Here is a 72,089-nt window from a genome sequence, read left to right as displayed (position 1 = left end):
GTCATTTTAATTTAGCCATTCTACAGGGAGAATGGTGGTGTTTCATGGTGGTTAATTTGCATTTTCCTGGAGACTAATGATGTTGAGCATCTTTTCATGTGCTTATTTGCCATCTTTATATCTTCTTGGTGATGTAAATATCTGTTCACTTTTTTGCCCATTTTTACTGGATCATTTGCCTACTTTTTGAATTTAGGATTCCTTATATATTCTGAACACAAGTTGCTTATATGATTTGCAAATGTTTTTCCCATCTGTGGCTTGTCTTTTCATTCTCCAATTGTATCTTTCAAAAAGCAGAAATTTTTAATTTTAATAAAGTCCAAGACTTATGATAAAGCTAGAGTAATCAAGACAGTGTAGTACTGGTATCAAGATAGACAAATAGATCAACAGAACAAAACAGAGAGTCCAGAAATAGATTCACATGAACAACTGATTTTGGCAATGGTACAAAGACTATTCTTTTCCTAAAACAATTGTATGTCCATATGCAAAATCAATGAACTTCAATCCATAATACACCCCATATATAAAAATTAATTCAAGGTAGATCATAGACCTACACATACAACCTAAAATCTAAAATTCATGAAAGAAAAAAACAGAAGAAAATCTTTGTGACATTGGGTAAGGCAGATTTCTTAGATACAACACAAAAAGTATGATCCACAAAAGAAAAAAATGATGAATTGGTTTTCAATCTTTTATATTTAAAAAAATTGCTCTAGTGCATAACCTGGAACATATGCCATTCCATGTGTGCAATTATATCTAAAGGATCAATTGCCAGAAGCCAACCAAGCTTTAGATAAGTTCTGAGTGACAGCAGGTTTGAGATTCCTCTTTCCATATGAGATCTTGGTGTTAGTACATCCTAAGTTGCCATTTGAGTGTTAGAGCAATGTGTTTTAACAATCAGCTGAGCAGATAGTAGGGATTCATAACCTTTTATGAAAGTTGGAGAGTGTGAATAAGAGGCCAAGAGGACTACCCACAGGCAAGGCCAATATTTACCTTGAGAAATAATATTGGGTCACCACTAACTAAGAAAGAAAAGACAAAAATGTCCCAAATTCTAGACCACAATAAATCCTTAAAAATTTAAAGTATGTAATCAAACCCTACCTTGGATTTAACAAAAATCCCAAACCATTTAAGATGGAGTACCCTTAAGAGTGTTTAAGATTGAGCAACATCATTTTCTATCATAACCTTTAAGATAAATTGGTTTTGAAATGTGTGTCAAGGTATCTGAGTGAGCTAATTTGTGACACATTTGTTACTCATAAATCAGTTAAACATTGGTGAATTGCTACCATAAATGACCACTTTGTTTTAAAAGTAGCCACCTATAGTTCTTTGACTTGACAGTAATTAGATAGGATGGCCAAGAGTTTATCAAGCCCCTTTATGACACCAAATCCAGAGGGAATGCTTTCCTATTTTTTTTCTATATAGTAGTCCATGGTTGTTAAGAATAAGAAAAAGGGATGTGTTTTCCATTTTTAAAAAAGTTTATTGCTGGGTTTTTGTACAAGAATTCCACATTAATTGTAGAAGATTTTCTAAATAGCACAAGAAAAAAATTGAAAAGAAAAAAAATCAGCTATAATTCCAGTTTTCAAAAAAAGTCCTGATTCTAAAATTAATCATACTACTAACAAGTAGAAATTTTTGAATGTTACTGGATTTTTCTTTTCCTAACATTTTGTCTGTAGAATTGGGTGAATTTCTGTTCTTCCTCATTCTTGATGAGGAACGCCCAAATAGAGTGGTTCTTCACCCTGTCAACACATTGGAATCACCTAGAGAGTTTTTTAAAGTGCTGATTCCTGGGTCCCACAGATATTCTAGATGTCTTTGGTCTTGGGTGCAATCTGGGAATCAGGATTTTTTTTATTATTATACTTTAAGTTTTAGGGTACATGTGCACAATGTGCAGGTTTGTTACATATGTATACATGTGCCATGTTGGTGTGCTGCACCCATTAACTCTTCATTTAGCATTAGGTATATCTCCTAATGCTATCCCTCCCCCCTCCCCCCCACCCCACAATAGTCCCCAGAGTGTGATGTTCCCCTTCCTGTGTCCATGTGTTCCCATTGTTCAATTCCCACCTGTGAGTGAGAACGTGCAGTGTTTGGTTTTTTGTCCTTGCGATAGTTTGCTGAGAATGATGGTTTCCAGTTTCATCCATGTCCCTTCGAAGGACATGAACTCTTCATTTTTTATGGCTGCATAGTATTCCATGGTGTATATGTGCCACATTTTCTTAATCCAGTCTATCATTGTTGGACATTTGGGTTGGTTCCAAGTCTTTGCTACTGTGAATAGTGCCGCAATAAACATACGTGTGCATGTGTCTTTATAGCAGCATGATTTATAATCCTTTGGGTATATACCCAGTAATGGGATGGCTGGGTCAAATGGTATTTCTAGTTCTAGATCCCTGAGGAATCGCCACACTGACTTCCACAATGGTTGAACTAGTTTACAATCCCACCAACAGTGTAAAAGTGTTCCTATTTCTCCACATCCTCTCCAGCACCTGTTGTTTCCTGACTTTTTAATGATCACCATTCTAACTGGTGTGAGATGGTATCTCATTGTGGTTTTGATTTGCATTTCTCTGATGGCCAGTGATGATGAGCATTTTTTCATGTGTTTTTTTAGCTGCATAAATGTCTTCTTTTGAGAAGTGTCTGTTCATATCCTTCGCCCACTTTTTGATGGGGTTGTTTGTTTTTTTCTTGTAAATTTGTTGGAGTTCATTGTAGATTCTGGATATTAGCCCTTTGTCAGATGAGTAGGTTAGGAAAACTTTCTCCCATTTTGTGGGTTGCCTGTTCACTCTGATGGTAGTTTCTTTTGCTGTGCAGAAGCTCTTTAGTTTAATTAGATCCCATTTGTCAGTTTTGGCTTTTGTTGCCATTGCTTTTGGTGTTTTAGACATGAAGTCCTTGCCCATGTCTATGTCCTGAATGGTAATGCCTAGGTTTTCTTCTAGGGTTTTTATGGTTTTAGGTCTAACATGTACGTCTTTAATCCATCTTGAATTAATTTTTGTATAGGGTGTAAGGAAGGGATCCAGTTTCAGCTTTCTACATATGGCCAGCCAGTTTTCCCAGCACCATTTATTAAATAGGGAATCCTTTCCCCATTTCTTGTTTTTCTCAGGTTTGTCAAAGATCAGATGGTTGTAGATATGTGGCATTATTTCTGAGGGCTCTGTTCTGTTCCATTGATCTATATCTCTGTTTTGGTACCAGTACCATGCTGTTTTGGTTACTGTAGCCTTGTAGTATAGTTTGAAGTTAGGTAGCATGATGCCTCTGGCTTTGTTCTTTTGGCTTAGGATTGACTTGGTGATGCGGGCTCTTTTTTGGCTCCATATGAATTTTAAAGTAGTTTTTTCCAATTCTGTGAAGAAAGTCATTGGTAGCTTGATGGGGATGGTGTTGAATCTATAAATTACCTTGGGCACTGTGGCCATTTTCATGATATTGATTCTTCCTACCCATGAGCATGGAATGTTCTTCCATTTGTTTGTATCCTCTTTTATTTCATTGAGCAGTGGTTTGTAGTTCTCCTTGAAGAGGTCCTTCACGTCCCTTGTAAGTTGTATTCCTAGGTATTTTATTCTCTTTGAAGCAATTGTGAATGGGAGTTCACTCATGATTTGGCTCTCTGTTTGTCTGTTATTGATGTATAAGAATGCTTGTGATTTTTGTACATTGATTTTGTATCCGGAGATTTTGCTGAAGTTGCTTATCAGCTTAAGGAGATTTTGGGCTGAGACGATGGGGTTTTCTACATATACAGTCATGTCATCTGCAAACAGGGACAATTTGACTTCCTCTTTTCCTAATTGAATACCCTTTATTTCCTTCTCCTGCCTAATCTCCCAAGCAGGTCCTAATGTACAATCAAGATTGAGAACTACTGGCCCAAATATAAAGAAGGGAGTCTTTTACAGATTGAATTGTGCCCTCCCAAAGTTCATATATTGACATCTTAATTCTTAGTATGACAGAATGTGACCTTATTGGAAACAGGATTGTTGTGGATACAATTAGTTAAGATGAAGTCATACTGGAGTAGCGTAGGCTCCTAATCCAGTATGACTGGTGTTCTTATAAAAGGGGGAAATTTGGACACAGACACAAACATAAGGAGAACACCATGTACAGATTGGCCAAAGAACCATCAGGACCCAGGAGAGAAGCCTAGAGCATATCATTCCCTAGAGCCTTCAGAGGGAGCATGATCCTGCCAACACTTTGATCTCAGACTTACAGCCTGCAGAACTGTGAGAAAATAAATTTCCGTTGTTCAAACCACTCAGTTTGTGATACTTTATGACAGCCCCAGCAAACCAATAAGATTTATAATCATTTTAAGTAGCCTCACAACCATGTTACATTAATTTCATGGTGTGACTGGCTAAATGTCAAGAATAGAGTCACAGAAGGCACCCAACCTGGAAACATTTTGTCACGTGTTCACATAGAAATTATAAAGTTCTATTTCCAGCAAATCATCACCTTCAAAAAGGCTTACACTTCCTGTTTGGTCACAATCTGCTCACAGGATCAACTACCCTCTAAGTACAGGCTACCTGTCATAGCCATGCCCTCAGCAATTTTGAAAGAATGAAGACCCCCAACCCAGGATAGGAAGTCATATGAGAATGACTCAGGGTCCAAGCTGCTTCCAAGTAAAATTCTGAATAAAGTCACAGCAAAATAATGTCCATATATTCCCCCACATTTGGTGCTATTGCATAATCACTGACTTTTTGACCTTATTTCTGAGACATTTTGTTACAGTCCTACAAAAATGTTAGGTAAATGTGGGCCCAAGGAATTCAACAGGAACTACCCTATGGTGAATTAAGCCCCCTGAAGATTTGTTGAGGCATGTCAAAGTAATATAATTTTACAGCTGTTTATACCTGCCTGCCAGAATTCATTCTTTTATGTGATTTAATAATAAATTTTAAAAAAAATTCTTTTGAGACGGAGTCTCACTCTGTCACCTAGGCTGGAGTGCAGTGATGCGATCTCTGCTCACTGCAACCTCCGCCTCCTGGGTTAAAGCGATTCTTCTGCCTCAGCCTCCAGAGTAGCCGGGATTACAGGCATGCACCATCACACCTCCCTAATTTTTTATATTTTTAGTAGAGAAGAGGTTTCACCATGTTGGCCAGGCTGGTGACTCCTGACCTCAAGTGATCCGCCTGCCTCACCCTCCTAAAGTGCTGGGATTACAGGCTTGAGCCACCACGCCCTGTCAAATTTAAATTATTTTAAAAGTTATTTCAGTTACCTATTTTTAAATGATATCTGACTAACAATCCTGTCTGTAGACAGCATCCTTCGGGTTCCCATGAAAATATCTATGAAAACACAGGAACACACACATATATACACATACACATACCCACACACCATAGAAAACGAAAATTGGCAGAACCTTACTGTTGCAGCTAAGTACAAAGCAGATGGATCATGGGAAAGCAAGAGAAAAGGCAACTGATGCCCTATCAGTGCTTTCCTCACAAAATAAAACAGTCTCATCTGCCAAATAAAGATCTTATTCCTTTCCCCACAGTTTGATCCACTCTGCTAAGGTTGCAATAATGTCTGTGATTGTCTTGGCTGGGGTGTGGGGGTGGGGGATAGTTTCAAGGGTTCTCTACAGGTCAGGGACCCAATATGAAGATTGCCAGTGCTAGGTAGGTCCATATTGATTATACTTTTGGGTGAGTCTGTGGACCCAGTGGGCCCACTAATGAGTCATACCCAAGCAAGCTAGAGCTCCATTTATTACCTGGCCCCTTAGGCCTGTACACTAACATGAGGAAGTCATAATGGTATTTAGGGTCCTGGGGTATCAGTGTCAACTAGGACCCTGTATCCAACAAACCTGGAAATGTGAGGATTCCCCTTTCCCCCACACATGGTTACTCAAGGAATTGTCCCTAAGTCCCCATAAGAAAGAACTGGGGGGAATTTCTATTGTATGTAATTGCTATGGTGTGGTAAGGTCCTTCCTCATGGGGACCCAGTCTTCAGTTTATTCTAAAAACTATCTTGGATCTTGAAACTGGTCATAGGATTGTGACTTTCCATTGAGTTGCTGACCTCAGCCTTCTGATCATCCATTCTCGATCTCTTTTAATTATATATGGTAAGCAATACCCAAATTGGCTGCCTATCTATGATACCTCTGAAAACACCATGTTCTATTAGCCATCCCCATAGATCCCTGAAAGTCAGGATCCCCTAGCTACCATTCTGAATTTGCTGTCCATTATGATCATTATGCCCACCTTACTTCTGATGGTTAAGCACTGCCATCCGTCCTTTGCTATTCTGTGATCCCATCATCCCCATTGCTACTAGGGAGCTAGCTCTGTAAACAGCATTTTCTACTATCAGTTCTGGCCTACAGAGAACAGACAATATTAAGCTTATCAATGAGGTGTGTGCCACTTTTGCTAGTGCATTCCTTATTGCCTTAGTAAATAAGTCCCTCCCAAATAACATAGTCAATTGGTTGGGTCCATTCTAGAATGTCCCCTTCTGGAAGCCTTTTGACCCCTTTCCCCACATTTGCTTGGCAATCCTGGCATTTCTACTTCATTTAATATAGACTATCACTTTTTTCCAAGTCTCCAAGTGTTATCCCAAGAATATGTAAAAAAAAAAAAAAAGTTCCCCTGGAACTACACTAGGGTGTCAAAAGATGTGTCACAGGAAAGTGCTCCCATATTGATGATGTAGGCAGAATTATAAGATGGCCTCTAAGATCCCTGCTCCCTAATGTTCATGCCTTATATAATTCCTCCAGTTGAGTGTGGGCAGGACTTATGAATATAATGGGATCTAACTCCTGTGATTATGTTATGTTACATGACAAAGGTGAAGGACTATTACAGATGAAATTAAGGTCCTTAATCAGTTGACTCTGAAGTAATCAAAAGGGAGATCATCCTGGGTGGACCTGACAAAATTAGGCAAGCCCTTTAAAGAAAGTAAGATAAGAAGCAGCAGCAGACACTTTCTTGTAGGCCTTGAAGAAGCAAAGTGCTATAATGTGGAGAGGGTTACAGTAGGAACAGTATCAGGGAACAGTGGGCAGCCTCTAAGAGCTGAGAATCTCAGTTCTATGGCTGCAAAAACTTGAATTCTGCCAACAACCAATAAGCTTAGAAGAGGATCCCAACTATCAAATGAGACTGCAATCCCAGATGACACCTTGATTTCAGTCTTGAGAAACCATTTGCGAACAGAGAATTCAAGTCATGCTTGGACTTCTGACCTAAGAGGTAGTAAGTGTGTATTATTTTGAGTTTCTAAGTTTGTGATAATTGTTACATAGCAATAAAAAACTAATATAATCAACAAATTTTCCATAACAGTTTTATAGTCTGCCTCCCTGGACCAGCACCTCCAGGATCACTTCCAAGCATACTCTCAGTAACTGCTGGTACACGTTAGCTAATCTTGCAACTCCTTTGATATACAGTCCCCCTCCTCCTTGAATATGCTCAGCACTGCCTCTTAGATCATGCTGAGATTTGACCCTAGTTATTGGTCTGGTGGTGATTAGGGTTGGTAGGCATAGATCATGAGGAAGACAGGCTTTGACTTGTAAGGCATCTGCTTCATTTGAGGCCTCTGCATATTCTTCAAGAGAAGGGTAACTCTATCTTCCAGCAAGACACAGTACACCACTTCTGTAGACTCAGAGAGTTCAGGGTTTCTTATCTCCACGCCAAGTCTCAGAGCCCCTTCCCAGTCAAGGCCCTGACTTTGGCATAAGAGACTTGCCTAGGCTGACATTCAGCCTCCTTTGAAGTTCTGCCACTCTTACAATTATGTCTTGTGCCTGATTTTTAAGGCTATCTTCTCTTCAGCTTCAGGTATGAGGCTCTTCTTAAATGCTGCCAAGAAAGACCTGTGACTCTCACACTTTACTTTTACTTGCTGATTAATGGGATCTGAGCTTGTCATGTTCTCTATCCAATGCATCAGTGATGCTTAGCAACTCCAGTTCTTATAGTTTCTACTTCCCCATACTTCCCAAGTGCCAGAGACATTGTACAAGCAAGGGAATCCCCTTCTACCTGCATATTATCCCAGCTCACTTCAGGCTAAAGATGTAGCAATCATTTTGCTCCAGCATGCCATGGACTGTCAATACTCTACCTTCCACCAGGGATGAAGTCCCCATTACCATTGAACCAGTGAATGATCCAATGCCAGAATCCCATTCACAGAGTCTTTCAAGACCACTCTTAGTACCAACTAACTTAGGTTGGTATTTCTAGAATCGGAAGCTGTGACAAGGATTGTTGTTCACAGAATTTATTAAAGTGTTCTCAGGAGAAAGGAAGTGAGGGAAACAGGCTGGAACAGAGGAAACACCACTATGCAAGGATGCATTCTGAGTTGAAAACTTTCTTTCAGCCTGATCCGACAGGGTGCTCTGAAGCATAAATAGTACCATACAGTTAGTTCCACCTTGAAACTAGGGGGCTAGCTTTTTGTACCTGTGTGTCAGTGAGTCATTAGCTGTGTAGACTACCCCTAGTTGGAGATGAGAAGAATAAGCTTCCTAGGTTGTCGTGCTCAGCCAAGGTCAATTCACTACAAAAAGTAGCTGCTGTGAGCTGTTAGCAAGCAACACTCCCAGAAGCTCGGGAATAGATGTATCAGCTGGCAAAGGAGATCTGGATGGGGCACCCATGGCGCATCCATTCTACAGCCCCTCCATGATTACAGTTTTGTGTATGCTACTCGACAACCACCTGCATTATTTTCTCCCATCACTCCCTCACCTCTGACCCCGTTTCCAATTACCCTCCTTGTTCCTGGCCACACTGATCTTGCCGTTCCTGAAACAGGTTAGTGTTGTCACACCTCTGAGCTTTTGCACTTATTGCTCCTTTTGCTTAGAATATTTTTCCAAAAATCTTGGCATGATTGGCAGCCTCACATCACCTTCTCAGTAAAACCTATCATGGCCATTCCACTTAAATTGTGAACCATCCCAGCACTCCCTGTCCCCTTTTCCTGTTTTATTTTTCTCTATTGCACTTATTACCACTGACATTCTATATATTTTAGTTATCTGGTTATTGTCTGACCCCACCACCACCACTAGAGTATTAGATCTATGAGGGTAGGGACTCTTTCTGTTCTGTTTTCTCCTGTGTATCTTAGAACAATGCTTGTCATTACAGACAGTAAATGATTGTTTGGTGAATTAATTGACTAGTTAATTAATACCTTTTAAAGAAATGATAAAAGAGAACCCCCTTGTTAAGAATTACTCTAAAGCAGTGGTTCTCAAACTTAAGTGTGTGTCAGAATTGCCAGAAGGACTTGTTAAATCACAGATCGCTGAGGCTTACCCTCAGAGTTCCTGATTCAGTAAGCCTGGAATAGTGCCCAAAATTTTGCATTTCTAACAAGCCCCTAGATGATGCTGATGATTCCGGTCCAAGGACCCCACTAAGAACCACTAGTGTAAAGACATATGGATTAATTACATAATGTAAAATGACACAAGAATTTCTACAAATTTCTCACAACTTATAAAAACCCCAGGTGGAAATAATAAGTAAAGACATTTCCCCTAGAATTTCTCTTTGGAAGATCATAATCATATTTTAAAATGCCTTTAAATATTTTATACATGGTTTATAGTAATTGGATCAAAAGATGAATGATTTAAAATCTTCATTCAAGTTTCATGATAGAACTTTAATTAACCAATAAATTATTTATAGTTTTTAATAATATGCAAAATGCTTATGTTTTAATGTTAAACAGAAAAAAGATAATAAAATTGAATATACGCAAACTGTAATCCCAATTATGTAAAATAAGCATAGAAAAATATTAGAATTACATCTATAGTAACTATGATTTTCTTTGGGTAATGGAACTATTGTAAGAGATTTTGTTTTCCTTTTTCATAACTTTCCAATTTTTCTATAATAAGCATGTATTACTTTAATAACCAGAAAACTACAAATATACTTTTATTGTTAAAGATTTATCTTTCTAAGAAGACAAAAAATAGGCAAAGATGGAAGTCAAGAATATAGACAGACACAAAACTAACACCAAAATGAAAATAGCAAGCATTGGCTAGGCCTAAACTGTCATTTTTCTCTTGTTAAAATTAAGATATTCATAAATATCCCAAGGACTTGTACTAACAGCTCATGTTTAATTTCTTTAATTGAATTAACATTGAATAGTAGTTCATTCCCACCCCAAAATAGCTTTTTAAAGAAATGTTATTAATTCATTGCTTGTTTTCAAAATTTCAAAATATAAAATCTACATATAGAGTTGTTAAAAATAAAAGCCAAGTACCTTAATTAGGGTTACATTTGCAAAACTCCCTTGTTGATTTTCCATTTAGGAACTTCATGAAAATATTCTTAGCCATGTACAAAATAAAAGGAACTAGGAGGCTAATTAGCACGAAATTCCAGTTTCTCTCTACTTTAGGTTGAATATGAGGTGACTTTACTTTAAAGCAACCCAAAAGAAGATCACCCAGTGTTATATAGACTGTCTTTCTGGGATTATTCTGTTTCAGAAAGATGTTTTATAAAATAATCATTAAAGAGTGGTACCTAGGGAAACAATATTGCATCTGTTTTTAAAAATTAAAATAAGCAAACTAATTTCAGTTCAGAGAGAAAATTCATTAAAATTATATTCATGTAAGTTTGACTTTAGAACCATGTAAATATTCTATAAAACAAAATTAAATTTAAAAACAATTTCTAAAATATTCAAAAGTAAAATGACACAAAGGAACATAACTATGTATCCAGGTGTCATAACCAGACAGAGATGAACTATTCCAAGTGACTTTAAAACACTATAATTTGACTGGGTGAGGTGGCTCACGCCTGTAATCCCAGCACTTTGGGAGGCCGAGGCGGGCGGATCACAAGGTCAGGAGATCGAGACCATCCTGGCTAACACGGTGAAACCCCATCCTTACTAAAAATACAAAAAAATTAGTGGGGCATGGTGGCGGGCGCCTGCAATCCCAGCTACTTGGGAGGCTGAGGCAGGAGAATGGTGTTAACCTGGGAGGCGGAGCTTGCAGTGAGCCAAGATTGGGCCACTGCACTCCAGCCTGGGTGGCAAGACTCCATCTCAAAAAAAAAAAAAAATATATATATATATATATATATACACACACACACACACACATATATATATATATAATTTGACTCTTCATCCCTACTGAGATATATCCTAATGACAAAAAAGCCCCATTTGAACTTCAGATAAACAACAAAAATCACTTTTTAGTATAAGTATGTCCCAAACATTGGATAGGACATATTTATACTAAAAATACTTTTACTAAAAAGTATACATTGTTTGTCTGAATTTCCAATTTAACGAAGTGTTCTGTATCTTATTTGGCAACCCTATGTTGGGGGAAACTGGGTAAAGGATACACAGGACTTCTCTGTACCATTTTTGTAACTTTCTATAAATCTATAATTATTTCAAAATATAATTTTAGTTTTAGAGATAGGGTCTCTGTCACCCAGACTGGAGTGCAGCAGCAGGATCATAGCTCACCAGGATCGCTTGAACTCCTGGGCTGAAGTGATTCTCCTGCCACAGCCACCCAAGTAGCTGGGACTACAGGCATGCACACCATGCCCAGCTAAAAAATAGTATTTTTTAAAAGTGAGGGAGTAGAGTTTGCAGAGTAGTTGGCTCATGGAACTGGAGTCTAGACCATCTCAAACTACCTGTAGCTAAGGAAGAAAAATGGTACCTAGAATATTCAAGAAAAGATTAGTAAAGTTTAAAAGGCAGTAGTCCTGGGTTAAGACATGACATGAAATCATTTAATGCAAATTAAATTTGTATTTAATTTATATGAATTGAGGACCTAAACTATATAGGTGAATTGCTAGCTGACCTAGGAGGACTAGAAGCCATTTCTCTGTCCATGGTGCTGGACCAACAACAAAGATTTTCTTTAAATTCAATACAAGTATATCGTAATTAAAATCACACCTTGGACCATTGTAAAAAGTATGACTTAATCATATTTTCCTTTAGAAAGTCATTCTGCTGACCTGAAATTGCATGAAAGGCAGTAACAGCAGAATTTACAAGTGAAAGTTAGAAACACAAGGAAATTTCTTCCAAAAAAACATTGTTTTTTTCACTGATATAATTTTTTCTTCGATTGAAGAATTGTTTTTACAGAATATCAAACTGTTTACTGTGAGTCATTTCAACACCAACCTGAAGTGGGGAAGAAAAAAATAGCAATGCCCTTCTTCCTAATCTCAGTCACATTTTCAATTTGGGAAAAATTTGAAGAATCAACTTTCTTTTTCCTGGATTTGGGGGAGGGAAGTAAGGTAAGAAGAAGAGAGTACTATGAGAGTGGACAAAAATATCACAGCACCAGAACACATGGTGAGTGGGTAGAGTGGGAGAACACTACAGAAATGGATATGCATGACCTCACCATGAGCATTCCTAAAATATCCTGTAAAGATGGAAGGATTAACAGCTTATTCAACACTGTGTGTACAGATGCACAGAGCAGACCAACAGCTCAATAATCATTTCTTGCCTGTCAGCTTCATTGAAAATTGGTGCTTAAAACGCAAGTTTTGCTCAGAGAACTAAATATACGTTTTTAAAGTGTATTTTCCACTTAGCAACATGCCTCAAACAGGTTTCTTCTCTGAAACCAACACAGCCAAATCTCACCCAGTACATAAGTACAACTTTGCAGAAAACCCAGGTAAAGTAAGGGGTCAAGGGTTTTCATGGTAAACATTGTGCAAAATTTTGAACCATAAAAGTGTTTTTAGTGCTTGTCCTTAGCAAGGAGGTAGATACTAGGGATTTACAGAGATTAATAATGCATACCTCACCCTCAACAAGCTTATATTCAATTTAGAGGGAAGACAAAAACCACACAAAGGTGAAAACTTCTTTTAAAAAACTGTGAAGAGTTGGAAATTGACATCTTCATAAACATTTGCTCTATACTTTAAGTTTGCAGAGTACTTCCACATATTCTAACATTTGACCTGCAAAATAGCCCTATGAGGTAAGAAGTTTTATTAAACTCCAGGGATCCAGCTTTGAAGAAGAAAACAAAATATTCCTAAACACTGCTTCAAACAGTATTAATTAATTTGATCTGCTGACTTATAGAGATATTAAAATTAATTGACCTCCTTGGAGATATTCATATCCCAACAATATATTGCTCAGTCTTTGGCATATAGTAGATGCTCAATAAATGCCATTGAAGGCAAGTTGCATTATGTATTAATAAGTGTTACAGATGAAGAAACTATAAGAACAGCAGCATATCATTCACTGTGATATCCATTCCACTAGGCCAATGCTTGACATAGGAGCACAGTATACAGAAAAAAGTAAACTAGTAGGAGACAAAGTCTAATGATAGAGCACTTCCTACATGCCAGGTACTGTTCTAAGCTCTTTACATATATTTCCTCATCTAAACCACATAACAACTTTATGAGGTATGGATTGTTATTATGTCTTTTTTTAAGGAAAAGTAAACAGGTTAGCTACCTTACCCAAAATAACTCAGATATTAAGAGCTTATGATCTTTTCAATATTCACTCAGTAGACCACAAAGCTAATAGTCACTTTAGAAATTTAAAGGAAGAGACTGCCCCAGGCTGGGTTAGTCAGAAAATATTTTATACCAGAAAAAAATAGAAAACAGGTCAGCAAAGTAGCTGTCAGATTTCATAAAGTGAGAAGAGGGCACTCCAGGACAGTGAGGAGGAATGACCAAATGCACAGAGAAAACTCACACAAGGAATATCTATCAGTTAGGGTCGGCAACACCAGCAACTGTAACAAAGAGACTTCTGAAGACTATGTTCCTGGGTATATGGTTGCCTTCAAAGACCCAGACTCCTTCTGTCTTGTGGCTTATTAGCTCCAAAGTCTTGAGGAGTACTGCGGGATGCTCTGAAAATTGCCAGGAGACAAGGGAAGAGAGAGCACAGAACAGCATTCTCATTTATATAGGTCAAGTCTGGAAGTTGCTCACTTCACTTCCACCTTTAATCCACTGGCCTGATCTCAACACCATGGCTACTACATACAACTGCAAAGGAGGCTTGGAAATGTAATCTAGCAGTGTGCCTGGGAGGAAAAGACAAGGAGGTCTCAAGTGCAGCATTCAAACCAGAACTTCTTCTACATGCCATAGAAAGCTCTTATTCTCCTCTTACAGTTCTGTTCTAGTATTAAGGTGTAATTTATCACTGACCATGATGGCAAGAGTTGACTGAAAGGGTAGTAATCAAACATAATAGTCACCCTAGTTTTAGCAACCACCTACAGTCTGTTCCACAAATGGCTACTTACTCCAGCATTGTGTTCTTGTTTGGGAAAATGTGACTTATTTGAACAATACAATGGGCATAGAAAAATTACCTAGGAAAGGAAACCCTGCACAAAACCTAAGAAGAAAAATATCAGACAAAAGGTAACAGAAACTCAACCACAAGAAAGAAAATTTCATTTAGGTTTATAAAAGGGGAAGAAAATGGAATAGTTAAAAGAAATCAAGAGTAGTTATAAGAAGTACAGAGCACAGAAGAGTGAACATGACAAAAATACTTTATTCAAGGGATGACGGGAAAGTTAGGAAAGTAAAGGGAGAAGACAGAGGGTTAAAGACAAGATTCAGTCATCACCCTAAAGATGAGGTAATGAGAGCCCCTAATAGAAATATGATTGATAAGGATAATTCATGTTTTATGACAAATATTGCTCAAATTGGGAATATAAACCCTTCCTTCTCTATAATCATCCACCCCCAAGGATTATCCCAAGATATTCTAGTAAACTTCAACAGAGTAACAGCATTAAGGGTGGGAAGGCCAAAAATGGTGTTTATATTTGATTTTTTCATTTCTTCCTCTCCCATTCACTCTTCCAGAATGTGGCTTCTCTCCCGACAAAACCACTGAAATCACTCTTACCGAGTTCACCAATAACCTCCATCTTGACAGATCCAGTGGTCACCTCTCTGTCCTCAAACTTAATGTCCTGTCAGCTGCACTCAATACAGATGATCACTCTTTCTTAAGATAATTTTGTCTCATGTTTTCAGTGGCATCACACTTTCCCTAGCTAGTTCCTCTTTTTCCAACTGATCTCTAAGTGTTTGTAAGCTCAGGAATCGACTTCTCTATCTTACCTTGATGGGTTCGTGCAGTGCTATAGTTTTAAATACCATTGACATTCTAATGACTCCCAAACTATATCTTCTGCTGACATGACATCTCTTCTTGGTAGGCTGCTGGCTAAAAGATCCTCTAAATTACTAATGTGGACAGAAACAAAACTCATACTTCCCTCCCTCCACAAAACCCATTTATCCACCTGTCTTTATCATCTCTGTAGATGGCACCGTCAGTCACCCAGTTGGTCAAGCCAAACCCTAGTATTGCTCAAGTTTTCTTTCTCTCCATCAACCCCTAAAACCAATCCAGCAGCAAGTCTTTCCAACTCTATCTCAAAAATATCTGAAAAGTATCCATTTATCTCCATCGACACTGATTCCACCGGACCTGCAGCATTATCATCTCTCGCCATCAGTACCTCCTAGCAGATTTCCCTTTTCCACTCTTTCTCTTTTCCACACTATTTTTCACTCAGAATGTCAGAGTAATTTTTAAACTATAAATCAGATGTTATTGTCCTGTTTAAAACTCTCTCATGACTTCCCTTTTTTTTTAAATAAATCCAAACTCCTTAGCATCACTGAAAATTATCTATCTCCCTAAACTCATCTCATAAAATTCTACCCCAACTGAACATGTATCTGGCCACACTAGCCTTCTTTCTGTTCTTCTGCTAGACCGAGACTCCACTTCTTCTAAACTTGCTCATCTCATTCCATCTCATTGCTTTATTTCATTCTTTGTATTTATGGCTACCGTAAGTATCCCATTTACATTTGGTTTCCTTATTTATTACTTGTCTCTTTCACTAGACTACAAGGTTCATGATAGCAGAGACTGCTGTTCACTGCTATATCTTTAGCATCTAGCACTAATAGCTTATTGAGATGATTCTTAATACATATTTTTTAAATGAATGATTTAAAGTAGCAAAAGTAGCAATTTATAGACAATAAGAATGGAGGAAATGGGCCTCCTTTGCCACCTGAATCATCCACCAGTACTGTCTTCTGACCAAGGTTTGAAATCTACTGAGATCTCATGAGAGAGGAAAGCAGCACAATAAAACTCTGAACTGCTGTAGGCAGTGGTGGGTCTAAATTAGTTTAAAGAGAGCTATTTTGACATGGGGGAGGGGCATCAGAAAAAAAGTGGAAAGAAGCAGAAAATTGTTGCTATGTGCCACTGGGCCTCAGAAGAGCGAGAGAGAATGATGGATAGAAATTACAAAGTAAAAGTTTTAGAACCACCACTCTTGGCTTTCACTTTCCAGCCCACAATAACCACCAAAGTGCAGTCATTCTATTTCCAGGGTTCTATTTCTAGGCTGTAAGAATGGAGCAAATTTTAGAGTATTACGACTTTCACAGGAAAAAGAAAAGACTACCTAAAAATATGTTCACCTTTGCCAAGAACTGCTTCCAAACACAAACCCTAGCTTGTCACACCTGCCCCATTTCCCCCTTTTCTCTTCGTTGCTAGTACCTACCCCCTCATTGCACCAGATACATCTGGTACCATAAGAATTAGCTAACATGTCCCAAGCAATCTGAGCTCTTCAAACGGAAAGTGTTTCAGAAATAAAAATAAGGTGCTAAATAGTTACAAGTCGTTTCTACCAGAATAATTGTTGAAATTTTCTATTTTTCTATTTTTAAGTTTTCTCCCTTATGTTTTGTGGAAGATAATGCCAAAGCATGTGATATTTCACCATATGATTAGTTCTCAAATAAGGGACACAAAGCTAGCATTATCTGGAGCCACATTTTCTATTTTATCTTGAAAATATACACCAACCTAAAAGAAGAATAAAAACTTTTTCTCTGTCCAAAGAGTTTGACAAGTTGGATTCAAACTTTCTGCAGTATACAGGTATTAGGTATTAGATTTAAATTCTCATTTAACTAGTATTTACTGAGTACCTACTGTGTGCCCGCTATAGTGACAAAAGTGTTCACACTTTATTTAAGCTCCTTAACCATCTTTTTAAGGGGCCATTGTTGTCCCATTTTAGAGATGAAAATTTTGAAAATTAGAGTTTAAATAACCTGACCACATTTATAAAGGCCATGCCCACTTTTGTATGCTTATAATATATAATAGGCAGAATAATACCCACCCCCAAGATAAAAGTTCATGTCTTAATCCCTGGAACCTGTGAATGTGTTACCTTAATGGTAAAAGTGACTTTGAGATGTGTGACCAATTAAGGATTATCTTGGATTATCCAGGTAAGCCCATATGAGAATCCTCTCATGTAAGGATTCTTATATGAGAGGGAGGAAATAGAGTTCATCAGAGAAGGAGACGTGATGACAGAAGCAGAAGTCAGAGCAATACAATACTGGAAGTGGCCACAAGCCAAAAACATGTGGGAAGCCTCTGGAAGCTGGAAAAGGCAAGGAGATAGATTTACCCCTAGAGCCTCCAGAAGGAATGCAGCCCTGCTAACTCCTTGACTTTAGCCTACTGAGAACTATTTTGGTCTTCTGACCTCCAGAACTGTAAGATGATAAATTTGTGTTGTTTGAAGTCACCAAGTTTGTAGCAATTTGTTACAGTGTCAATAGTAAACTAGTACACTGTACATTCTTTTTAGCATCCATATATGTTCTTGTATTTAACTACAGGACTGTAGGCTCCAAATGTCCTGTTCACTTCCCCATCTTCAGCATCTGTCACAGTGCCATCTGCCTAGTTGTTTGTGCTGATGGTTGTTGTTAATGTTAATTCAAACCCTACAGAAAGCACAATAGCAATCCAAACCATATCTAACATCATTCATTTTCATGCCAAGAGAAGGAAATTAATTACTATGATTTGACTCAAATTAGTTGCTTTTTAAAGTCACCTATGTAAATATTTATATCACTTTTTCCAACAATGGATATTTGTAACATTTGTAACTTTTTTAAAAAACTCAGATGATTTAGCTGGGATTAGAAACTAATGGACTGAAAGATGTCAACAGGCCTTTCTCAAAATTCTTTGAGTTCCATCCTTGGGTTATGCTAAATCATCGGAAACATACATGCTTGGCCTACCTTCCTCCAACTCTAGAGCTGTCTATATAGAACAATTTTTTTTATTTATTATTATACTTTAAGTTTTAGGGTACATGTGCACAATGTGCAGGTTTGTTACATATGTATACATGTGCCATGTTGGTGTGCTGCACCCATTAACTCATCATTTACATTAGGTATATCTCCTAATGCTATCCCTCCCCCCTCCCCCCACCCCACAACAGGCCCCACTGTGTGGTGTTCCCCTTCCTGTGTCCATGTGTACTCATTGTTCAGTTCCCACCTATGAGTGAGAACATGCGGTGTTTGGTTTTTTGTCCTTGCGATAGTTTCCTGAGAATGATGGTTTCCAGCTTATTTTAACACTAAATATTGGTTTTCATGGAGGGCTAAAAAAGAAGAAATCCTATCATTTTTAATAAAATGTTTAAACAAATTTTTCTACTGTTACCAAAAATCCCCTTAGCATAAGGAATCCAGTGATAAATTTCTCTCAGTTCTGCCCAGAAAGATATTGTTAGTTTCTCTGGAGAAACTGAAGTGGCTCTAACAAAAAAAACAATGCAAGTTATAAAGGCTTTTGAGTTTTTCTCTCTCTCTCTTTTTTTCCCTAGCCACCAGGAGGCACAGAGCTAAATTTGGTATGTGAAATCTATAGCTTCTTACAGCAAGGAGTTCTTGCTAGAGTTTTTCTTCTTTTCTGATTTTGAAAATTATTTTTATTTTGTGATCATTGTTTTATAACATTATGCAGCCTCCCTCAAACCATTTTTGAAGGTTAGGAGAATATAAATGAATCAATAAAGAATAATATTAAACCACATTTTAACACCAATATTTATTATTGTCTTGATGAACATCCAAGATTTTCAAGAGCAGCGTTGCTTACATGCCATGAAACAATGGAATAGCAAATCACCCAGATGGTTGTAGGCTGAAAGGGTGCAGGAGGCCACATTTAATAACAAGATCCTGGGGATAAGAAGAGAGAAAATTACATCTACACAGTAGGAAAGACTTTTTCAGGTAACACTCAATCTGGAAGACGTCCATTTTCTGCTTATAACCAGGATGGCGTAAGAATATTTGTGAAGAACTTGGGAAATCTAATAAGAACAAATTGGCTTGAAACAAAGAAATAAAAGTAGAGCTCTAAAATTAAAGTTTAAATTTTGAATAGTTCAGATAGAGGCTGAGAGGTTGTTAGAGTTAATATCAGACCTGCTATTCAGTGTTGCCCAGTCTGTGATATCATTAGATACAATAGATAGTGAGGGACGGTAATTAACCAGTACTATAAAAGAAGGTAACCAACTAGACAAGGAAGAAGCCTGAGACATTTCAATTGGTCATTCCTAGGTAAGGCCTTCACCAGTCCTTGAGATAAGACAGACTGGGAGGTAACCTCAGAACCAAACCATGCTTACAGTTGAACATGTTTTTGTAGCTCACTCCATTTCAGTCCAAACACATTTATTCGAAATGTCTATGGCGATAAATACTACATTTGGCACTCAGAAATAAAAAGACGAGTAATATATGGTCTGAGCCGCAAAAGAGCTCACATTCTAGTGAGGAAGACAGACATGTAGACAAGTAACTATAAGGCTGTATGAGAGTTACAACTAGAATAGCATGTGTGAAATACACAGGCCAAACACAAAAGAGAGTCTAACAAAGGGGATAAAATATAACAGGGGTTATGAAGAAAGATACTTAATGTTTGAGGCAGAGAAGAGATGAGAACTCCACATAGAGGACAACTATAGGAAAAGTCACAGAAGCATAAAATTGTATCATTCACAAAAAAATGCAACATCAAAGTAGAAGTAGGGTAGAAACTAGGACATATTAAAGGTTTCTGAGGAGAGAAGTGACATGATCAGATTTTTACCTCTAAAAATTCCCTCTGGGGCAATAGCTGACTAGGTTGTTTCAGACCAATAATCCTGCTGAGAACAATTAGAAAGGCTGCAGGGTGAGGGGGTGGGAACATAAAAAACCCTAGTTTGAATGAATCACAGAACTACCAAGGCATTGAAAATTTGCAGAGTCGAGATCCAGAAGAAAATGGAAACCAAGAGATTTGAGACAGGCACTTGGGAATACTTTTACCATTGAGGCAATTGCCAATTTAAAAAGTGAAAGCAGCAGTGGAGAGGCTGAAAAGCTAAGCATAACAATGCACAAGAGGACAAAAAATTGACTTCAGACTGCTAAGGAAAAGAAGCCCTGGTAAATACCTCAGTCAGGACCACAAAGGGGTGCACTCTAGGAGGAAGGATTAACTAGAAATATAACAGCCCTCAAAAAGATTAAAACCCAGCTTTAAGTCAACTCAGTTCCTGACCAGATAAAGGTGATCATCCCCATGCCTAGCTGTCTAACAAATGCAAAAATTAATCCTCTCTCTAGAAAGTTTTCATTACTTTCTAGAGTTGCATCAAAACAACTGTAAAAATTTAATGCAAATATCTGGCACTCAATCAAAAATAATCAGGCATTTGAGAAGATAAAATGTAACTGAAACTCAAGATTTTACAAAAAAGACAATAGCAAAAGGACCCATAAGAAATCCACTGAAGGGTGTTAACAGACACAGACTTTAAAATGGTCATAATAATATGTTCAAAAATTAAACCCCAAGTTGCGAATTTTGACAGGGAACTGGAAACTACAGAAAAGAAACTTATGCACTTCTGGTTCTGGGTGAGATAAAGTCAGCACACTCCATCCTGTCTTTTTCTCTCAATGAAGCTATATAATCTGGACAGAATGCATTCAGCAGCTATTTGAGGACTCTGAAAAGTAAATTTTGGGAGATGGATGGAGGAAAAAGATCAGAGTTAAAAGTACCACTGAACCAGCAGTGAGTTCTCCCTTTTTTGCCCTCTGCTATCCCTTCCTGAGGTCTCAAGTCAACCTGAAACCAGGAAGCAGGCACCCAGGAATGGGCAGAATGAGCTCTAGGAGAATCCCTTAAATTCTGGCTTAATGAGAGGAAGCTATTCATAGCACTATACAAGAAAGAAGAAATTCCCCCATTTTTCTTGTTTTCTCTATTGTCACAACCTCCAGCCCTGAGACAATACTGCAGTGGCAGTCAGAGAAACAGAAACAGCAGGAGAAACACAGGCTACAGGCACCTATTCAATATCATGATCAAAAACAAAAAGTTTGTCATTTAAGACACTAAAAATAATGTATAAACTTCTACCAAGACTGATAAAACAAAGAGCATGAATACCCAATATAAGGAATTAAAAGTGGGATGTCACTACAGATCTCACAATCTTTAAAATTGTAATAAGAAAATATAACAACTTTATACCCATATATTTTTAAGGGGCCAGCATAACCTTGATATCTGATGTGGCAGTTCGCTCCCTGGGCTTCTGAAGCTCTACAGGGCAACCTTTGAAATCTAGGTAGAGGTAGCCATGGCCCCACGGCTCTTACACTCTGTGCACTTGCAGAGTTAGCACCATGTTGACGCCACCAAGGATTACCCCTTCTGGCTTCTGGAAGGGCAGCCTGAGATGCACCTGGGCCAGCTTGAGTCACAACTAGGGCAGCTAGGGAGCACTGTGCCAGAATGTGTGGAACAGAAACTTGAAGTGACCCTAGGCAGTGAGCTCCAAGGTCCCAAAAGTGCCCTGGGCCCCTCCAGTGCCCAGGGCCCTTTCCTTTAAATCCTTCTATCTTCAAGGCCCTGACACTCTGGGCCTATAATGGAAGTGGCAGCCTCAAAGATCTCTAAATGCTTTCTGGATTATTCTCCCATTGTATTAATGAATAGCATCTGGCTTCCTTCTATCCATATCAATCTCCTTATCAAACATTCCCTTGGCCACACCCCTCGTTTTCTTTCCAAGACATGCCTTTTCTTTCTTTACAACATGCCCAGGCTGAGAATTTTCCAACTCAGTAAGTTCTGCTTCCCTTTTGATTATAAATTCTGTCTTTAATTCATTTCTTTCTTCACACATTTTACTATAAGCCTTCAAGAGAAGCAATGCTGCACCCTTAACACTTTGCTTAGCAATTTCTTTTGCCAAATATCCTAATTTATTGCTCTTCAATTCTGCCTTTCATGAAACACTAGGACATGGACACAATTAGCCAAGTTATTTGCCATTTTCTAACAAGGATGGCCTTTCCTCCAGTTTATATTACCTAACAATGGTACGTTGTTCCTCATTCCTATCTGAGACCTTATCAGAATTGCTTTTACTGTCCATATTTCTACCAACAATCTGTTCACAACTACATAGATAATCTCTAAGAGGATTTAGGCTCTGGCTCTCCCTACATCTCTCTTCTTCTGAGTCTTCACCAGAATCACCCTTAATGGTCCATTCACAGAAATCAAGATTTTTCTAGTATGCACCTCCAAACACTTCCAGCCTTTACCTATTATCCAGTTCCGAAGTTGCTTCCACATTTTAGGTATTTGTTATAGTAACACCCAACTTTTCAGTACCAATTTCTGTCTTAATCCATTTGTGCTGCTATAACAAAATACCTGAGACTAACTAGGTAATTTGTAAAGCACAGAAATTTATTTCTCATGGTTCTGGAAGCTGGGAAGTCCAAGAAAGGCATCAGCAAATGTAGTGACTGATAGAGGATGTTCTCTCCTTCTAAAATGGCTCCTACTTCAACCTCACATGGTGGAAATAAAAGGACCAAACTTGCTCTTTCAAGAACTTTTATAAGAGTATTAATCCCATTCATGAGGGTGGAGCACACATGATTTAATTACTTCCCAAAAGGCCTATCTCTTAATACTATCACATTGGGTATTAGGTTCCAACATATGAATTTGGAGGGAAACACACATTCAAACCATAGCACCTGATGAGGACTTTTTTTAAGGGAAAAATGGTAGTTTAATCTCTCTTCTATAGATAAATGCAACAATTCTAAATAAAATTATAACAAAATAAATCAAGCAGCATGTACAAAGGATTATATATGATGAAATGTTGTATTTATTCCAGGAATGCAAAGTTGTATTAATATTACAAAAATCAGTCCATATAATTTACCACATTAGCAGAAAAAAGAAAAAAAATCATGCAATCATCTCAAATGATGCACACTAAAAAAGCATTTGAAAAAATGCAAACTTTCCACATGATTAAAAGACAAAACAAACCTGAGCAAACAAGAAATATAAGAGACCTTGATTAATCCTATTAATGTAACTACCAAAAGCTTGCCAAACATATCATTCTTAATAAATATTGGAAGTTTCCCATAGGATTAGGAACAAGATAAAGTTTCTTGCTGTTACTGTTTCAATTCAGCTTTGTACTAGAAATCTTAGCCAGTGCAAGAAGGCAAGAAAAAATAAAATTAGAATTGTAAAGGAAGTGACAAAACTGTACTTAATTGAAGACAAGATGACCCTGTGTCTAGAAAAAAAACAAAAACATCTATAAATAAAAATATTAGATTTAATAACTGAATTTAGCAAGCCACTGGATACAAGATTCATGTACAATAGCTAATATTATTTCCAACAATAAGCAATAAGAAAATGAAATATTAAAAGATACTATTCACAATAGCATCAAATGACTAGAAATAAATATAATAGATGTGCAAGCCTTCTACATAGAAAGCTACAACATTTTTCCCAGGGAAATTAAAGGAGAGCTAAATAAGTGGAAGATAAATTATATTCCAGGATTGAAAGATTCAATAGTATAAAAATATCCCCTTCCTGTGTCCATGTGTTCTCATTGTTCAATTCCCACCTATGAGTGAGAATATGCGGTGTTTGGTTTTTTGTTCTTGCGATAGTTTACTAAGAATGATGATTTCCAATTTCATCCATGTCCCTACAAAGGACATGAACTCATCATTTTTTATGGCTGCATAGTATTCCATGGTGTATATGTGCCACATTTTCTTAATCCAGTGGGACTGTTGTGGGGTGGGGGGAGGGGGGAGGGATAGCATTGGGAGATATACCTAATGCTAGATGACGAGTTGGTGGGTGCAGCGCACCAGCATGGCACATGTATACATATGTAACTTACCTGCACATTGCGCACATGTACCATAAAACCTAAAGTATAATAATAATAATAATAAAAGAAAAAAAAAAGAAAAAAAAATAATAAATAAAAATAAAAATTAAAATTAAAAAAAAAAAATATATCAATCTCCTAACAAACTATAGCTCAATGCAATTCCAATCCAAAATTCCAATAGGACTTATTGTAGAAATTGACAAGCAAATTATAAAATTATATAGAAATACAAAGGGCTAAGAATAGACAAGACAATGTTAAAGAAGAACAAAATGGAAAAAAATATGCTAATGAATGTCAAGATGTATCATAAAGTTACAGCAATTATGACAGTTTGCTATATACAAGTATGGACAAATAAAAGCTAATGGGCATAATAGACTCCCACATCTTCATTTATGACAAAGTTACATGCAAAGAAATGGGGATGGAATAGTATTCTTATAAATGATTCCAGGTCAACAGAATATCCAAATTAAGAAAGAGGAGGAAGAAGGAAGAAAAGGGAAGGAAGGAAGGGAGGGAGGGAGGAGAGGAAAAGAAAGGGAAGGGAAGAGAAAAAGGAAGGGGAAGGGAAGGAAGAAAGGAGGAAAAGTGAGGGAGGAAAGGAAGGGAGGGAAAGGGAAGGGAAGAAAGGGGAAGAGGAAGGGAAGGGGAAGGAAGAGAAAGAGAAGGGAAGAAAGGGAAGAGGAAGGGAGGGGAAGGAAGGGAAAGGGAAGGGAAGGAGAAGGAGAAGGGAAGGGAAGGGGAAGGAGAAGGGAGGGGAAAGAGAAGGGAGGGGAAGGAGAAGTGAAGGGGGAAAGGAAGAGAAAAAAGGATGGAGAGAGAGAGGGAGGGAAAAACTTGACTCTTACCTCACACAAAACAAGACAATTTCAAATGGATTGTAATTTTAAATGTTAAAGATAAAACAATAAACCTTCCAGAAAATAACATAGAAAAATATCTTCATGACATTGGAATAGGAAAAAATTTCTTAAACCTAACCAAAAAAACCACTACCCATACACTGAACTACATTAAAATTAAGAATTTCTACATCATTAAAAGAGTGAAAAGAAATCCACACACCAGGAGAAAATATTTTTCAACACATACAAATGGCAAAGGATTAATATCCAAAGCATATTTTTAGAAGACAAAAAAAAAACAAGAAAGTGAGAGAAGAAAGAGATTTCTACAAATTCATAAGAGAAAAAAATATAATGGAAAATATGGACCAAATGATTTGAATACTCATTTCAAAAAAGTATATAGTCAAATAATTAACATAAAAATGTAAAAGTGTACTCAATTGTATTAGTCAACAGAAAATGCAAATTAAAACCACAATGGGATACAACAAAACACTCAATAAAATGACAAACTATCAAGTATTGGCATGGATGTGGAGAAACTGAACTGCTCATACACTGCTAGTGAGACTGTAAATTGATACAATCCCTTTGGGAAACTACATCTACTAAAACTGAACATATGCATTCTCTATAACCCATAAATTCCACTCTTGGGTACATAACCAACAGAAGTGAGTACATACGTGCACCAAAAGACATTTCAAGAATATTTTAAAAGTCTAACTCATAGAAATACAAAGTAGAATGGTGGTTATCAGAGGCTGGGGGTGAGAGGGGTTGGGGTAGAGAGGGAATGGGGAATTGTTGGTCAAAGGGTACAAAGTTTCAGTTAGGAGGAATAAGTTTTAGATCTATGGCACAGTGGGGTGACTATAGACAATAATAATGAGCCATATATTTCACAGTAGCTAAAAGAGTATGTTTGAAATGTCTCACCACAAAAAATAAGTTAGCGAAGTAATGGATATGTTAATTAACTTGATTTAATCATTCTACATTGTATACATGTACTCCATAAATGTGTACAGTTATAATTTGTCAATTAAAAATAATATTAATTTTAAAAGTGCAGAATAATATTTATAATGGCACATTTTTAATAACAAAACACTAGAAATAACCCAAATATTCATTAATGTTATAAGGGTAGACAAATTATAGCACATTGTTTATAGTGAAATTCTATATAGCAAGAGAAAACTAATGAGCTACATCTACACACAGTGACATGGATGAATCTCACAAACATAATGTTGAATGAAAGAAACCAGACACAAAAGAACATGTATTACTTGATTCGATTCTTCTAGGGTGTTAGTAAAGTTCTATTTCTTGACCTAGTTGGTGATTGTACATGTCTGTTTACTCTAAAAATTCATTGAGCTGTGTACTTATAATTTGTGTACCTTTTAAAATGTTATATTTTAATTTAAAAGTTAATTTATAAAAACTAAATTTACAAGCACAGTGGCAATAAAATTAAAATAATCAAATGCAAAAAAATTCTTGAAATTAAAAAAAGTATAAGATGTGTCAAAATTAGCATCTATGCATAAATAAATCACAGTTACTGTGCATTTTTTCTTTATTGATTTATGAATTTAATTTCACTTCAAGTACTGAAACAATTTAAAGATAGTTTAGTGCTCTCAAATTTGCACCTAGGATGTTAACCATGAGGGCATAGTGAAAACTCACAAATAGTAGATCTGTCTAAACTTGTTGGAGTTCTGAGTTTTAAGCAATTTTCTCAGAAGCGAGGCTTAAAATATTTAAGAAAGCTATTTCAACAACCCTGTGTTTGAAATTTAGATTAGGAGTGTTGAAGCACAAAATTAAAAAGTAAATAATAAATCTTTCAGACTTCTGATTCAAGATAATTGAGTGAGTGAACACAGACATTTACCTCTCCTTACAAAAACCACTGAAGAAGAAATATCAAAATAATCATTCCACAGTCTGTTGGGAGTCAGTGATGGGTGTCAGCAATAGATCCAAAAAGAAAGAAATATCTGGTAGCTATAAATTCAATTGGATCAGACTGACGGTGATACCCAAAAGAGCTGAGCAGCCTAGGAAATTATAACCCTTTCCAATCCCAGCAAAAGCACAGACCTTTCAAGGAGACTTTTCCCATAGAAGCTCAGCAGAGGAACAAAGTCAGAGGCACTGGGGCTGAGAGGAGTTGGCAGTAGGCATTCAGCTAAGGACATTGGTGGGGGAGGATTGAGTTAATTATATTCCTGTGTTCATGGCATGCTGTCATCATTGGTCCATGCAAAGCCCAGCTCTTGTGATTTTTTTATTCCTTTAGTCTTAGTGTCCATGCTCATTCATATTCCCTCCTTAATTTTTTCCCACTCAACACTATATTTTCAAGTTATCTGTGTGACTGTGTACAACTAGTCAGACACTTACAATCACTGCACGGTATTCCATGAGTTGCACCCCTGACATTTTACTTACTCAGTCCCTGGTGCTGCACATCTGGATGCCCCCTCCTCCTACTAGTACAAATAATGCTGTGATGGGCATCTTCCAAACACTGTTACCCTACAGACCTCTATGAGAATGTCTCAGGGATACCTAACTAGAAATGGAATTGCTGAGATACAATGTATACAGATTATTAATTTACAATCTAGTTAAATGTTGCCAGATTGTTCACTAGAATGGTCACAAGTCTACACTCCACATTCCCTTCAGCAACATATAATAATTCCTATTTTCCCACAAGCTTGATGTGATCCACCTTTCTAATGCTTGCTAACCTTAGATAGGTGCAAAATGATATGCCTGGCTTTAGTTTGCATTTCTCTAATTACTAATGACTAAGAGTGTGTCCTCATATACTGGATATAGTCTTTTTTTTTTCCTCTTCTGTGAATTGTTATTTCTTTTCCTTTTGCCTGTTTTTCTACTGTAGTAGTTTTTTCTTATTTATTTGCAGTTTTATTTTCTCCCAGTCTATCAACTGACTGTTTACTTTGTCCATATTTTCCCGATTGAACAGAAATCCTTAGTTTTTATATAATCAAATTCATCTTTTTGTTTGTTTTGGAGTTGAATTTAAGATGTCTCATTCCTTTTAGCCACACAGAAATCTCCAGCATTATCTTCTATTAACTTTATAGCTTTATCTTTCACATTCACATCTTTCATGCGTCTGGAGTCCACTTTGAACATGGTATTAAGTAGGGTCCCCATTTTATTTTTCTTCATTTAGTGAGTTAGTGTTCTTAATACCATCTGCTAAACAGCCCATCCTTTTCCCATTGATTTCTGGTGTTATTTTTATCATATTAAATTCCCGTATATACAAGTGCTCTCTCTGAGTTCTCTGTTCCATTCCATGGGTCTATTTCTTCTTGTGCCAGTACCACAACATATTTTTCTTACTATGGCTTTGCTGTAAGCCTTAATATCTCAGTGGATAACTCTCCTTTTTGTTCTTCTTTTCCAAAGGTGATTTAGCTATTTGCAGAATTTTATTTCATATTAATTTTAAAGTAAAGTTATCGAGTCTCTCAAAAATCTAGATGCACTCTAGATTTTTGTTACATTTCATAATTAGTGAATATAAACAATTCTTTTTTTTTTAAGTTCCGGGATATATGTGCAGAATGTGCAGGTTTGTTACATAGGTATACATGTGCCACGTTGGTTTGCTGCACCTATCAACCCATCATCTAGGTTTTAAGCCCCACATGCATTAGGTATTTGTCCTAATGCTCTCCCTCCCCTTGCCCCCCACCCCCGACAGGCCCCGGTATGTGATGTTCCCCTCCCTGTGTCCATGTGTTCTCATTAAACAATTATTTTCTATCATACAGAAACCATAGAGTTTCTGTTAAAACTACTAAACTCTTCCATGGTTGCCTGAAAGCAGCCATAGAAAACACATAAAATATTTTCTAAGAGGAAAGAATGTCTCCACAACTATTTGGATTTTCTTTCCTTTCCTTTAATAGAGATAGAGCTTTAAGATTTTTTCATGGAGGTGTTGCATATTTTTTGTTATGTTGATTCCTAGATACATCAGAGCAGGATCAGCACACTTTTTCTGTGAAGGCCCAGATAGCAAATATTTGAGGCTTTGTGGGCCATACAGTTTCTGTTAAAACTACTCAATTCACTCACTGTTGCATGAAAGCAGCCACAGACAATGTGTAACAGGTGTGTCTGGGCTCCAATAAAACCTTATTTACAAAAACAAGTGGTTGGCAGAATTTGGCTGATTGGCCATAGTTTATCAACCCCAGCTTTACAGGGTTTTTGGTTTGTTTGTTGTTTTATTGTGCAGTCTTGTTGTTGTTGTTGTTTTAATTTTCATTTTTAGGTTTTGTTTTACTATTATAACTGGTATCTCTTTTACAAAAATAATTTATAGGCAGTTGTTGCTAGTGTAGAGAAATGAACACTATTGATTTTGTAAGTTGATCTTATGTTTGGCAAACTCATTTCTTCATCCTATTGGTTTTTCTAGGTAGATATTTATACAATCTACATATAATGATAGTTTTATCACTTAATGTTCCAATTTTTATAATCTGATTTTGTTTTTCTTTCTTATAACTTTGTCTTGGAGTCCCAGCACTGTATTCAACAGTAGCTGTGATGGAGGTATCTTTCCCTCATTCCTGATCTTAAAAGTTTCTCCAAGGTTTCTCAATCAAATGCAATGTTTGCTGCAAGAATTTGGTATATAACCTTTCCCACAATAAGGAAAATCCCTTTTTACTCCTAGTTTGTGAAGACTTACAACATAAAAAGATTTTGCATTATGAAATACATTTTCTGCATCAACTGAGAGAATATATTCTTTTCCTCCTTTAGGATTTTGGCATCTACATTCATAAGTGAGATAAGCCTGTGAATCATTTTTCTTTTCCTGAGTTGTCTATGTCCAGTTTTGGAAACCAGAGTTTAGCCTCATAATGTGAAGTGGACTATTTTCTATCTTTCAGTATAATTTATCTAAGATACAAATTATTCTTTAAAGTTTGATAGAAAGTATGCATAAAAACATATGATCCTAGAAAGGATAAGGGAGTTTTTAATTGTATAAAATTGTTTTAATGCTTCCTGCTCTTTTTCATCTTCTGTTTTTATTGAGGTATGACTGACAAATAAACATTGTATATATTTCATGTGTGCAATGTGATGATTTGATAGACCTTTATATTGTGAAATGATTCCCTCAATCAAGTTAATTAACCTATCCATCACCTCACATGTTTATGGGACATCTTAAATTCAACTCCAAAACAAACAAAAAGATGAATTTGATTATATAAAAACTAAGGATTTCTGTTCAATGGGGAAAATATGGACAAAGTAAACAGTCAGTTGATAGACTGGGAGAAAATAAAACTCCTGCAAATAAATAAGAAAAAACTACTACAGTAGAAAAATAGGCAAAAGGAAAAGAAATAACAATTCACAGAAGAGGAAAAAAAGACTATATCCAGTATATGAGGATATACTCTTAGTCATTAGTAATTAGAGAAATGCAAACTAAAGCCAGGCATATCATTTTGCACCTATCTAAGGTTAGCAAGCATTAGAAAGGTGGATCACATCAAGCTTGTGGGAAAATAGGAATTATTTTTATTTTTGGTGAGAACACTTGAGATCTCCTCTCTTAGCAAATTTCAAGTATATAACACTGTGAACTATTGTCACTGTGCTGTATATTAGAGCTCCAGAACTAATTCATCCTGCACAACTGAAACTTTGTCCCATTTGTGACAACATGGATGAACCTGGAGGACATTATGTTAAGTGAAATAAGTCATACACAGAGAAATACTGCATAATCTTACTCATATGTGGAATCTGGAAAAGTTAAACTCATAGAAATAGAGAGTAGAACAATGTTTGCCAGGGGCTGGGTGTGGGGGAAGGGGAGAATATTGGTTAAAGCGTACAAACTTTTCACCAACTTCTTAAGTGGATCTTAGCATTTAAAATATTTTTTCCAGAAAATACTCATCTGATTTTCAAATGTAATTGCTTAATGTTATTCATTGTGATGGTTAATATTGAGTGTCAACTTGATTGGATTGAAGGATGGAAAGTATTGTTCCTGGGTGTGTCTGTGAGGATGTTGCCAAAGGAGATTAACATTTGAGTCAGTGGACTGGGAGAGGCAGACCCACCCTCAATCTAGATGGGCACCATCTAGTCAGGTGCCAGCGTGGCTAGAACAAAAGCAGGCAGAGGAACATGGAAGGACTAGACTGACTGGGTCTTCCAGCCTTCATCTTTCTGCCATGCTGAACGCTTTCTGCCCTCGAATATCAGACTCCAAGTTCTTCAGCTTTTGGACTCTTGGACTTACACCAAGAGTCCAAAAGCTGAAGAACTTTTCAATGGTTTGCCAGGGGCTCTCAGGCCTTCGGCCACAGACCAAAGGCGACTGTCAGCTTCCCTACTTTTGAGGTTTTGAGATTCAGACTGGATTCCTTGTTCCTCAGCTTGCTGACAGCCTATTGTGGGACTTGACTTTGTGATCATGTGAGTCAATACTACTTAATAAACTCCCTTTCATATATACATCTATCCTATTAGTCCTGTCCCTCTAGAGAACCCTAACTAATACATTCATCTTGCTCTTTTATTATTTTTATCTTTTATTATTTTTAGTCTCTATTTTACCTGTAGTTTTAAAACTTCTTGACTTGAAAGTGTAGTTCATTTTATTTCAACATTTCTTGTTTCTTGATAAATGCATTAATAGCTATAAATTTCTCCCTAATTGAGGACGTTGTTCTGTGTCCCACAAAATTTGACAAGTAGTGTTTTCATTATAATTTTCTTGAATTTCATTGTAATGCTTTACTTATTAACCAAAAGGGTTTTTAGTATTATACTATTCAGTTCCCAGCCTCACCAGATTTTTTAGCAATTCTTTCATTTTATGTTCTAATTTTATTACATTATAGTAGGAGAACATAGGTGTTTAATATTGATACTTTGGAATTTATTGAAAGTTCCTTTGTGGCCTATTACATCATGAATTTTTTAAAATATGTTCAAAAGGGATGTGTTGAACTTAGTTAATATCTAATGGCTGAAGATAATTCATTTGTATATTCAGACTTCCCATGTCTATTTGTTTTTTATTGCTTAACTTATTAATTTTAAAAAGTCTGTTTAAATGTCCAAATAAATAATTGTTGAAAATTTTGTTTTTACCTATGACACTGTGAGTAGTTGCTTTATACATTTTGAGGTTATATTGTTAGATACATACACATTCACGATTGTTTTTTCCTTCTGATTGTATATTATAACTTTTGTTTGTATACAAACACCTTCTATTTTATCAGATATTAAGACTACTGTCCCAGATTCTGTTGGTTGATATCTACTTGGTATATCCTTTCATCTTTTTCATTTTCAACCTTTCTGTACCCTTATGTTTTATTTGTTTAACTTGTTTTATTTGTTTAATTATTTGTAGCTGTCACACATTTTTTAATTGATTAGTTGGCCAAGACAGGTCTTGAGGTGAATATAAAACTATGCATAGCTTCAGAAAGTTTTTCATTCTTGGCAAGGTGAAGAACTAACACAAGCTGCCAGCTCCCCTCTACCAAAGTCAACCAGGGAGGAATTTAACAAGTGAGAAGAAAGGATAGAACCAAGGAACTTACAAAAATTTCCACAGACTGCCTTGGGAGGCCATAGGCAGTCATGAATTTGTACATCTAGAAAGGGCGGAAGTGTGGCGTAGCAGGCAGGCAAACAGTAGGGATTCGATACACTGGGGGAGACCCTTGAGGTTCTCCTCTTACCCTTTCTCCACATTCTCCCAATATAATCAGGTCTCACACACAGAAAAGGTGACAACAGCCTAGAGTGCCAATATCAATGAGCCTCTCTTAAAGTAGCACAAAAGTATCCTTGCAGTAAGAATTTGATTTTAAAAAAAACAACAACACAGGTATGGATTGGTGAGAGCTACCCAGATAATCACTTCTCCCTTCTTCCTCTTTAAGTTCCCAGAGCTGGTAGACTGCAGTTTAAGGAGAGTACCGCCTCCTAATGTGTCCTTCTTTAAATATTTAAAGAAAGGATTTAGAAGGATTAGAAGTGTTGCCTTGTGGAGTGGTAACAAATGGTTCTGTGGTTTCTGAGCCATTCCATACTTGAGTTCATCCACTCTTCTCTCCTTAAAATTATCATGAGGGCTATAAACAACTAGAGTCTAGGTTTCATCCACTCCTAATATCCATCACTAGAGAGAGTAGCTGGTACCCAAGGAATATGGCCATGCTGGACAAAATAATTTTATCCCTGATGAATACAACAGCTACAAAAGAAAAACAGCAAATTAAACAATGTATACCACATGGAGCAGTTACTGGAATAGATGGCATATTAAATATCTTCAAATAGATAAGGAAAGTTATTTGAATGATGAAGCAGTAAAAAGACTTTAAAAAGAGCCAAGTGAAAATGTTAATTATAAAAAAATCATAGCAATAAAAGTCTTAACAGCTAGGATATATAGCAGGATGGACATAGCTAATGACCAAATTACCAAGCTAGAGATCAGATTGAAGTATGTTTCCATAAGACAACAGGAAAAGATAAGAAAAAATATATAAAATAAAAACTAAGTAATATGGAGGATTAAAGTGACGAAATCCTGAAAATAGCAGTGTCAGAAAGAAAAAATAATGTGTGGGGGTCAGCAAACTACAGCCTGCAGGACAAATCCAGCCTCTCGCCTAGTTTTGTAAAGAAAGTTTTATTGAAACACGGCATTACCCATTATTTGTTGCCTATGATTGCTTTCATTCTACAATGGCAGATTGAGTGGTTATGACAGAGACCATATGGCCCACAAAGCCTAAAATACTTACTATGTGGCCCTTTACAGAAAAAAAAGGTGTTGATCCCTGCCCTAACTAACATACCTCAGAATTAATGCCATACATGGGTGAAATGAGACAGGATGACCATAATAGACATTCCCATTCAGGAAAAGGAAGACTAAAAAATACGTAGCATTCACTGGTTCATAGCAATCCTGAAGCCCCTAGGATCTTGAAGATTACTTACTCTCGATATCCTTACGGCATGGAATGGGTGTCAATCTCATCTAAATCTTAAAAGTAGCATGGGAAACCCATCCAGCTTTGAAGATAGTTATTTTTGGAGACATTTCTGTGACTTTGGATTCCATAATCAAGGAAACTAGATGGCAAAGCTCTCTAAATAACTCTGAAGCTGCTGCATGCTTGAATACTCTGTTGGAATAATGCAGGAGAGGTAGGTAAGTTTGAAAACAGATAAGGACTGAGGAGCAAGAAAAGTAGGGATTTAGAAGGGAGGGATGGTAGGAAACCAAAACAGAGAGAAAGCACAAAGGAACCCAGGATCCGTACATTCCTTCTGAAGGTGTAAGGTAGGGAGTTGAAGACAGACATGACACCAGTAAAGACTCTCCATTGCTCCATACAGGCCTCTGTGCCAGGTGCACCAGGCATCTTGTTGCTTCAAGTTCTTTACCCTGATAAGTACAGAAATGCTCTGTCCCTACACCTTATCTCAAAAGTTCGTAAAGATAAAGGAAAACCTGCCACTACTCTCACACTGAAATTTATTCTTCATCTCAGTTTTTCACCTACTATGAAATCCACAATCCCAGAAGTTCATTAGTAATTGTTGAACATTCGGAATCCTAAGCTGTTTAAATTGATGAATTTGTCATATCTTTGCTTTATTTGTATGAAGCTTTATAAATAACTATTCCTCAGCACACGCAACTGCCCCATTCATTAGCATTTGAGACTATAGAGGTGACAATAGGCTCTCTTGAAAGATGGTTTTCAAAATTACAGCTCCTTATACATATGGCTCTGAATAATAATAGGACCCAAAACTATACATCAGGGCACAAGTCTGGTAAGCTTTGAAAGTTTCAGGAAAGAGATGTTCAAGAATCAATTAAAATCTCTCCTATACCTAAAAAGAATAAGTCAGTGAGAGTTCATAAGTGTTTCCAAATTAGCTGATGTCCCCCTTTTCTTAAATGCAGGAGCAGTTACCTTCAGTTAGTAGTGAGGCCTTGGCCTAGTAACTGTCAAGCACTTTCTGGATGTAGAAGACTGGGAAGGCAGTGTCAATTAGCTGCACACACTCGCAGGTTAACTCTTGCTACACTTGCAGGTCACTTCTGCCTTCTGTAATGCCTTCTAGAATATTCTGGAATCCTAGAAGTTTGTTCAAGATTGGGGCACTCTACGAATTTCCCTAGATCCCAGAAAATAGAAGTTCAATTTCAACTGAATTTTTGCTGACACTGATTCTGCCTTGAAGAAGTGTGTGTGTGTGTGTGTGTGTGTGTGTGTGTGTGTTTTCAAGAAAAAGAAATACTAAATTGTGAGGTAAGCGTGCACCAAAAGTGATGTCCATAAAACTAAGAAATCAGTGCAGCATTCTGCAGAATCACTTTAAACAACATTCTTCTTTTTTTCTGCTGCTCCTACAAGCTGATTACAAAAGCAGACAGTTAGCTCTGAGTTTCCAAGTGGAAAAATATAATACTAGACTTTCAATAGCATCTCAAATTGAAATCAGTTAAAAGAATTACAGTTTGCAGAAAAATATGTATTTGTTTACATTTTTCTTCAGCACAAACATTTAGTAACCTAGGGTCTAAAAAGTTTCTTTTACATGTCACTTTAAAAACAATCAACCATTTTTATTTTCAGAGCAAAGTCTCAAAAGAAAAAGAAAAGGAGAAAACTAGATTTTTAAAAATTCCTACCTATAGGTCCCATGGTTTTACAAGTATAACTCCATGTGCATTATTTATGGTATAAAATTTTTCCACCGAGGCCTGTTTTTACTTTAAGGGGGAGGATGAGTGCTTACTTTCAGTTTCATGTAAATTTTCTCTCCAATTATAGCTCGCTTGTGGAGACTTTGTCCTATGGCTAAGCTGACATGCTGACTCATTTCACCAACAGTGTCTTAAGCCAGCACCATTTTCCACTGTGGCTTAAGCCCTGGAGTTGCTCCTCAAATAAGCTTCTCCCTCTCTCTCTCTCTCCCTCCCTCCCTCCCTCCCTCCTCACTCCCTCACTCCCTCACTCCCTCTCTCTCCCCAGGCCCTGGAGAGCCAGAGAGAGTTCATCCATGGCATAGTAAAGTTAATGAGGTAGTCAACCAAAGTTCAGAGCAAGTTTTCCCGCCCCCGGCTGGCAGTCAGCCACTCCATTCTGCCAGCACTCAAAGTTGGCTTCTCAGAAAATATATTCCAAAGCTGGCACTTTACCTCAGGAGAATTTAGTCAAAGCATTTGGCACATCAGATTGTCTAAAACACAAGGTTAAGAGCTCAAAATAGCCAGCCTATTCCAAGACTGTCTTAAATTAAGGAACATAATTATTAAAAGATTCTGCTACAATTGGGCATGAAAACCATACCCTTCCATGAAGTAACTAGGCAAGACTACTTTTCCTCCTGATAAATGAACAAATATTTAAGGGGCACGCACACTGTTCCTCCACTGTGGGAATACAAAGAAAAATAAGACACAGTCATCCCCGTCAAAGAGCTTAAAATTTAATTAGAGAAACAAGACATAAACATATAAAAACAACCACTTACAAAATTAGAATACAAGGTCTGGATTAATAACTCCGTATGTTCAATGCCCAGTTTGCAGAATGTGAAAAAGTTACCTGTGTTCTCTTTTCAAAACATTTTTGAAGTCTGATACGCATACAGAAAAGTGCACACATCATAACTTTACAGCTCAGTGAATTTTCAGAAACTGAACACGCCCAGGTAACCAACACTCAGATTAAGTAAAAGAACAGCACCAGCATCCCAAAAGCTTTCCCTTTTGCCCCTTTCCAGTCACTAGTCTCCTCTGAGAGTGACCCTTGTCCTAACTTGTCTCATAGATTCTGTTTTGCCTGTTTTTGTACTTTATATAAGGGGAATCATGCAGTATGTATTCTTTTTCTGTCTGGCTTTTTTGGCTTAACATTATGTTTAAGAGATTCATCCATATCATCATTCAGAGTTGTAGTTCAGTCTCATTGCTGTGTAGTATTCCATTTCATAAATATTATAAAATGCATCTATCCATTTCAGGATTTGGGGACATTTACATATGATGAGCAGTGTTCATGACTTTTGGTGAATGTGTGGACATACTTATATTAGGAACATACCAGGGGCAGGATGGCTGGGTCATCCAGTAGGCATATGCTCAGCTTCCATGGATACTGCCAAACTGATTTCCAAAGTGGTGGTGCCATTTGACCCTGCCATCAGCAACATATGAGCCTTCCTGCCACCTTACATCCATGCCAGCATTCAGTATGTTCTACAGGACAACCTTTTGACAACACATTGATGGAGGACAGCATGGCTTCGAGCAGAGGCCAGCAGGGATTCAGGGCCCGGTCTCTGGGTGACTGCCAGATCTCTTCCTTCAAAAAGAACACCTGAGGACTGTGGAGGGTCAAGCATGACACCAGAAGCACAGTTCCCAACCTTATCCCCAGTAAGTCATCAGACCAGCCACATGCACATGTGCAATCTTTTCCAATGCAAAAGAAGTCACTTTGGGTCTCCTAAAGCAAATAAATAAAACAGGAGAGAGGAGGCAGAGTGAGATGGCCAAATAGAACCCTCCAGAGATCACCACACTCCCACAGGAACACCAAATTGAACAACTATCCACACAAGAAAGCACCTTCATAAGAACCAAAAATCAGGTGAGCAATTATAATACCTGGTTTGAACATCATATTAAGGAAAGAGGCCCTGAAGAGGGTAAGAAAGACAGTCTTGAATTGTCTACATCACTACTCCCTTACCCCCGACAGAACTGGCCACAAGGTGCAGAGAGAGAATCTGTCTGCTTCGGGGAGGGACAGCACAGCAACTGTGGGACTTTGCATTGGAACTCAGTGCTTCCCTGACACAGTGGAAAGCAACACATGGCAGAATACAGTAGGCTTCCACAGAGGGGGCATTTAGACCAGCCCAAGCTAAAGGGGATTTGTCCATCCCAGCTGTCAAAACTGAGTTCTGGCTAGCCCCACTACTATGGGCTAAAGCGCTCTGTGGTCCTAAATAAACTTCAAAGGCCATGTAGGCCACACGGACTGCAATTCCTGGGAAAGTTCTGATACTGTGCTGGGCTCAGAGCCAGTGGACTTGTGGTGCACACAGCCCAGTGAGACACCAGCTGGGGCAACCAAGGGAGTGCTTGCACCATTCCTCCCCCAGCCCCAGGCAACATAGCTAGCAGCTCCAGGGTTTAACCATGAAGAAATCCAAAACTTGAACAGACCAATAACAAGTAATGAGATCAAAGCCATAATAATACAAAGTCTCACAGTAAAGAAAAACCCAGGATCCAATGGCCTCACTGCTGAATTCTACCAAACATTTGAAGAAAAACTAATACCAATCCTACTCAAAGTCTTCTGAAAAATGGAAGAGTAGAAAATACTTCCAAACTGATTCTACAAGGCCAGTCTTACCCTGATACCAAAACCAGACAAATACACATCAAAAAAATGCAGACCAATATCCCTGATGAACATTGATACAAAAATCTGCAACAAATACAAGCAAACCAAATTTCACAAAACGTTTAAAAAAAATTATTCATCATGGCCAAGTGAGATTTATCCCAGAAATGCAAGGATGGCTCAGCATATGCAAAGCAATTGATATAATACATCATATCCACAGAATGAAGGGCAAAACCATATGATCATTTCAACTGATGCTAAAAAAGCATTTGAAGAAATTCAACATCCCTTCATGATCTACGCCCTCAAAAAACTAAGTATAGAAGGAACATACTTCAATGCAATAAAAGCCATATACAACAGAACCACAGCTAATATCATACTGAATGAGAAAAAACTGAAAGCCTTTCCTTTAATACCTGGAATGAGGCCAGGATGTCCACTTTCAAAACTGTTACTCAACATAGTACTAGAAGTCCTAGCTAGAGAAATCAGACAAGAGAAAGAAATAATGGGCATCCAAATTGGAAAGGAAGAAGTCAAATTATCCTTGTTTGCAAATGACATGATCTTATATTTGGAAAAAACTGAAGACTCCACCAAAAAACTATCAGAATTTATAAACAAATTCAGTAAAGTTACAGGATGTAAAATCAACATACAAAAATCAGCAGCATTTCTATATGCCAACAGTGAGCAATCTGAAAAAGAAATCAAAAAAGTAATCCTATTTACATTAGCTACAAATAAAATACCTACAAATAAACTTCAACAAAGAACTAAATGTTCTCTATAGTAATATATAAAACATTGATGAAAGAAATTGGACACCAAAAAGAAAAGAAATACCATGTTCATGAATTGGAAGAATCAATATTGCAAAAATGTCCATACTACACAAAGCAATCTACAGATTCAATGCAATCTCTATCAAAATATCAATGACATTCTTCACAGAAATAGAAAAAATAATCCTAAAATTCATATTCATGAACCACAAAAGACCTGGAGTAGCCAAAGCCATTCTGAACAAAGAGATCAAAACTGGAGGAATCACATTACCTGATTTTAAATTATAATACAGAACTATAGTTAGCAAAACAGCATGGTACTGACATATAAGCAGACATATAGACCAATGGAAAATAATAGAGATCCCAGAAACAAATGTATACATCCACAGTGAACTCATTTTTGACAAAGATGTCAAGAATATAAACTGAGGAAAAAGACAGTCTCTTCAATAAATGATGCTGGGAAAACTGGATATCCATTTGTAGGAGAATGAAACTAGGCTTCTATCTCTCACCACATACAAAAGTCAAAATGGATTAAAGACTTAAATCTAAGATCTCAGCCCATGAAACTACTACAGTAAAAAATTGGGGAAAATCTCCAGGACATTGGTCTGGGCAAAGATTTCTTGAGTAATACCCCACAAGCGTGGGCAACCAAAGCAAAAATGGACAAATGGGATCACATCAACTTAAAAAGCTTCTTCACAGCAAAGGAAACAATCGACAAAGTGAAGAGACAACCCACAGAATGGGAGAAAATATTTGCAAACTACCCATCTCATAAGGGATTAATAACCAGAATGTATAAGAGCTCAAACAACTCAATAGGAAAAAAATCTAATAATCCATTAAAAATGGGCCAAAGATCTGAATAGATATTTCTCAAATGAAGACATACAAATGGTAAATAGGCATGCAAAAAGGTGTTCAACATCACTGATCATCAGAGAAATGCAAAGTAAAACTACAATAAGATATCATCTCACTCCAGTTAAAATGGCTTATATCCAAAAGACAGGTGTATTAGTCCATTTTCACACTGCTATAAAGAAATATCCAAGACTGAGTAATTTATAAAGAAAAGAAGTTTAATTGACTCACAATTCAGCATGGAAACTCTGAGGTTTCAGAGACCTCAGGAAACTTATAATCATGGTGAAGGGTGAAGGGGAAACAAGGCACTTTCTTCCCAAGGCAGCAGAAAGGAGAAATGTCAAGTAAAGGGGAAAGAGACCCTTAAAAAACCATCAGATCTTATGAGAACTCACTCACTATCATGAGAACAGCATGGGGGAAACTTCCTCCATGATCCAATTACCTCCACCTGTTCTCTCCCTTGACATGCGGGGATTATAGGGATTACAATTCAAGATGAGATTTGGGTGGGGACACAAAGCCTAACCATATCATTCCACCCTGGTCCCTCCCAAATCTCATGTCCCTTTCACCTTTCAAAACCAATCATGCCTTCCCAACAGTCCCCCAAAGTCTTAATTCATCCCAGCATTGACCCAAAAGTCCAAGTCCAAAGTCTCATCTGAGACAAGGCAAGTCCCTTCTGCCTATGAGCCTGTAAAATCAAAAGCAAGTTAGTTATTTCCTAGATACAATGGAAGTACAGCCATTGGGTAAATACACCCATTCCAAATGAGAGAAACTGGCCAAAAGGAAGAGGCTATAGGCCCCATGCAATTCCAAAATCCAATAGGGCACTCAATATTAAAGATGCAAAATGATCTCCTTTGATTCTGTGTCTCACATCCAGGCCACACCGATGCAAGAGGTGGGCTCCCACAGCCTTGGGCAGGTACCCTCTGTGGCTCTGCAAGATACAGCCCCCGTGGCTGCTTTCACAGGCTTGCATTAAGTGTCTGCAGCTTTTCCAGGTGCATGGTACAAACTATTGGTGGATCTACCATTCTGGGGTCTGGAGGACTATGGCCCTCTTCTCACAGCTCCACTAGGCAGTGCCCCAGTGGGGACTCTGTATAGGGGCTCCCACTCCATATTTCCCTTCCGCACTGCCCTAGCAGAGGTTCTCCATGAGGGTTCTACTCCTGCAGCAACTTCTGCTTGGATGCCAAGGTGTTTCGATACATCCTCTGAAATCTAGATGGAGGTTTCCAAACCTCAATTCTTGACTTCTGTGTACCCACAGGCCCAACACCAGGTGTAAGCCACCAAGGCTTGAGGCTGGCACCCTCTGAAGCAACAGCCTGAGTTGTAAGTTGGCCCCTTTTAGCCATGGCTGGGATGCAGGTCGCCAATTCCTGAGACTGCACAAAGCAGCAAGGCCCTGGGCCTGGCCCACAAAACCATTTTTTCCTCCTAGGCCTCCAGGCCTGTAATGGGAGGGGCTGCTGTGAAGACATTTGACATGACCTGGAGACATTTTCTCCATTGTCTTGACAATTAACATTTGGCTCCTCATTAACTTATGCAAATTTCTGCAGCTGGCTTAAATTTCTCCTCAGAAAATAGGTTTTTCTTTTTATTGCATTGTCAGGCTGTAAATTTTCTAAACTTTTATGCTCTGCTTCCCTTTAACATAAGTTCAAATTCCAAACAAACTCTTTGTGAATACATAAAACTGAATGCTTTTAAGAGCACCCAAGTCACCTCTTGAACACTTGCTGATTAGAAATTCCTTCCACCAGATACTTTAAATCATCTCTCTCACGTTCAAAATTCCACAGATCTCTAGGGTAGCAGCAAAATGTCATCAGTCTCTTTGCTAAAGCATAGCAAGAGTCACCTTTATTCCAGTCCCCAAAAAGTTCCTCATCTCCATCTGAGACCACCTCAACCTAGATTTCATTGACCATATCACTATCAGCATTTTGGTCAAAGTGATTTAACAAGTCTTTAGGAAGTTCCAAACTTTACAGCATGTTTTTGTCTTCTTCTGAGCCCTCCAAACTGTTCCAACCTCTGCCTGTTATGCATTTCCAAAGTCACTTCCACATTTTTGGGTATATTTGTAGCAGCACCCTCCTCCTGGCACCAATTTACTGGATTAGTCCATTTTCATGCTGCTATAAAAAATATTTGAGACTGGGTAATTTATAAAGAAAAGAGGTTTAATTGACCCACAGTTCAGCACGGTGGGGAGGCCTCAGGAAATTTACAATCATAGCAGAAGGCAAAGGGGAAGCAAGGCACTTTCTTCACAGGGTGGCAGGAAGAAGTGCCGAGTAAAGTGGGAAGAGCCCCTTATAAAATCATCAGATCTCATGAGAACTCACCCACTATCACGAGAACGGCATGGGGAAACTGCCCCTATGATCCAATTACCTCTACCTGGTCTTTCCCTTGACACATGGGATTGGGGGATTACAATTCAAGACAAGATTTGTGTGGGGACACAAAGCCTAACCATATCAACAGGTGATAACAAATGCTGGTGAGGATGTTGAGAAAAGGGAACCCTCGTACACTGTTGGTGGTAATGTAAATTAGTACAGCCACTATGGAGAACATAGTGGAGGTTCCTCAAAACAAAAAATAGAACTACCATATGATCCAGCAATCCTACTGCTGGGCGTATATCCAAAAGAAAGGAAATTAGTATATTGAAGAGATATCTGCATTCCCATGTTTATTGCAGCACTATTCACAATAGCCAAGTTTTGGAAGCAACCTCAGTATCCATCAACAGACAAATGAATAAAGAAAATGTGGTACAAATACACAATGGAGTACTATTTAGCCATAAAAAAGAATGAGATCCTGTCATTTGCAACAAAATGGGTGGAACTGGAGGACATTCTGTTAAGTGAAATAAGCCAGGCACAGAAAGACAAACTTCACATGTTCACACTCATTTGTGGGAGCTAAAAATTAAAACAACTGAACTCATGGAAATAGAGTAAAAGGATGGTTTCCAGAGGCTGAGAAGGGTGGGAGGGGTGGGAGGATGAGTAGGGATGATTAAAGGGTACAACAATATAGTTAGATAGAATGAATAAGATCTGGTATTTGACAGCACAACAGGTGACAACAGTCAACAATAACTCATTGCATATTTTTAAATAACTAAAAGAGTATTGTTCAATTCCCACCTATGAGTGAGAACATGTGGTGTTTGGTTTTCTGTCCTTGTAATAGTTTGCTCAGAATGATGGTTTCCAGCTTCATCCATGTCCCTGCAAAGGACATGAACTCATCCTTTTTATGGCTGCATAGTATTCCATGGTGTATATGTGCCACAGTTTCTTAATTCAGTCTATCATTGATGGACATTTGGGTTGGTTCCAAGTCTTTGCTATTGTGAATAGTGCCACAATAAACATACGTGTGCATGTGTCTTTATAGTAGCATGATTTATAATCCTTTGGGTATATACCCAGTAATGGGATTGCTGGGTCAAATGGTAATTCTAGTTCTAGATCCTTGAGGAATCACCACACAGGGCGGGGAACATCACACATGGGGGCCTGTTGGGGGGTGGAGGGCTGGGGGAGGGATAGCATTAGGAGAAATACCTAATGTAAATGATGAGTTGATGGGTGCAGCACACCAACATGGCACATGCATACCTATGTATCAAACCTGCAGGTTGTGCACATGTACCCTAGAACTTAAAGTATAATAAAAAAAAAAACACCAAAAAAAGAGAGTATTATTGGAATGCTTGTAACACAAAGAAATGATAAATGCTTGAGGTGATGGATACTCCATTTACCCTGATGTGATTATTATGCATTATATGCCTGTACCAAAATATCTCATATACCTCATAAATATATATACCCACTATGTACCCACAAAAATTTAAAACTTTTTAAAAGAAAGAGACCAGGCAGCAGAGGCAAGACCTCTTTCTGGGTAAAGCCACTATATCAAGGGAAGATATAGGGTCTGCCTGTCTATCTACCTATCTGTCTATCTATCTATCTATCTATCTATCTATCTATCTATCTATGTAACAAATGTATAGGTTCTCACTATGTGCCAAGCACTGTTCTAAACTCTTTAAAACTCTTAACTGGCTGGGCGCCGTGGCTCACGCCTGTAATCCCAGCACTTTGGGAGGCCGAGGCAGGTGGATCACTTGAGGTCAGGAGTTCGAGACCAGCCTGGCCAACATGGTGAAACCCCATCTCTACAAAAATAAAAAAATTAGCCAGGCATGACAGCTATAATCCCAGCTATTCGGGAGGCTGAAGTGGGAGAATCACTTGAACCCAGAAGACAGAGGCTGCAGTGAGCCAAGATCACGCCCTTGAACTCCAGCCTGAGTGACAGAGTGAGACTCCATCTCAAAAAAAAAAAAAATCTTAACTAGCTTAATTCTTATAACAGCATAACAGATAAGCATTTTTAAAATTCTAATTTTATAGGTGAGGAAACTGAGGCACTGAGGCACACAGAAGAATTAACTTATCCAATATCATAGAGCTGGTAGATAACAAAGCAGGGATTTCAGTCCAGGCCAGCTGGCTCCACAATCCATGCTCTGGACCTTACATTCTGCTGTCTTTCTTCTTCTGGGAATACTCAGGCCCTAAATAACTCCCCATCTCAACCAATATAATGTGTTTGCTTTTATTTTCCCCTAGATATACACCAAGACATCTGTTTACTTCATATGCCCAAACCTAGAGCAACCCCTTAGTTTCCCAAACAGAAAATTCCTTCTCCCCAAAACTGGAGACAATTTCAATATATAAACTTTTAGAGCCATAGATTAAGTAGTCAGATGTTTACTTATAATATTTTACTGTTTAAATTTCACATATGTGCATATCACAAATTAAGTAAAAATAATGTGGTATTAAAATATTGCCCTTTTCCAAACTCATAGGTCAGAAAATAATTTATTCATCTTGGACAGGTTTATATAGCTATGTATCAGTGTCTTCATTGTCACTATAGTTATTTTTGATGATATTATCTTCAATTCCTTCTGAGCTATTGACATATAGCATGTTTTGATTTCATATGTGATGAGATCATTGGGAATTTTATCTCAAGTTAAAAGTACCCCTTTGCACACCTTCTAAAATATTTATCCTATGGATACTATAATCACCACCTCTTCAATGGAGCATTTTAATATTTTGCTCTATAAAGCAATAGCTAAAAATTTGTTTAATATCAAATGATTGCTATGGAGTCATGACCCCAGTTATAATTACTAAATCAGTATTTATATTTATTTCCTTTCATTTTACCCAATCTGCCAAGAGGCCTGTATAAACATCCCAAATTAATATTGATTTAAGTTGTCTTAATGTTCTTCCCCAAATAGTACTTTATAGGAACAATCATGGAGGGAGGCAGTAAGGGAACGTCACCTCCTATTGGGGTCATACAGGATACTCTCTTGGTTTATCCTGAATTTGCTCTCCCTGGCTAAATCAGAATCCCCAATGTTACTGAGCCATATTTTTTCTTCTTAACCTTTCTCTTAAATTTGTCTTTGTCCTTCTCTCCTACATTTCCCCCAACCCTATCCTCCATCCCCATACTTCACACCTGGGTGTCTGGCTCTTTGCACAGAGGAAGTTCTTAGTCTTAGAGAATTGGCCAGAAGCCAAGGAAATCACAAACAGCAAAGAGTGATACTGAAATCAACAAGGGCAGCCATTTATGGAGTTCTTACTATGTGTTAGGCACCAGAGAATGCCCTTTAATATTCACAACAATTATGTTGTATGGTATTATCTCTATCTTACAGATAAAAAGACTAAAGCTCAGAGAAGTTAAATAATTTGTCCAAGGCCATAGAGCTATTAAGTTATACGTCTTAACCAAACCTGTCTGATTCCAAAGCCTATATTCTAAACCCTATCATCGCCTACTGTCACATTTTTAGACTGTATAACTCTAATGATAACATATTAGATTCATTATATAAATATAAGTATGCAAAACACATCACAGATTCAAATGCAGATGATGGGGGGCACTTTTCCAGAAGGGAAGTCCTCAGTGCCTTGGCAATTCTGTAGCCAGTTAGATGCATCTAGATTTCCAAGGCCTGGACACCACGAGCATACCACGAACTAACAGGTTTCTCCCGAGCAGTGAGCCTCATGCTGGACCAAAGATAAGTTTAGAAAATTCACATCCAATGTACAAGCCATGTTCATATAGTGGCTGAGCACCACACAGAGATTCTGGGGACTTCTGTTCAAAGAGCCAGGGTTTCTTTATTGAAATAGCACTTGGAGAACTTACAAATAATGTAAAGGAAAAAAATTAGAGCAATGGCGACCCTCTAAGTCTGTTGGGTTGTCCTCATCAGAACTCCCAAGACATAGAAAAGAAAGGCTAAGAAGCATTTGGTGTTGTAGTAAATAGCACAGGCTTTCGAGTTAGAAAGATCCAGGTTAAAACCTGGCTCTGCACAGGACACTTGCCTTCTTCAAATCTGCAACATGGAAAGAATAACTGTAATAATTTTTAATTCATAGAGTTGCTGTGGGAAATAGAATATGCCTGTAAAATATCTTAGCACATTCTAGCATGTTGGAATCACTTAATAAGCGATCATTACTATTTTGTTATTATTATTCTATTTTATAAGCATCTTCAGCCTAAGACTAAGTGACTGGAATGTTCCCTTCTTATGGTAGTTAAAGAATCTGATGGTCTCCCAGAAAAATTAAGGGGAAAGAAGCCTGGAGCAATATGAGGGCACAGACAGCATCCCCCTCTTTTCCTCATACTCCGTTTCTGAATTTGTTTTGCCACAGTGTAACACTGTGCTCAGCCCACTCGATGCCAAAATTCACATCAACATCTGAAGTAACATTTTCAAGATGAAAGGAAAAACAGATAAAAGGATGCCAGTGATGTCTCAATTCAAGCCATGGGAAACATAGATAAATTTGTCATTCTTCCTATTCTGTGTGAACAAAAGTGCCTCATACCTGCCACATAGTAGTTCTATAACTAGTACACTGATTGGGGAAAAACATTTCAGTTTAATACTTCACCATCTTGAATGATGCTAAATCTGTTTTTTACCAACGTTTAAAAATTTTTTTTATTATGGAAAATTTTAAACAAAAATAGAAAGAAGGACCCCAATGTGCCCATCACTTTGTTAAAACAAAAAAGTTATCAACTCATGGCCAAGTGTGCTTCTTATATACCCCTACCCACTTCCCTCCCCCTTTTAGATTATTTTGAAATAAATCCCAAACATTATATCATTTTATCCTTAAGTAGTTCAGGATGTGACTCTAAATAATGAGTCTTTTTCTAAATAATAACCATAATGTCATTATTTCCACTAAAAATAATTATTCCTTTTAATATAATTAAATAACCAATCAGTATTTAAATTCCTCTTAATCTGATATTTTTACAGTTTGAGTTAAAATCAAAATAAAGTCCAAACTTTGCAATTAGTTGATTTGTCTTTTAAGATTCTTGCAATCTCTAGCTTCTAATTCTCTCTCTCTCTCTCCTTATCTCTCTCTCTCTCTTTAGTTAGAATCAACATAAGGCCCACAGTTTACAATTAGTTGATATGTCTTTTAAGATTTTGCAATCATCTCTAGCCTCTAATTCCTTCTCTCTCTCTCTCTCTCTCTCACACACACACACACACACGCACACACACACTTTTCAATGCAATTTTGTTGAGGAAAGCATATTGTTTGTCCTTAGAGTTTTGATAGTCTGGATTCTGCTAATTGTATCCCTATGGTATCATTTAACACATTCCTCTGTACCCTATACATTGGTAGTTAAATCTAGAGGCTTGATCAGATTCTGGTTTGATATGCTGACACGTTAATTTCATAGGTGGTATTTTGTACCTCCAGTAGAAGGCATCTCAGGTCTGGTTGCCTCTTTTTTTAAGATGGTAGCTATTGACAATCATTGTCTAGATAATCATTTTTTAAGACAAGCTTTTACTCTGGCTTATCTCAATATTTTTCAGAAATGAGATTTGACTTGATTGGGAACTAGACATCTAGGGTAGGGAATCTAACCACTTTAGTAAAGAGATCATACTTTACTCTCATACATACTCATTCTTCTTTAGCCCACACTCACTCCCTACCCAGTGCTGAAAGCATGGTGCCTTTGATATCACAAGTACTCCGAGAATGTTGGTCAAATTAAATTGGAAAACCGATATTTTCCCTAAAATTTAATTTACCCAAATAAGTGCATACTTCTCTCATCATTAGCTCTTATAATGTCAAGTACTTCACCACTACCCCAATACCTGGACTGCCTGTTCCTTTTAATTTAGCTATCAAATTCTCTTCATATTTATAAAAGAAGAAAATGCTATGCCTGGAATTGAGTGACTGTAAAGGCTAACATTAGTTTTACTACTTCCATCACATCTGTCTAAATTTTCTCATTAAGTCTTCAGGTACAACTCTCCCAATGACATCACCTGGGCTATTTATGCAAATTATGTTCCTGCTTACAGAAATGAGCATTTAAGGCATGGTTATGTTTTTTCTTCTGTGATGAGAAACAAAAGGAAATTTGGTTCATACAAGTAGAAGACACTTTTGTATACTCTTGCTCTACTTTTTAAACAATTTCTTGCAACAGTGCCTGGCAGGATTCTTTGCCCTGGGGGTTCTTGATCCTATTTTGCCCACCAACCTCTCTCTTGATCCTGATAGATTTAGACAATAGGGCCAAATCAGCACTTAGCAGAGGTCAACAAAGAAGCTGGCTCTAGAGAGAGAAACAACCCTGGTTCACCTTTTCTAGCTTTGGTTCAGCTGTGAAGAGTCCTTCACTATCAAAATCCTCTGAGAAGCTTTTTGGTCGCATTCTCTCCCCTTTTCCCATTTCATAGTCTCTTCCAGCTCCTGCAATTTAGAGAGTTTTCTCGGTCTAGCAACTGTTGTTGGTCACCAACACATCAAAACAAATAGGCTTCCCTCAGTCTTCATCTCACTTGATGGTTTTGCAGTTTTCATGCTGTTCGGCAGGTTCTTGCTTTTGAAACCCCACTCTCAACATGTGAGGCTACACATGCTGAGTCTCCTTCTACCTCTCAGATCACTTCTCATTCTTATTTGCTGTTTCCTCTTCCATCATCAGCCTTTTAAATATTGGATTTTCCTGTAGCTTTTGCCAAAGACATCTTCTTTTCTTACTCACTCTCTTTCCCAATAATTTCATTCCCAAGTTTTTTGAGAAGACCTCCAAATCCATATCATTTCCTCTGTCCTCATCTGGGGATTCAGACCCACATCCCCAGTTGCACATTGGGATAGCTACAAATGAATGGCCAAGCAGCACACATCCAAATCAAATTCTTACTTCTCCCATCCAATTCCCTGCCCTCTATTGCTGTCCTCCACAGGTCTGTGGAAGCCTCAAGTCCTCCACAGCTACTGTTTTCCTGTCTTCCTTCCATTTCCCACATGCAATTGGTCATCAAGTTTTCCAAATTAGCACTTTACAGGTCGCTCAAAGTCATCCCTTCTGCCCCTTTGGCTCTACTCTTTGTCTAGCTTATATCCTGACCTCTTGGCACCTGAGCCGTCACAACAGCCTTGCAACCTGGTACCAGTTTCTTCCTCTCCAAAGCTGTCATTCACATGGCTGCCAGAGTTATTCATATCTTCCAGAGACACACAGTGAGTAATGTGACTATCCTCCCAAAAGATTCCAGTGACTTCAATTTCTATAGGCTGAAGACAACAGCATCCAAAGTCCTTCACGACAGGGACCTAATTTCTCTTTCTAGCCCCAGAATTCAAAGAGTCTCTGGGGCCCCCAGCTGTCAAAGAAATTTGAAGAAGGATTGAACTTCTGTGGGAGGAGAGTAACCATAAAGGCATGCCCAACTAGGGAAGCAATATGAGCAAAAGCACAGAAGTCGAAAACACTATTTGATTCAGAGGAAGAAAAGAGAAAAGCTAATGGGCAAGGAAAGCTGGTATTATGCAGAGAGATACGGTTCAATCAACAGAATGGAGAAAAAACATTAGTAAGAGTCTTAAGACAAAAATCAAACATGAACTTAATAACAGGGCTATGTTCATTTCCATGTACATTACCTATCCCTGCATAACTTCTCCAAACCTAATATTCTACAGCAGATCCAATGAAATGCTCTGAAGTTGGCTAAGTGTTCTTACTTCTATTTTAGGCTTTCAATCCCAATTGTTAACAACTCCATTAAATATAAAACTTCCTTTCAGAGCTACTTGGAAATGTGTTACATAAATGCTGCATATTTCCCCTCTTACTTCTTCCCCAGCATTTCTCCAGCTTCTAAAAATAACGCCTCAGATGCTGGCTTTGTTCACTGAGCTCCCACTTGCACACCTATCATGTTCAGAGCCCAACTGGGACAGATCAGTTTCACTGGCATTAGGTTTTTGTGTCTCCATTCCTTCCTGCTCATATAGCATTTTTTTAAATGAAGCTTAGGCTCCTGAGGCAATAATGTTCTCCCATGGGAATTAAAAGGCTACAGATCATTGTTTTTCTCTCCTGATTTCCACGGTAGCCTCAGAAGACATCTTATATGACCAATATAAGAGCTCTCCTACATACATTTAGAAGGGCAATTAAGAACAATAGTAGTCAGTGGTTGCCAATGTTTACTTGAAAGCTAAGACTTACTATGAGGCAGATGCTGTGCCAGGGACTTGACATGCAGAATCACATTCAATTATCGCATCAATCTGATGACTAGGTATCATTACACTCTTCATATTTTAGATAAGTCAACTGAAAATTGGAGAGGTTAAAGAACTTGACCCAAGGTTGCCAAGCTGATAAATGGCAGTGCCCAGTTGTAGCCCTAGATTGGCTTGGCACCATAACTCATGTTCTGTATGCATAAAATCACTTGTAAATTTTGAAATAGAAACTAATCCTGGTATCTTATGTCAGGTGCTCCCAGAAGCAGACCCAGAAACAAGGATTTATGGTGGCAGCACTCTGTCCACAGCACTAGAAAAGGGAAGAGGTCCCAAGAAGGGAAGGCAGCCAGTAAAGGGTGAGCATCCTTTGAGGAACTCCAGAAGATAGCATAGAACATAACTCAAAGTTAACCTAATCAGGATGGGAGGAAACTGAGATATTTCTCCACCCACTCCCATGCCGGTCATTGGTTGAGATCTGCTTTGGGTACAGCTGAGTATGGACGGACCATATTCCCCAGTTAGAAAAAAAACCTCAGACAGAGAGTCACAGACATTCCCACAAAGCATCCTGCAGCAAGTAAAGCGAGTTCTGGGGGCTGCAGGCAGGGCACCAAGAGCATCTGCTACAAATGCATATGGCCCGAGAACTAAAAAAGGAGAGAAACACCCACCCCTGGGCTCACATGTTCAATTAAGTTGCTTCGCACACCATCCTCTAGACTCAGTTTAACTGGTATTGGTATTGGCTTTCACCATATTTTTCCAATAATTCTGTCTTTTCTGTGTCCAGCTGGGCAATATAAACCTTGAAGGAGACATGGGAATGACTGTGGGGCTGCTACCACCAGAACGGTGGAGCCCCCACTACTCCTCCCACCTTTGCACACCAGCACTTTCCACCTGCGAGCACCACACTATGCTATGGAAGTCTGTACCCTCCCCATAACAAATTTCTCCCATTGTTCGTTTAGGCTGCAGAGACTAGATCATCTAAAAGTCCCCAAATTCCAATTTTTGGAGACCAAGATGAGGTCATTTTCCAAGGATCGTATCTCTGAAAAATCCTCCTTCAATTTCTTCATTCGAGATTTTGCAACACTAAAGTTCCTGCGTTGGTAAACATATGACTAAGAGAGCTAAATATTGCATAGTTATCTGGAGTTAAATAACTCTTTGAGCAGTTTTATAGGTTGGATGTTTTAGTGGTAATGATAAATATTAACAGTAGTGAAGTGTTCTCATATAATGATGGCTTGGTATGTGCCCAGCCATCTAATTAGCTCATTATTTCTCACTATAACCCTAAAAGATTCTTGCAGTCTAAGAATCAAAAGCCCAGATGGTTAAGTAACTTCTCTGAGGTCACGTAGCAAATTAAAATGGATCCAGAGTCCAAACCTAAGTCTGTTTTTTGTTTGTTTGTTTGTTCGTCTGTTTTACAATATACCACAGCGTCTGTCTAGCATTCCCCAGAGAGAACTGCTCTGCAGCTCTTCCCATCAAAACACTAGAGAAATTATTGCTAAATAATGGACTATTTTCATAAATATGACTTATAAAGTACTTCAGAGCTGTTTGAAATGCAGTATTAAAATAACCTGCAAAATGGTTAATTTATTATTGGGTGCTGCTGTATTCTCCACGAGAAGTCAAATTAATAACATTATCTACATTTGTTCTTGAGAAGATAACTTAGTAGAATGGAAGGCATTCTGACATCATCTAATTGCCAGCTTGCAGAACTCAGGCCCAAAGAAGTAACTAACTCAAGGATGCTCAGCCAGCTAGTTAGCAGTCAGCCAGGATTAGGCCCCCAGCTTCTCCCACTTCAGGTCTGTAGCTTTTTCCATTCATCCCACCGGTGTGTGTCTTTTCATTCAAACTGCCCCCTTGGGCAATTACAAATGGTCACAATCTTTAGCACTAATGCAAATTTCAGTTCCACTGCCCCGCGTTTCTAACAATTCTCTGAAATGTTTTTCTCACAGGCATTTAGGATAGTGATATAATAACAGTTTTTTCATGTCTTTTCTCCGAAAGAAATAACAAACCAAAGCTCCAGGCTTCTGTTTCATCGTTATATAATACTTGTCTGGGATTGCAAATCACTTGCAGAAGGACAGGGCCCGGGGGAGGAGGGGGTGGGTGTGAATCTTTTGTGGTTTCTTGGGTAACGTGAGGCGATTTGTCATTTTAGAGAGGCTGGAGCCTATGCCCTCAGATCCATTAGCGATCAGACTTGTTTTGATTATCTTTGAAACCTTGCAGTTTCTGAGGCTGTCCCTGAATGGGGGTAGAACACAATGGCTGCAGACAGACCTGTTTTTCTCTCTTCCCTTCCACCCAAGTAAGAGAACAGGCTAATAATAAATCAAAGTTCTAGAACTTGAATTTGAACTGAAAATACCTCCGACTAAAACCTGTTTCTTCCATCCTGCAAATAGGAGGGGAAGCAATCCGCCAGAGCAGGGAACTGCTGCATTTTCTGTGAATGTGCGCCCTCTGATGGTAAATGTTGGTAACGACTGGCTCTCGGGAGAAGTAAACAAAATTATCATACCAAAAAGAATATTTTATTGGGGGCGAAAGAGCTACAGAGGACTCATTAATGTTCAACTTCATAGTCATAAGTTGGCGGTTATGGAGGACCCATTGAGATTTGCTTTAGTTCTCGTGGAGATTTGCACAAGAGAAATTCAAAGCACTGTTACTTAGGGAGCTCTCAAAATACCTTGTTGCTGGGTGTATTTATAGAAGTTAAAGCAACTCCGAAGGGGCAGCGGTGTAAGGATTTGGGCTATTCACGTTAAACTCTTACTAAAATAGTCAAAAGCGGTGTGCAGTTCCCTCAATTTGGGAAGACGGACAAAATGAATTCCAAAGCAAATTGAGATAATTTTAAAAAGTGTTTTGACTAAAAACAAATGGGGTGGGTTTTTTTCTTTAATATGGTACAATAAGCTATGCCTTCAGTGGCAAATCCCCCATTGATGAATCTTTTCTTTCTACTTTTGTGCCTCCTTGTAAAAGCCCTGCAATCTGCTGCATATCTTAAGTATTTAGATGGAAAGGGCAGCAAGAGAAAGCCAGTTACTTTATTAGGCATTCCACTCGGCAATATTCCATTCCCTGGTTCCTGCTCACATTTGATAAGGAATGCATTCCCGTGATCTATGCTTAGCTGCTAGTGGCTGAAAGAATTTCCCCTCATCATTCCCTTCCCTGCTTCTCCTTTTTCACTCTCCCCCTACCCACAGACACCTCTAATTCAGGCCACCTCAACTGCCTCCATTATTCATCCAGATCATTCCTAACCTCGCTGTGCACAAGCACCCACGTTTATTTTCTTGGTGATGCTCAGTTTGACCTCTTGGTGCACAACAAATACAAAATCAAATCAGCTGGCTGAGTCTAGCACTCACGGGGACTATGCACAGGTTTTGCAGTTCCCACTCTGGAACCAATCAAACACGAGCCCATCAGCAAACAAACCACATTATATAAAGCAGCCGTGAGGCCAGCTATGAGGCCAAGAAAGCAGATCACACGGCCACAGTTTTACCCACGTGCTTGGAGAATCCTCCATCAGCTGCTTGTGAAAACAAATCCAGATGTCTGTAGTTGTGCATACATTTTGTGCCAGCCAGCGAGCACACAGGTATAGAATAGAACCTCTTGCTACATTTGTGTATCCAGAAAGCAAAATACTTAGCAGGATTCACGTCGCCCCAGGGGAATACAGACACATATTTTGCTTCTTTGAAATTCCTTCAAGTCTTGATGATGGCCAGCAGTGTGCTGGGGATGGCTTTAGCTCATTTGTTTTCCTACCAAGGCAGCATGTGTTTAGTGACTAAGGTGAACAGAGCAGCCGTGATCACAGGAGGGTAACCAAAAATCAGCCTTCCTGCTCCTTGGATGAGCTTTCTCACTTGACTGCTCTGTGGAAAGAAAAGAGGACGTCGGAGAAATTCAATTTAGCTTTAATAACCTGACTCCTATTTGCTAATGTTCCAGACTGCATTTAAAGAAGTCTAAATCTCAGATGGAGATTTGGTTAGAGCAATGAGTGGGCAAGTAAAACATCTTTCCACCTGGAAAGAAATTGTGATAAGAAAAAAAGATATTTGAATTGAAATCATTTTTCATCCAAGTAATTTAGAGTGATCCTAAGTAGGTCATTGCACTTCGGCGCTGCTGTGCATTCAACTGATGCTCATTCAGCTTTGGGCAATGGTGAAGCATTGATTTTAAGTAGAAATTTTTTTTTCTACCAAGATATCTTATATTTTATATGCTAGAAAACTCTTCTCGCTTTTGAGATCAAATTTATATTATATGGATGTTCTCTTGTTGTTATATGGTTAATATAGCATTGCACGGTAGAAGGAAAATAAGTAGAATGTTAAGAGGGAGAGAGTGTAAGAGGGAGGTGAGATAGAATGGGAGATAGAGAGGGGGTGGAGAAAGGAAGGGGGGAGAAAAGCGAAAGCGCCCAAGAATGCCTATGGGTGTTAGAGAAAGCAAGTCCCACTGTGCGAGAAAAAGTGAGTGTCAATTCATTTCTGATAATAGAGAGGACTAATTAAAGAAAGCTAACAGCTCAACAGAATCTGGGGTTAGGGGTAATCCAACTATGCATAGCCCCTTCCCCACTGGGAATCCTTGCTGACAGTACTGTAATGGGAGGTGTCACTGATGTGAGATTGTCAGACATAAGAATCATGTGGAGAAAGAAAAGGCTGAGGACCTGAAAGTAAACAAGGGAGAAAGAAATGAATCCCTTCACTGCAAATGAAAGATACCAAATACATATTTGAAGATGAGATATGGAAACTCCCAAAGAAGACAATAAACCCAGTAATTAAATCATCAATTACCTATAAATCACCCCATCCCAAACAATATAGGTAAGCAGCAATTCTTTATTAATAATGAGAGATGTGTCATTCACAGGGACAATTGGTCATTATGTGGCAGTCAGACAGCATAGAGCAGGAGGTCTACATCTTTCCTGTGACAAGCCTTCAGAGACTCTTGTTATGTAAGTGTGGCTGGGTGCCAGCTGGCTTTCGGTTCAGTGACAATATTTTCAGCATTTTTTGACTAATAATTTCTAAATTGTATAGCAAATATGTTCCAAAACCTTAATTCTGAATTGGGTTTGATACACAAAGTTTTGGGCCTTTTCATGAGCTGCCTTTGTTGTAGCTGTTGTTATTGATGATGGTGGTGGTGTTACTTTGTTCTTGGCGATAATTAGGTTGTACAAATAAAAGAGACAAAAGAGGTAGATGTTCTGTACACTGCAGCAGTTTCGGGTGATAAATAATTTTATAAAATGTTTTGCTTCCATCTAGTGGTTATTATATAGAACTGTCCCATTCTGACAAGAGAAATTCATTGGATTAAATTTTTAAATGCCCCTATACTATAGAGAGAGCTAGCAATTAAAATACTCATGCTGATATTTTTTAAATACTAATAATAGCGTATCCCTTCCCATAATAAGTTCTAAGTCTACTGGAGGAATCAACCACTTAAATATTTACAGCAAAAATATGCTATAAGCAAAACCATTATTAATAAGTTAATATTTACGTAATACTACTAGGTGCCAGACATTGATTCAAGTGCATTATACGTTTGAGTTCATCTGATGTTTTCAGTACTCCTGTGAGGTTTTTAGCCTTATTTTACAGAGGAAGCTGAGGCTCAGAGAGGTTATATAACTCCCTCCAGAGTCACACAGAGTTAAGTGCTGGAGCCAGACTTTGAACCAGGCAACCTAGCCCAAGCTTGTTCTCTTACCATGGCGTATTTGTATGGCAAATACAATAGAAGGAATATGTAGTAAGTAACTACAGGAATTGAACCATGGCAGTAAGGATGAGAGCAGAAATTTAAAATGAAGAGAGACCTAAAATACATCTGACGGTAGAATTAATAGGATTTGGTGGGCAATTAGATAGGAAGAAGATAAGGAAGGAAGATGATAGAGTTTCTGGCTAAGGAAAATGGGAGATGGTAATTAATCAAGATACCAAATTTTGAAGTAGACAAAAGTGGGAGGAGAGTAGATGAAGATAAAACTCTCATTTCTTGTTTAGAGGCTTAAAAGCAGTAAGAGGTAAACATTCAATCAAAAGTATGCGTTTTAGGAAAAGGCCTATGCACAATAAGGACAACTGTTTATATTGTGAATCATCAACTTGAAGAAGACATATGAGAATACACTCATCTGATATGACTTTGTAAAACTTTTGAAGTTTCTGAAGTTAAAAACATCTATCATGAGCTATAGCTATAAACAAATGTTCAAATGTTTTACTACAAGAGTATACAAAAAATGCTTAATGTGGGGCCCCACATATAATATGTTCTCAGGAAATCTTTCATAGAACTTTCTTAAATGAGGAGGGATCTTGGAGTTCAAGTATTCCAACTTCCTCATTTCACAAATAAAGGAATTTGTGTCAAGTCAAATTAAATATTTTTATTTATTAATTTAATACCTATACCTACATAATAAAAAGGAACTGAGGTAGTCATTGAATAAGGTAGAAAGAAGTATAATACAGGGTTCTTATTCTCAAGAAATTACACTTTAGTTGGGGAAATAATATAGTGTATAAAATAGATGCTCTTCTGGTCTTCACAGAATCCATTCCCTCTTTTTGGTCACAAGGTCTGGCATTTTTTCATCCCTCTTCTACTGTCACTGATTTATGTGAGGCTAAATACACCCCTGGCTCTAGGTGACACAGCCTAGCCAATAAGAGTAATAGCCCATTTCCATGGTGACAATAACTGATCCAGGGGTGGGCTCATGACACAGTCACAATAAAAGCAAATTAGACCAAGAGTTTTTCTGAAACTTTTCCTGATTTTTTAAATTACCTGCATAATTGAAATTTGTTCTTTCAACCTGAATTTCAGTATTGGATGTTAGTTGTTCTGTATCTTTCTTTCCCTGGTACAAATGATACCCCACTTTGATCTTAATATGTCCTTTTACCTTCATTTCAGAGAATATTTCCTGCATTCTATTCTTCTGCATTCAGGAACACAATTGCCTAGTACTGCATTATCTTTTCTGTCTTCTATTTCTATTATCTTGTCTTCTATTTATTTTGTCCCCTCTGCACATACTGAGATAACTTAAATATTCTCCATGCCTATTTTCAGCTCTAAATATTCTGCTTCTTGCTATCCCTAATTAATTTTTTAATGTAATGGTAGGCCTTTATCTCTACAATCTCCCTTTACGTCTCACATGTCATTTACTACTTGTATTCTTGAATTTATATTCTTAGTGGAGTCTTTTATAACTTGTAGTACATATAAAGAATCTCCTTATTCTTCCAGATTTGGAGGGGCTTCTGCTATTTAATTATTTATTTATTTATTTATTTATTTATTTATTTTTGCTGTGTTCCTTTGTTTGCACCTACCTACTTTCTATTATTGATTTATCTATATATCTACCTACTTAATTTAGCTGCAATATTGTTACATTATTTCCTGATATTTTATTTCATCCTGCTAATGCTGCATATGGGCAGCTTTATGCAAATCTGTTTGCTCAGAAATTGTGTGAGTAAATTTTCATTGACACCTTTATCACCTAAGGTAAGGCTGTCCTTCTCCCTGTTGGAGGGCTGGGTGTTGCATTATATATATATATATATGTGTGTGTGTGTGTGTGTGTGCATATATATATGTGTGTGTGTATATATATGTGTGTGTGTGTGTGTGTGTGTATATATATATATATATATATATATATACATGTGGAAGCCACATGAAGAAGGTGAACGAGATAATTCACCTGGAATTGAGTTAATCTCTTGCTGGGGAATCTGAAATCTGTTTTCTCCTCTGAGGGCTTATTAAATTTCCAGTGCTGGGATTCATTTTACCACCCCTTTTGAAAGGAATTAGAGATAACCAAACCTACACCTTTGGAAATTAGTTTAAGGAGAAGATAATATATAGGCTTTTTCAACAATGAAAAATTTATAAACTGCTTTTAGCATCATTCCCAACTTGGGAGAACTACAGGTTCCACAAACTTTGTTTCTCTTTTTAATCAACTTTAACCTGAAAGCTTTTGAAATGTACCTCTGTGTAGAGAGTAATAGGGGGTATGACCCCTTCATTGTAAGTAGGCATACACAGCACATGCTTGGTAGAGCAAGGCCAGCCAAGCTGGAGTGGTGTGTGTGAAAAAGACTACAATGTCAGCATAGTAGACATTGTATGTCTGCTTTATTTTTAAACAAAGTAATTTTATGTGATTATTACAACATTTCATGTGGCTTTAGGCATAGGCCTTAACCTTCTTAATCAGGCTTAATCTCTCTACTTCCCTACACAAACTCTCCATTTCAGCCAAAGTGGTCAACTCACTGTGACCTAAACAAGCCTTGAATTTAGCCTCTGAAATTTGGCTCATGCCATGTCATGCTACTCCTCTGAAATGCTTTCTTTTACCCGATTTTACACATCTTTTAAGATTCTGCTAAAATTTCATCTCTTTCACAATGCTTTCTCCAATTGTGCCAATCTGAAGTGATTGCTCCCACACTCCTAGAATGTGTTGCATTCTGGGTAAGTTCTTCAGCTCTATCTTCCATTTCAGTAATTCACTTTTTGGCTCTGTCTAATCTGTGGTTTAATCTGTCAACTGAGTTTGTATTTAAATGACTACATTTTTTCATTTCGAGGCAAATCAATTGATTCTTTTTCAAGCCTGCCTGGTCTTTTTTTGGTAGTACCTTGATATTTTATCACATTTTCCTTTTTAAAATATGTTTAGTCTTATTTCACAGTACATATTTAATCTCATCATCTAAAGAATATGAGGGTCTCATCCAGGGGCTGGTTGTGTTGGCTGCCTCTCACTTGTGGTGGCATGTATCCTCTTGCTTTTTTAAAAAAAAATGGTGAGCTCATCTTTAGTAGGGCTTTATCTACATGAATCCCTTGTGGTCTGAGTTGAGGATGTGGCTTTCTAGACAAGACTGCAATTTACTTCTACCGGGGGAATCACTGGAAGGGGACCACGTTTTATGTTCATCTCACAGGTTGTATTTTACTGGACAATAAAAGGAGTATATATTTGAACCACAAATTCGACTGAGAGCAGAACCAAGGTCTCAACTTTTCAGGTTGAAGACCTGGAGAACAGAGGGGTTATCTCCCTGGCAGTGGATAGATTTTGCTTCTGTTCCACCTTTTCATAGTGACTATATGCAGTCATAACTTTCTGGCTTTGTTCTTGCCTGAAGTACAGGTGCTTGTCCCCATTTGAAACCTAACCCCCTTAGTCACAGAGACCAGCCAAACCCACCACCCCCCACCCCCCAATCCTGAGCAACAAGAGCTTTAACTCCACCCTCATAGTTCTGCTTTTTCAGTTTTCCCCTTCATTTTTGGTTCTTGGAGGAAATTCCCTTAGTTTCTCATTATCTCAGTTTGTATGTTTAAAAAGGTATTTATCATGTTTTATCCATTAGGTCTTCATTTTTTACAGAGTGGTTAACATTACCTAATACACCACATTATAAGAAATGGAAATTTACAATCAATTCAGTAATTATTCACACAAAGCCTTGCAACAGATCTTCTGTTGTGTTGACCTATTATTTAAATCTTAAGCAATTTTCTTACACATTTTCTCCTCAAATAAATTACCCAAAAAAATGAAGCCAGGAATTGTATCTCACAGTTCGTTTTATTTATAATAGTGCTTTGCCTAGCATGGCTTCAGATTAACAGAAAATAAGCTGGTTGAAAATGTTTGGGTTGAACACAATTAGTCAAAGCAACAAATTGATTAAAAATTAAGCTGAATATTCCAAGTTTGGCTGGTAATTTGATATACCATTAAATAATTAAAGAACTATTAATAGAATGGAAATCGAATGTTGAATGAGACAAACATGGTGTCTTTCTTTACAGACATTACAGCATGGGGTGAGTTTCAATCCTTTAAGTGTTTTAAAACATATTTATCAATTTTATCTCCAGAAGTTTGAGTCCTCACACACACACTACATTTTTATTTATAGTTCATTCTTATCCACTTATTCCTGCTATGCTGGTTTTCAAATGCCTTGTTACATTTGTCTTTAGCTCTAAATGAATTGTCTAAAGCAAATTAGCATAAGAACTAATATTTACAATATCCAATCCATGTTTTTATAATTTCTTTGCAACCTAGAATAATTGCATACAATTTTAAACACATTTATAAAAGTAATTTTGCCTACCTTCTCATTTTCCTTTTTGTCCTTTTAAAAATAAATTTTCAACCATCATTGTTCATTTAATTTAGTTAACATGTTTTTATTATCTTTGCATAAACATTTATTTTATATTTAAAGTTCTCTTAACCATATTTGGCATTACTTGGCCAGCATTCATACAGTGTTTGCTGTCAGGACTGAAGCTATAATACAAAGCACATGCAACCACAATGTGAATGCAAGGACAAGCTTAGGATGCCTTACATTGTCGGCCTGAAGACAGCTTGAGCTGATGCTTGCCTTGCTGCTGGACAGGACACAGAAATCTCTTCCCAGATATTAAGACAGGCAGAAAAACTGGATCTAAATATTAATACTCATATTATGATTGTCATGGGCTTTGGGCTATCAGTAATCAATGTAGCTAGTTGTAATTTGAATTCACTGAAAAATAAACCTCAGTTTTCTTCCATGGAAGGCCACTTTTTCAGCCAATAGCTGATACCTCTACACACATGTCCTCAATGAATTAGAAATTTTAAAAATAAGAGGATAAACATTGCTTCAATTCTGAAAATGAGCAAAACTGCTTAATAGCACATAAAAGGTTGCAAAAACCACCCCATGGTACTTATTAAAAGGCTTAATAAGTGAAAATTAATTTGCCTTCAACAAGATGGGCTGGAACTGCCTAATAACAGCTAACATTCATAAGCTGCAACAATATTTCCTATTGCACATATTCCTTTCCTGGTGTGCCTTTGACACTCCTCCCATCAAGAGGCAGGGACCTATATTTTCTTCCCTTGAATAGAGGCAGACTTGTTACCATGGCAGAAATGATGCTCTGTGACTTCTGAGGCTAGGTCATTAAGGTGGTATGCTTCCACGTGATTCTCTTAAGTTACTTGTTCTTAAAACCCAGCCACCATGCTGTGAGGAAACCCAGGTGCACAGAGAGACTATGTGTTGACATTCTAGCTAATAGCCCAGATGAGGCCCCACTGGTAGCCAGCAGCAACCACCAGACATGTAAGTGATTCCAGACCCCGGCCATGGAGCCAACACCCAGGCTTTGAGTGTTTCAGTTGAGGCCTCAGACATCGTGGTACCATTTCTGCTGTCCCCCACCTGAATTCCTGACCCACTGAATCCATTAGCATAATAAAATAGTTGTTTTACACCACTCTGTTTGGGGGTGGTTTGTTACACAATGGTAGAGAACCAGAACATAGCCTCACTCAAGCATGGCCCAAAAGGATGGTGAAGAAGGGAAATTCTCTCACAATAGAATATCAAGCAGCGCATCTCTTTATCTGCTTTGTCTGGAAAAAGAGATTGCCCAACATCAGCATCTACACAAATTCCTTGGCAGGCTGGGCGTGGTGACTCATGCCAATAATCTCAGCACTTCGGGAAGCCCAGGCAGGAGGATCACTTGAGCTTAAAATTCAAGACCAGCATGAGCAACATAGTGAGGCCTCATCTCTACTAAAATTCAAAAAAACTAGCCAGGCATGGTGGCACACACCTGTGGTCCCACCTACTTGGAGGGCTGAAGCAGGAAGGTCACTTGAGCCCAGGAAGTTGAGGCTTCAGTAAGCCCTGATCACACCACTGAACACCAGCCTGGGCAACAGAGTGAGACCCTGTCAAAAAAATAAAATAAAATAAAAAGCTTTTAGAAAAAAAAAAGAAAAATTCCTTAGCAGCGGTTAAAGATCTAAGTGGGAAACATAGTCTGAAGGAAACAAAATTGGAAGATTGGTGACAAGGTTCAGGGGAAGGATGTATGCATGGATTTCTCTGAGGGGGCTTAAGAGAATGGGAGTATTTCCATCCAGTGTGAATGGTCACCAGAAGGCCCCCACGGCCTTACCTATCCAGTGTGTCAGCCAGTCTTCCCAGCCCAGAGCTTGCTCAAAGAGCCCAGCTATCAGGATGGAGACTTCATGTGAACAGCAAGAGTGATCTCCCTTCATCAAGCCTAAGTGCCCTATTTTCTAGCAAGCTTTTTGTTCTGCAACCTACAAGGCTTGCTTCTTTTTTGAGGAATCGGTTGTTCTCTGAAGGGAGGTGGGTAGAAAGCCTCCTGATTATATTTAGGTTGAATCATAGAAAATTGCCAATGTTCAACCATTTTGACTCATAAAAATAGGAATTTCCTATGGTTCAATGTAATATTTAAGAGATTTTTTTTTCGGAGGATGGACAAGTATCAAATCCAATTCAAAAAAAGTCAAGGCAACTTATTGATCTGTGTGCACGGTACCCGAGATCAATTCAAGAGCTAAATCAATGAAGTTAGTTTGTGTCATTATCCCATGATACAATCTTCTTAGTTATATAAAAAATACTGACTATAATGTCAAACAATGCCTAGTTAAAGCTTCGTAATGTAGGAGGATTGAGAAAAATGAAGGGAGAAGGAGGATAAAATGACTGATAGAATTAAAAGGGAATCAACTTCTGCCATCATAAAAGACATAGCTAATTGCTTTACTAAATTTGAAGACAATAAAGTACAGAAGAGGCACTTACCCAGCTGAGTCATAGGTAAGATACAAGGTAGTAATTACAAATACTATTTATTTCTTTCCTGAAATTTATCTCTGAAGATAATGGCAAGTTTGAATGAAGAAAATAACATTTTAATTTGAGTCATCTGGAAATAAAGTAAGGAAAACATGAAATGTCTCGAGCATGAGGCGCTTTGCTGCATCTTGACCAAGAAAAAGCCTTTGGAATGTACAAAGCAATGCCTCACATCAATATGCCAAGCCCCACGCAAAATGCACTCGGGGAAAATGTACTCAGTGGAATAGAAACACTGAGTTGCACCACATTAGCTTCATTTCTTCTTCTCACTCACCCACTGCATTCAAATTCAAAATTCAAATGGTATGTGTTGGCAACTGTTCTAGGCTCTTGGGAAACAACAATGGACATAACACACAAACAGGGGCTTCATGAGGAACAGCCTTTCTGGAATTAAGGAGGAGCTAGATAACAATAGAATGAATATAAGTTTATATAATATGTGAAAAGGTGATTAGAGGGATTAAAAAAAACAGGAGATCAAGATAAAGAATTTCAGGAGTGCAGGACCAAGGGTTGGGGACAGCAGGGGGAAGATCGCAATATTAAATTCGGTGTTCAGGGTGGACCTCATTGGAAAGGTGAGATTTGAGGAAAGATGTGAAGAAAGCAACAGAGTTAGCCAAGTGGCTATCTGGGGTAAGGGCATTCCATGCAAAAGGAATAGCTGTTGTACAGGCCGTAAGGCAAGGGAACATTTCTGGTGTGTTCTTTGAACAGCAGCAGGGAAGCCAGTGTGGCTAAAGTGGAGAGAACAAGGAGAAGAACAGAAAGGAGATCAGAGAGATAACGGGAAACCAGATCGTGGAGAGGTTACTACTCAGAGTGGAGTCCTAGGATCAGCAGCTTCAGCCTCACCTGCTGGCTCCTTAGAACTGCAGACTCTCCAGCCCTGCCCCAGAGCTACTGGATCATAGTCTGAGTTTTAATCAGATCCCCAGGTGATTCATATGCACGTGAAAGTTTAAGAAGCACTGATGGGGAGCCTTATAGGCCCTTGTTAGCACCTGGATTTTGACTAGGCATGAGACGTGAATCACAGGGTTTTGAGCAGAGGAGTCACATGATCTGCCTTATATATAAAAGGATCACTGTGCCCTGAGTGTCGGGAGGAGCCTGTTGGGTAGAAGAGAAGGGAGCAGTTAGGCGGCAATTATTGTAATAATCTAGGGGTGAGATAATAGAGCTCGGACCAGAAGGCAGGACGCAGAGGTGGAGTGAGCCCTGAGAAAATCGCCCCATCCTGCTCCCTCTCCAGTCCGTCCCCTCTTCTCCGGTTCACTTCAGAGAAAACCGTCAATTATAAATCAGAGGGTTAGAAAATGCTTCAGAAGAAAGTGGCGCTTACAAACCGACTATCTTAAAGAAGGGCCCTAGGTACTGGGGAAACAAAAAGAGGGCCTGAGAGTCCCCATCGTGGCTAGAGCAGTTTGAAGAAAGAGTAGGTGTTTCAGCTGAGCTTAGGAGGAGCAAGAATTAAATGGGGTGTTGCGGGGGGCATTCTGGGAAGAAACGGCCACATATGTGAAGACACAGATGTAAGGAACTATATGACACGCTTTGCCTGAACAAAGTGCAGCTGGGGGAGGGGTGGTGGGGGAGGCACTGGCAGAAAATGAGACTGGAGAACTAACCAGATCATGAAGTGCCTCGTGCACTGCATGAAGGAGGTCAAAATATCCAGAGAGCCCTGAAGACATGTCAGATTTCAGGGTGGGAGTAAGATGCAAGTTTAAAAGAAGCGTTTAGGAAACAATGGGAACGACAGATTAGAAAAGTATGAGCCTGGAGACAGGGAGAGCAGTCTCAAGTCACTAAAGGATGAGAATAATTCATCCCAGGACCCAAAGCCCAGGAATGGCTCTCAGAAATGCCGGAGACCTGAACTGTGTAACTGGCCTGTGTGTCTGAATTGAAGACTATGAACTATATAAGCTAGGAAAGTTACAAAACTTCTCGAACCTCAATTTTTCCTCCGTGAGATCAGGTGTTCTTCATTTCCTCAAAGAGATCTCAGAGTACTATTGAGAGAATCGAATGAGATGCTTGGCATAGAGTAAATACTCAGCAAATTGCCTTATAAAAGCACTGCAAGTGATCTTAGTTTTCAGCCAAGGTTGCAAACCACTGATTTAGTCCAACTACTTCATTTTTGTATGAAAATACAGAGGCCCACGGAAGGAAAGGGATTTGTTCGAGGATGCACTTCAAGTTAGCAAAACAGGGAAACTCGAGTCCAGCACATTTTGACCCTGCGGCGCAATGGAAAAGGGTTGGGTCTGAAGGTGCATACTGGTATTGCCATCTGCTAGCTGTGAGACTGAACCAATTTCTAAACATCTCTCTCAGCCTCATCTGCAAGATGGGGATGACAACAGCACCCACATTATAGGGCTGTTCAAAGGATGAAATAGATTAATGCTCACAGAACACCTGGCACAGTACGAGGCACCATGAGATGTATTAATTAAATGCTAGCTATTGTTATCAGCTGTGCTCTGACTCAGCCCAGCATTCTTTCTGTATCTCCACCAGGCTGTATAAGACCTCTTGTGAATTTTGATCAGTGTTTTCTTCATCCCTTATGGATACACTCATGGAAATCAATTTTTAGATATTGAACTAAAAAAAATAAAGAGCTGATTAGTTATAATTCTCCTTGCTGATACCAGGAGTTTTAATCAAATAAACCAAGTATATCTGTGTACCAAATGTCATCTGTGTACCATGTTCGTGCACAGGACCTAACCAGGTGCTGTTTGTGCTGTCACTGGGTATTTGAAGCCACTATTTCCTGTATGTAATCAATAATCGACACTAAAGCTCTGACAAAATGACCATTTTTAGAGTGCCATTAGCTGTCTCCCTGGGTATGGCTGTAAATGTAACATAAGTACGTTCTTTATTGCATCAATTTCTTATTGCAGTCATGTTTATCTTCCTGAAGTAAAGCGCTCTGGGAGAAACTGAGTGGGTGGGTATTTTGGCTTGTTTTTCTGCTAAAGGATGATTCTGATGATCTTTTACTATTACCTGAAATTTGTGTGCTATTGCAGAAGCATCCTTCTCAAGGGAAGAACACGGGTACAGCGGAGCTAAAGTGCTTTTTCTGTTGTGTGTACAAATTAGGCAAGAGGTTTATAAACTTGCTTCTTATAGAAAAGTCACCCTGATAATTTGCTTTGTAGTATTTCTGAATATCCTAACCCCTAATTAATCAACATAGACCACCTTTTGCTTGTTTCACATAGAGCACAGAGCTTTCAAATTAGAGCACTGGGAGAAAATTATTTTTTTGGTATATATAAAATTCTAATTGCCATCAGAAGCAAGGTAGCTATATAATTGCCAAAGCCAAAACAATATGTTTCTGAAGATACTTTAATTAGAGTTTGCTTCACATTTTATCTTCTAGTGAAATTGAAAATACCAACCACAAAAACTGTGGAGAGAGCTTTCTTTGCATTTTGTTGCGTGCTTCAGTGAAGATTCTTGTATATCAGAATTGTAGATTCAATACCAAGAAACATAAACTTGTATTGTTAATTTGGGTGACCATGAGGGACATTGACTTAAACTAGGAAAAGATCAATAAAAATACTTCAAAGATTTTGATTATCATGGGTTTCTGATTAAACAAATTATCTATAGAAAAGCCACTGCAGTTAATTTACTGGTTGGAACTTGCATGAAATTAGGGATTTCAAGATAAACCCATCTCTGGACAAGTAAGCTAATTTCTTTTGTATTACCTAGTGTGTGAGGGTGGGAAGGGAGGGAATGCCATATGAAACCAGCTTCCTCATTGCTCTCTTATGAGTCACATTTACTTGAACACAGCTAATTTTTGTTTCAACCATTGTGACCCTCCTAGAAGTAGTAAGAACCAAATGAGTAAGCATTCGGAGGAAGTGAGTACCTTGCAACCAATGTCATCCAGAGCTCATTATTTTAACATCAACAAAGCCCTCCTCTATAATCAAATTGCCCACATTCTCAGAAATTGTATTTGTGATAAAGTGCATGATCAGCTTGAATTTTTCACCCCTCCCTGTATTACACCCTTTGTTATGCGACTTTGGAGTTTCCTCCATAAAGGCAGAGTGTATTTTGCCACTCCTTGTCTTTGAGCTAAGTTGTGTCACTTCCTTTGGTCAAAGGAATGTGGTCAAAAGTGTCAGGGTGCCAGTTTGAAGTTTGCCTGCTTCTTCTTGCCATCCTTTGGCTCTGCCATCTTCTAGGAACATGCCTGGAGGTGCAACCCATGAAGCTGAGCCTCCCCAGCAGAGCCCAGCCTAGATCAGCCCATCCCAGCCAACCATAGACTTGTGAGCAATAATAAGTCATTGCTGTTTTAAACCACCAACATTTGAGGTGGTTTGTGATGCAGCAGTAGTTAACTCTCATAATACTGCAACAAGTTATTGACCTGAGCTTTTCCAGGCCAGTGATCTGTAAATACATATAATTCATGGCTGGTCTAATTTCTATAATGGAAAAGATATTATACAACTATTTTCTCAAGGATAGATTATTTATGTTGCATCAAAAAAATAATTTACCAACTACCTGTTGTGGGCTTGATGCTCTACTGGGTGCTGGTACAGGGGGTGGAATATGAAGAAGTCCTAAAAGTCCCAGACATTTGTACATGGCCTTTAGAAACTGAAAAACTTGAACCATGACTGCAAAGACCATTCCAACTAGAGGCTGTAAAAACTTTCTCTTTTCAGAGTTCAGTCTCTTAAAGCCAGGTATTGTAATATCTTGATCTTTATTTGAATCCTGAATCCAGTATAGCAAGCACTCTCTCTTGCCTGATTCAGTAGAGGTTCAGGATGTTCGTTTCTCTTGTCTCAATTTTCTATGAAGGTGACTGGTTTAACCTAGGTGTATGACCCAAGGAGGAAAGGGAAATTCTCATCAGCCAACAGTTTCTCAATATGAATAGATGTTAGAGAGAGGTTGGCCTGGTATAGAGTCAGATGATGAGCTAGCAGTAGAACTTGGGGGTGTTCACCATTAAAAGAGGCAGAAAGGGAGATCATTGTAGACAACAGGGCCACTGGGCAGAGGTAGGATGGACTAGAGTATGATAATGAGGAGATCAAGGGGAAAGGAAGATGAAAGGTGGAATTTCAAGCTGGAATCTGAGGCAACAACTGGAATCATTATCAGAGGACCTGTATATTAGTTTGAGTGCTTGTTTGGATGGTTTTTAGCACCAGGTGGGGTTTATCACCTAGTTGGGACTTTCAGCTATAGTGTCTTGGGTGCTCTTTGTTCTGTAATTCTCTTTCTGCAATGTCAAGAACCAGGACCATCTAGGGAGTAGAAGACTATTCCTCTAGGTCTGAAGTTGTATTTTTCTCTGCCCAAGGACTCTGATACATTCTTTAGTCATCATGGAAGCCTCATTCAGGGAGAGGTGAGTCAATTGGAAGTTCAGTCCTCTGAGAACCAGGGACATTGTGTGGCAGGTCCCTCTCCTGGGTCCTGGGACTTAGATCCTAGCCCCTGGGCTTGTGCTATGTCACACCCTTGGCCTCTCTGCCTCCTCCTCATCAACCCACGCAGGGCATTCTGACCCATCCAAACATAAGCAGAAGATGACTCACCAGTGGGCTGCCTCTGAATCATGGCTTGGTCCCGATGTGGAAAGGCAGAGTGAATGTAGAGCTGGAAAATTAATGTGAATCAGGATGCATTTGTTGTTGACATTTATATCTTAGTGTAATTTGACACAATGTTAATCCTCTTTCTAGTTTAATGACAGCAGGACATTCAAAGTCACTGTGATTGATGACTTCATTCCTGATTCAGATTCAGCCTAAATGTCCATCATGTTTGGTATTAAACCTCAATTTCAAATTAGCTGCTGGTCCCAATTAATGACTAACTGAACTGATGAGATTCCACAAGTCTTGATGCCAAAAAACTTCAAAATCGGCGCTATCAACCATTTTCTTTTAGAGGGAGAAACAGATCTTCTCATGAGATCAGCCTTCAGAACTGTTGTTAGTTTTAACATATTGACAGTTCTGATTGGTCTCTTTTGTTCTGTTGGTTTGTTGGCTACTTAACCTATTTCTCAACTTGTTCCACAAACAAAACAATAGTTTTAACCTCTGAACAACAAACTAAGTAGGCATTTCTTTAAAACAATTTGTTCGAACTCTTTTTGTATTGTGTACCTTCATGAGGATCAGAAGTCATGTCATCATCACCTCATAGTTTATATTTTTAACACATCATGTGTCAAATGATGGTCTAAGTTATTTATTTTGTTGAATTCTCCCAGAAACCCTATTATCATCCCCGTTTTTCAGATGAAGTTTAGTCAGCATTTCAGAGAGCTCTAGTAACTCACCAACAATAATATAGTTATTGAGTCATGGAGCCACATTTTTAATCCAAGCAAGCTAACTCCAAAGTCTCTGCTCTTAACTTTTATGCTACTAACTTCACCAAATGCAAAAGTCCATATTACAAAGTCTCACTTTCTAGTCAACATTTGAAAATGATATTTAGTACAGGAATAACTTAAACATAGGCTTTCTTTTAGATTCATTCTAGGAGAGTAAGAATGCTTTACAATACCCTTGAATCAACTTAATTGTTTTCCCCAATATTGATCCTATTGTCACCATTTACTACGACTTGTATCATAACTGCAGTACCTTCAATTTTTATCTTGGTGAATTGAGATTCCTGGGCTAATACTACAATTTAAAAGGCAGGATTTTCCCATTTTATAAACAATCTTCAACTTTTCTTTCCTAATCTGTCTGCCTTGTGGTTATATCTAGCAGCCATCAATTAACAGAAATGTCAGTAAGACAAGCTTACCAAAGAGGGGTGGGGGAAGGGGAACCAAAATGAAGAATGTTATGCCAGGAAATACTTTAATGTAGGTGGAGCCCTGCCAACTTTTATTATTATAAGAAAATAAAGAAATTTTATTAATCCAACAGGCATTACACTTTTTTATTTTGATTTTATTTTTGAGCATGCGGTTGAATTCTTTGCACACAGATTTTCCTTATTTTTGTAAGCTACTTGCTTCAAATAAAAGGAAGACTATTTTGGTGGCAAGATATGTACATCTTTCAATTTGTATTCTTTCATTCTTCTCGAATATCTACAAAATTCTCTTATCTATGGTGTTTGAGAAGCAAAAATGCTACTGAAGCAGAACAAATCCAGTACCATACTTCCTTTGGTTAGGGCAAAATTTATTGCAGAAGAAATTGTAATGTTTGCTTCCTAAACTGCCCCAGGAGCAACTAAATCTCCTGAAGTAATTATAAATAATGGACAATTTCATGCATAATTTGCTCCATTATTAGGATTTATTACCAAAAACAAAAAAAAAATACAAAAAGAAAGTTCTAAGCAATAACAGTTCACTCACTGAGGGTTCAGATTGACTCTGAATAGCACAAAAGATGCAGACAACAGAAACTCTAGGCCTAGCACATTTAACCTTTCATGGCCCCTCTCTTCCTCACCCCAGACTGTCTCCACCCTCCCTCAGCAGGTGCCCACAGGCAGATTGATGGAGTTAACTGAGTGACCACCTGAATATCTAAAGAGAAAAAAGTTACATCCAGTTTACTTATGCACTTTCCTCATCAATTTTTCTCTGCAAGAAAGAATAGCATGTAGAAAGATATATACATTGCCACACTTTAAACACACCCTTAAAATTTTTATTTGCTGTAAATTCAGATTTTGTGTACCTATCTCTCTCATGAAAAATTGCAAACTAAATCTTATCTAAGAAAAAAATAAGAGATTTGTTGTTCTAACATTATAGAAATTTTCCATCTTGCACACAATTGAGAAAATAGTGTAATGAACCCTCATATACCCATCACTCTGGTTTAATTATCAACATTTCTATAATCTTGATAACATTTGATAATCTTGGTAATATTTGATCATCTATTTCCCTACTTTTCTGTTATTTCTCACCAGGCACCCAGCTCTTAAATGCAATATTTTTTAAATGATTCCTAGACAAGTCATTTCAATAAATACTTAAGTGTGTATCTCTAACTGGTAAGGATTATTTTTATATAACAATTATACCATTATCGCACCGGATAAAATCAACAA

Source organism: Pongo pygmaeus, chromosome X (genome assembly GCF_028885625.2).
Source record: "Pongo pygmaeus isolate AG05252 chromosome X, NHGRI_mPonPyg2-v2.0_pri, whole genome shotgun sequence".
Classification (NCBI taxonomy): domain Eukaryota; kingdom Metazoa; phylum Chordata; class Mammalia; order Primates; family Hominidae; genus Pongo; species Pongo pygmaeus.
The sequence above is the reverse complement of the archived record's forward strand: the minus strand, read 5'-3'. Positions refer to the sequence as shown.